This window comes from Mya arenaria, chromosome 14 (assembly GCF_026914265.1).
Source record: "Mya arenaria isolate MELC-2E11 chromosome 14, ASM2691426v1".
Taxonomy (NCBI): domain Eukaryota; kingdom Metazoa; phylum Mollusca; class Bivalvia; order Myida; family Myidae; genus Mya; species Mya arenaria.
Window position 1 is genome coordinate 61795563 of NC_069135.1, and position 69906 is coordinate 61865468.

At 36.0% G+C, this 69906-nt stretch overlaps 3 protein-coding genes across 4 annotated transcripts; 1 reads left to right on the forward strand and 2 right to left on the reverse strand.

Annotated features, from left to right (window-relative positions):
* Positions 1–2013: 2013 nt before the first annotated feature.
* LOC128218231 (uncharacterized) lies at positions 2014–35548 on the reverse strand. Of its 2 annotated transcripts, XM_052925839.1 has the most exons (5): positions 35336–35548; positions 31302–31395; positions 8728–9739; positions 8338–8454; positions 2014–3887 (listed from the first exon to the last, which is right to left on the reverse strand). In XM_052925839.1, exons 3-5 carry the CDS (start codon positions 9725–9727, stop codon positions 3031–3033), a joined length of 1974 nt encoding a protein of 657 aa, XP_052781799.1. In that variant the 5' UTR covers positions 9728–9739; positions 31302–31395; positions 35336–35548; the 3' UTR covers positions 2014–3030. The 2 variants fall into 2 exon arrangements, with proteins under 2 accessions (XP_052781799.1, XP_052781800.1); XM_052925840.1 differs by lacking the exons at positions 31302–31395; positions 35336–35548 and having other exon boundaries at positions 8728–9744.
* LOC128218233 (P2X purinoceptor 7-like) lies at positions 11842–13217 on the forward strand. The gene is made up of 3 exons (XM_052925842.1): positions 11842–12120; positions 12490–12720; positions 12931–13217. The coding sequence occupies exons 1-3, from the start codon at positions 11924–11926 to the stop codon at positions 13079–13081; spliced, it is 579 nt and encodes a 192-aa protein (XP_052781802.1). The 5' UTR covers positions 11842–11923; the 3' UTR covers positions 13082–13217.
* On the reverse strand, positions 14176–16801 carry LOC128218232 (uncharacterized). The gene is made up of 3 exons (XM_052925841.1): positions 16574–16801; positions 15775–15961; positions 14176–15372 (listed from the first exon to the last, which is right to left on the reverse strand). The coding sequence occupies exons 1-3, from the start codon at positions 16619–16621 to the stop codon at positions 14651–14653; spliced, it is 957 nt and encodes a 318-aa protein (XP_052781801.1). The 5' UTR covers positions 16622–16801; the 3' UTR covers positions 14176–14650.
* Positions 35549–69906: the final 34358 nt, after the last annotated feature.

The window sequence follows — 69906 nt, forward strand, 5'->3', positions numbered from 1 at the left end:
GGGTTCCAAGATTTATATATAATGTATGAAGTAAAAGACTTCGATTTTTTTCTCTGAAACCATAAGGCTCAGACCCTTGAAATAAGGTATGAAGCATAATGTAATGGAGCTTTAGTCAGTTTGTTCAAATAATGTCCTTGCTGTCCAATCTGGCCCTGAACCTGTGGTTAATGGTTTTCCATATACTTTTATAGTCTTATTTTTTTTTTTTTACTTTTCTTAAACTTCATTCCCCAGCCCGGTCCAGCCTTATGTAGTGGGTCTTCCAAAATTGTTGAAATAACGCCCCTGGAGTCAAAGCTGACCAGGTCCCTGTGCTGGTTTTCATAAAATATCTTATGACCAGTAATATACTTAACTTTGAAATGACTTATGTGTGGAAATGACTGAAGAAGTTTTATACCACTAAGAGATCCAAGTTATATCTTGTCTAAAATAACCAGGCCAACACCGTAATATTGGTATATAGCTTCATGTTTTGCTTAGTAACACTAACTACAACCGTATCAACCAATGTCTTTCTTAGCAACCAGTGACTTCCTAAGCAGTTTTTTTTACTTCCCTCTCAACCACTCACTTAAAAAGCATCCAATCATTTCTTTAGAAACCAAATACTTTCTTAGCAACCACTTTCTTCTTTGCAACTAGTGACCTCCTTAGTAACCAATTGCATCCTTAGCAACCAATCACTTTCTTATCAATCATTTACTTACTAAGCAATGAATAAGCTTTTTAGCAACCAATTACTTCCTCAGCAACCCCTTTCTTACTAAGCAACCAATGGCCTCTTAGCAAGTTAAAACTTCTTAAGCAACCACTCACTTCTTAAGCATATGATGACTTCCCTGGCAATCATTTACTTTAAAAGTAATGACTTTCTGAACAACTACTTACTTCCATTGCAGCTACATTCACCAAACATTACTGAAGGCACAACTGATAATCTTCGCAACTATCAATATTTACAGCAACATATGACTTCTATAGCAACCAGTGAATTCCTTAGCAACCAGAAAATGATCGAGCATCCACTTGCATCCTTATTATACAATTATTATACCATATCATTGATGAACTTATCGGCAACCACTTATTTCCTAGGCAAGCAAGAACAATTCATACTTTATGTAAGTCTAAGACTTAAGTTTATGGAACTTTTAATAGCACACTTTACAGTTGTTTTAACGTTGAAATCTCAGTTTCTACAACACTTTCTAGATCAATCATTATTCGCCAACATTTCAACGTTGAAGGATGGCTTTCAACGCTGTTGTGTCCGCTGGATCATTTATAAAATATGAATATCGACCCGGTTTGCTCAATGTCTTACTCAGTCAAATTTACATTTTATTGCAACTTTTAAATTTCGATGTTGCCATTTGAACCTAAGGGTTTTCAAGGTTTTTAGTTTCAAGACAATATTATTGTCGCCTTTAGTCAACAAACCATTGATATAACCAAGGCATTGCCGCATTCAGCACTTTCAGTGCTTTGATTTTAGTGTACGGACTCGCGCGAAAAGGAGGTAACCTTGACAGAGCGGTTATGCCGCAGTTCCTTCCCTTCGCAGAGGCCACAGAAAGGGACTGTCATCAAACATTATTTAATCCAGCGGGGAAATAATAGTTATATTGAAAAAAACAACACGATAAATGGATGAAATACATAGAAAATTTGTTGAATTCAGTGTAAGATCGTATTTTATTTTACTCATGGTCACAGAAAAAATCATATGTCCACTCGTGGCTACGCCACTCGTGAAAATGTAGCCACGAGTGGAAATATTATTTTTCTGTGACCACAAGTGAAATAAAATACGATCTTACACTGAATTCAACAAATATCCTCTATGTATTTCAGAAATGTTAAAATATCAAGAAAGTTATGTATGAGAACCAGTTATATACGTCTTTTCAATTTGTTATCTTGGAAACATATTTGGTCCAATAATATGAGTGAGTCCGTTTAAATCGATTATTACATTACAACACAGTCGTATGGCATCTAGTACCCAATTGTTTGTATGATTTAATCAATCAATATATGAGGAGAGAATTTGCACATTGGTTGATGTCTATGTAATTTATTGAATCATATTTGGGAAAAACAATTTACACATAGGTCAATGTCTATACAATAATTCAATCAATATATGAGGATACGTACGTTAACACATAATATACATCACATTTAGAAAATACAAATTGCTTAAAGAAATGACAAACAGTTCAGATTATACAATATTCTTTAACACTCATTACACAATAACTCATAAAACAGTTAAAGATGCTCTCTTACTCCCAAGTAAGATTTACCACAATTAATACAATTGTTTTCATATACCAAAAAGGAAGACTAAATATTGAAAACAATGGTTCTTATGAAAAATACCGAGTTTAATTTGAAAGAAATGTGCAGAAAAAACGGTATTTCAGCCTTATATGAGACAATAGAAGATAAGAGAAAATATTTTAGCAGTCACCAATCATTTAATATTTTTGCGTTTTAGTTATTAAATACACGGTTACAATCTTGTTATCAGTAATTAACATTTTCCATAAATGCATTATTTAGTAAGTAGTTAAAGGTTTATCAGTCAAAAATTATGTTTGTTATACATGTGTATATGTCGATTTTGAATAAGAGTGCCACTTTAAGCTTAATACGTTTTAACGTTATAAACTGTTCATTTGATTAAAGATTTACCCATTTACGCACACTTCGTTCTCGTGTGGTATGGTGATAATTAAAGAAGTCCAACTTCAACACAAATTATTTATTTAATGTCTTGTGTGGTAAGAAGACAACATATGGGTATATTTCATCCACAAATTATCACACAACTTCAAAGTTTTCCGTCAAACCTTTCGACATGGATTTAGTTGAGAAATATAAGTGAAACTATGTGCATTCAATCATATAGAATTTATAAGCAAATATTTATGCATTACAATTGTTCTTACACACTACAATTCGTTTACACAGGATATATAGATTTCACTCATATTAATTGGAAGACTTGATAATAAACTATACTAAGATGAATACTTTCACATAATTTTTCAGTTCCAGTCTTTTTAATGTACTGCAGGTGACAAACAGCATCTTCTTCAGTGAACAGTAAGCCACACTGTATGGACGCTCAATCCCCTTCCCCTTCCCCAGCAGTTGGGTTATCACGCTGGTGAGCGTGTCCAGTAACAGGATGTTGTTACTGTACCTCCCACATATGAGCAGCTGGTTGTCTCCTACAGCTGTCAGACCCTGTGGTGATGTCAGTGTCGGGTCCTGGTAGGACTGGAGCACCTCTAGTGAGATGCTCAGTTTGGTTATGGTGTTGGTGCCCGAGTCAGATACATATATGGCCGGAGTTGGACTCTCTCTGGTCACTGTCAGATACAAGGGAAGCTGAAACAAAGGTTTTCCACTGCTGTTTTTGTCCACACTCTTCTTCACCTTTCCCTTCATGTCAATCAACACAACCTTAGCTGGGGAGGTGAAGGACACTATCAAGCTGTCATCACAAAAATCTATTCCATGACACTGACCACCTACTTTAACAATATCCTGTAGTGTGATATTTCCCTGAGCAGATACGAACTGTATCTTCCTCTCCATGGGCAGAGTGACGGCTGCCCTGTCCCCGGGCAGGAGACACATGCCCCACGGCTCACTTGACAGTTTCACTTGCGACACCACCTTGTTGTTATTGGTTTCCACCAGCTTCAATGAGTAATTATAGCGATCTACCAGTAGGAGTTTGTCCACGGAAAGAAAGGCCACACTGGTCAGGAAGCAGTCACTGCCATCACCTGATGTCTTCATTGAAATGTCAGGCTGTCTGCTGAACTTGGCCCGGCTTAGGTCTGCACTGCCTTTGAAGTGGGCTGAAAGTAAACATCATCATAAATAAACAATAATAAAAAAGCGTTTTGTTTCATCATGACATTCAATAATAATAATAATAATAATAATAATAATAATAATAATAATACTTTACCGCAACGATATACAAAATGACGTAACTAGTTTCCATTTTATTTTTATAAAAAAATATGAAGGTATGCGATAATCATTTAAAGCACACTTGTCAGCCATATAGATAAGGGTACAAATCAATCATTTTACTGAAAAAGATCGATAACATTTCATTATTTTGGGTGAGAGTTAGCCCTCCAAAATTCATTTAAACGAAACCTTCGTACAAAAGCGCAATGGTCGATACACATTAAGGTTGTGCAGTGTAAAATCGTTTTTGGAATGAGGTCTGTAGACCATTAAATTGTATATAAAGGAATTTAGTTAGTACATGTATTTGTTTTAACTTTTAAAACTACTGATGGACCCAACCTTAAGAAACGGTTTATATAATTATATGAATCATCATTGCTGTTACAGTTTCGGTATAAAATGATTAGGGTAAATATAAGGTAATACAAAGCAAACGTCCTTGCATCAGAAAATAATTGGGTTATAAGTGTTGCGTTTGGTCTAGGTGGTTGTATTAGAATGAAGCGAATTTTGAAGATTTGAAATTAAAGAGGCGCAAGGCGATTGAAATTAATATCAACGAGAATCGAATACGACATTCCGAAAACGCAATATTAACAACCCGTTTATTATATATATATTTGACTTGCTAAATCACTTAAAAGACACATGTTTTCATGATAAATGTCATTTTAATTACGCACTACTTTGTGTTATGACGTCATTTTAACTTTGTCACAATTTACAATGACACGATTATGATATGACGCCAGCTGAGTAGAATGCGGCCGTTTGGCACTGAATTGGAATACGGTCTATCGTATTGTAAGGTATGTATATAGCGCCTGGAAACTCACACATTATAGTATATATATAATTCAAAATATGTGCCTTATGTTTATTTGGATCGAACATTCCAAGTTGAGAACAGTTCTGTCTTAATTTAGGACATATTAACATGACGTATTGATTGAACGTGGTCGATTCACAAATATACGGTTTACAGTCATTTCGTACCCTAGTCATTTCAAGCTCAAAACAAATAGATAATGATAACAAAAAGAGACAAGGGTAAATGACTGTGCTATTATGATAATGTATGCGATGAATTGAATTTACGTTGTTCACTATATCTGGCAAACTGAAATGACTGTTCCGAAATGATCTTATGATACGATACGGTAAGTTTATTGCGTAAAATATTATACAATGTTCATAGCATATAACATACAATATAATGAATGGAGAAAGTACAGAAATACAATATTCTGGAGCAATTTAACATGAATGATATAACATCCTATAGTTGTTAGAGTCTGGTTATAAAACTAGAAATGTAGCTAAATTTGTTAGTATAATTACATTAAATAGCAGCAATTCAGGTATAAAAGGAAACACGTGCCTAGTTATGTAAAACCTCCCTTAGCTGGTTAGCAAAGTATATATATTTTGCTTATCTATATGTGTTATGCATGTGTTACAACTTAACATGGATTCAAATTTATTTAACGTTGGCCATAGAAAAAAAATAAGGCCTTAACAATTTGTTTCTTAATTCCCTTTATCTTGGGCACACAAGTAGAAAGTGAAATTCAGATTCTACCAGATTCATATCACATGATATACATATTTTTTCATTTACGGGTGTGCCATTGTTTTTTTTAAATATTAAACTTGTTGCACATAATAATAATGCTTGGTAGAGTGCGCTAAGTATCAATATGTGCAACTTGTTTAACACTTTCAATTAACATTTATATCTTATCCTCTATTTAGCATTGTCATAATATGGACCCGAAACTGCATGATGGATTACTGGCACAAATTGCAATTGGTTCGAGTTCTTGGATCAAATTCAGTTATTGTTGCTAAAAGTACATGAAATGTATAAGGTCAATAAATCCAGTTAGAATTGACATGTCTACACTGCTAAAAAGCCCGGAAATAAGCATGTGTACTATGACCTTTAAATGTCAGATGTGACCATGATCATTGAGGTATGGACCCGGATCAAGGTCACTGCACATCGTCTCAATGAGGACAACATTTGTACCAAGTAATATGGTAATCCATCAATGCATAAGTAAGTTATAGCGCGGACACGAGCACGTGTACTCTGACCTTTAAATGTCTCGTGTGACCTTGACCTTTGAGATATGGACCCGGGTCAAGGTCACTGCACATCGTCTCAATGAGGACATCATTTGTACCAAGTAATATGGTAATCCATCAATGCATAAGTAAGTTATAGCGCGGACACGAGCATGTGTACTCTGACCTTTAAATGTCTCGTGTGACCTTGACCTTTGAGGTATGAACCAAGGTCAAGGACACTGCACATCGTCTCAATGAGGACATCATTTGTACCAAGTAATATGGTAATCCATCAATGCATAAGTAAGTTATAGCGCGGACACGAGCACGTGTACTCTGACCTTTAAATGTCTCGTGTGACCTTGACCTTTGAGATATGGACCCGGGTCAAGGTCACTGCACATCGTCTCAATGAGGACATCATTTGTACCAAGTAATATGGTAATCCATCAATGCATAAGTAAGTTATAGCGCGGACACGAGCATGTGTACTCTGACCTTTAAATGTCTCGTGTGACCTTGACCTTTGAGGTATGAACCAAGGTCAAGGTCACTGCACATCGTCTCAATGAGGACATCATTTGTACCAAGTAATATGGTAATCCATCAATGCATAAGTAAGTTATAGCGCGGACACGAGCCTGAATAGTCTGACCTTTAAATGCCTCGTGTGACCTTAACCTTTGAGGTATGGACCCGGTTCAAGGTCACTGCACATCGTCTCAATGAGGACAACATTTGTACCAAGTAATATGGTAATCCATCCATGCATAAGTAAGTTATAGCCAGGACACGAAATGTAACAGCCAGACGGACGGACAGACGGACAGACGGACGGACGGACGAACAGACAGAGACTGACAGACGGACGAAGTGCATTCCTATAATCCCCTCCCCACTCCGTGGCGAGGGATTAAAAATAAAGTCAGATATAGATTTCCCTTTCTGAATACCAAATTGATATCTTGTGAGCTTTTTATTCACAACGGACTAATTTGTTAATCTATTAAGGAGTATTTGTGAGTAAATTTTGGCTATGATGTTTATTAGAGTTAAGAAATATGCGAATATATAATGTTTTAGGAAAGGTAATATAATATTGTACTTATTAGACATACTTAAATTGCCGTTAATTCCTATTACTCAAGACGTGTGGAATCTTTCAATGATTGTAATACCTTTCTGGAGTCAAGTCAAGTCAAGTTTTGACTGGAATTGCAATCAAGTGCTACAATTAACATGGTTTGTCTCAAACTGACAAAATTACCTTATTCTTTGATTATAACATGTTTTTCATTAACCAGTATCAGTAATAGTACCTCATTCGTCCAGCAACATGGTCAACAACCGTCAAAATGGTAGAAAGAAATAAGTGTAGATCGAGGAATTATATATAGGAATTTCATGATGAATGTAAGTATGAATTAATAGATCTCTAGCGTTATTTTGGCTTGGAGTTACTTTCATTCGTATACGACGATTTTTTTACTAATTTTGGATCGAACTAAAACAACAAAGTCATATAAGATTCTTATATATGTTACTTTAATAAGTCTATATTCTCTTAAGTATTGTAATTCATAACTTAAAAAATAAATAAATATGTTACGAAATGACCAAAATGGTCGGGTACGAAAATAATATCTAAAGGTTACGAAATGACCAAAAATCGGATGGTACGGAAACACTAGGGAACGAAATAAATTGCTCCAAAATATACAAAGGCATCAACTATTATGTAACAACTGTTATCCAAGAATGATTGATAGTGAATATCATTGTAATTGCTATGCGCAAAATATTCAGAATTAAGAACCAAATATATAAGTATATATTACATCTTGTGGCCAACAAAGCAAAAACATGTCAATTTATTATCCGAAAGTTCGAGAAAAACTAATTAACTTGTTAAAGTTTATGTACAATGCAAACTTGTTGTTTCCCTTTGTTATCCTTAATATTGTTGTGCTCTTCTGTTAAAACCATTTCTTGCCTTAATGCATGTCTTTGCATATGTTGTAATTGCTATGAACATGTATATATGTTTAATGCAATAAACAATGTTGAGTTGAGTTGTTGAGAATTTGTCGAAGTATTCATTTTTTTTTCTTTTCTAACCACTCGTTAACATATTTTTTAACGTAACGTCAACGTGCCTAGTGAGCTTGAGCGACGTCTACAGACTTTTGAAAACTGCATCATCAACTGCATTACTTAAGGAAATGTCAAATTATTCAGTGGTTGTACACAAACCTTTTTGTGATACACCTTGCATGTGTTTTTGTTTTTGCTGCATCGTCACGGGTTGCCGTGGCTGCTGCTCATTCTGTTGTTGTCGTTCTTGATGCCCTAACGCCGAAGTTGATTCGCCTGAAATTATGGTGGAAATAAATTAAGTATATATACCTAAACAATAAAGTAAATATCAATAAAAAATATATGCCTTAAGTTTATTTGGATCTCAATATTATTTGCAGAATATTATTTGTCAAAGTATTTTATTCTTTAACTTTTGTTTAGCACTTGGTGTACTTTACAAAATAATTGTTAACGTTAGCTTGAGCGACTTCGGCAGGCTTTTGAACAGACTAATTAACTGCATTACTTAGGAAATGTCAAATTAGTCAGTGGTTGTACGCAAACCTTTTTGTGATACAGCTTTCATGTGTTTTTTATGTTGTTGCATCGTCTCCTGTTGCCATTGTTCCTGCGTCGTCTGCTGTTGTCGTTGTTGGTCCACTAACGCCGAAGTTGATTCGCCATCTTCCAACCCTCCTATTGCTTTTTCAGAAGCTATTAACTGCTCAGTTGCGGGGTCCCTGTGAAACTTGTATCTGGGAACTTCACTTCTCCTCCTCACCTGTTGCAGAGCTGTCTGGAGACCTGTCAGCTCTTTTATAGCTCGTTTTCCTACTATTAATAGCTGGTTGCTGATGTCGTCCTGTGCTTGTAGCTCCGACTTTAGTTTCTCAATGGATGATTTCATGTTTGTGCATTTTGATTTCAGTTCATCAAGCAGTGTCTTGGATGTCCGTTTCTTCTGATCAATTTCTGCCAAGAGTTCGTTTTCCCTCTTATCCAGGTACTGGTTAATTTCAGTCCTGAATTTGCGAAGCTCATTTATATTTGTAAGGCTTTCTTCTTCTACTGATTTCATAATCGCCTGTATGTTGTGTGAAAGTTTGCCGATGTCACTGGACATCTGGACAAGTCCTGTTTTAAGGTTGTTGTATTCTGCTCCCTGCTTGTATTGTTTTGCCACTTGCGAAATTTTCTCTACCTTACATGAGCGATGCTCTTTATTCTCAATCAAACAGTCTCCACACAAAAGTGCATCATGGCACGAACAGTAATATTTAATAAACTCTTTAGCATGACGCTGACATGTTTCTGTAAACTTTTCATCTTCACTCTCTCCGCGGAAAGAGGAAGGCATACTGCTCTTGTTCTGGAGGGCGTGACTTTTGGTTATTTTCTGGTTCCGGTGTACTCGTGCACAGGTGGAACACAGGAACTCCATGCAGACAGGACAGAAGGCCTCGGAGAAGATTTTCCTGCCATCCTCCGCGCATGGCTGGCAGTAGGTTAGGTCAGGCGCCGACCCAGATGTCATTTGTGCCTTTCGTCCGGGAACTGAATCCATCCTTCTGAGAGCCTTAAATATTTAAGGAAAAAAGCGTAGCTACAATATTAACCATAAATATATTATGACGTAAAAGAAATTGTATTTTTTATCACAAATTCCTAGATCTCCCCCCGTCACCCCTTGGAACTCTCTCCCTCCCCTTCTCTCTCTTTACATACCCTTTTCTCTCTCGCATTCCCTCTCTCAAAAGAACCACCTCCTTCCCTCTTTTTTCTCATTCCATTCTTTTTGTTTCTCTTTCTCTCTCTGTACTAACCTTCGCCTCTCTCTCTCTCTCTCTCTCTCTCTCTCTCTCTCTCTCTCTCTCTCTCTCTCTCTCTCTCTCTCGCTCGCTCTCTCTCTCTCTCTCTCTCTCTCTCTCTCTCTCTCTCTCTCTCTCTCTCTCTCTCTCACCCCCTCTCTCTCTCTCACCCTCTCTCTCTCTCTCTCTCTGTCTCTCTCTCTCTCTCTTACTTGTCTAAAATGTTTTTTTGTGATAGTAAGTTAGATTAGTACGGAATTAATGAAATAGTTGTTCTTTTTGGTCTTCGAATAATTGCACGTTACTGTGAGGAATGCTGTTCTTTGTTCTTATCGCACTTATTTTCTTTGATCAATTAGTGATAAAGTGGCCTGTTTCTTACAGGCATTGCAGCTATGGAGGCTGTCATGTTATTCTTTTTCAAGGCACATACCTTTAAACCATAGGTTCGTGGTAAAGGCGAGGTCTTGAAACGGAAACATCTTTATTCCACCACCTGCTCTAGTATAAAACCAGGCCACATTTGCAGATTTGTTTGATACTGCTTCAATTATATTGTCCCACAATTCAATTCGTTGTATTTTTTCAGAAATGTTCTCTGTGTTATATACATTTTTATATTCTGCCATGTCAATGTCAATTTAATTTTATTGTGTAATTCAAGAGGTTCATATTTAGACCTGACCCAATATTTAGAAATGCTCAAATGATGAATTACTCTTACTTGTCTAAAATGTTTTTTTTTGTGATAGTAAGTTAGATTAGTACGGAATGAATGAAATAGTTGTTCTTTTTGGTCTTCGAATAATTGCACGTTACTGTGAGGAATGCTGTCTTTACAATAATATCCACAATTAAATTGCTGATGCAATGAAAGTTAATAGTAAAGCACTGGATCTTATTGCCATTTGTTAAATATTGAGACAGATTTTCATGTGATACTTTCAAAACCTTTTCATTTATAACTGAGAACCTTTTTTGCAATTAAAAAAGCATTTCTTGACATAGTTGTATGATAAATTTGGTAAGAAATATACATTTTTTTTAATTTTCGCTCTTCGCTCGCCTCTGATTTGCCAAAAAATTAAAAAAAAGTTTTTGTTTTTTTTTTCGCTCGCTCGCTCGCTCCTACTTTTTTTGGCAAAATCCGTAGAATAAATGATCAATTTGTTGTGGCCTTATTGTTTCGATTTTTTTTTAAAATGGGTTGATAGATGTCAACAACAATGTTTCTAATGAAGGATCTTGAGTTCAATTTGCTTAATAAGAATGAACATAAAACATGGTATTTCTGCCTTGTGATACTATAGTAGACCACAGTAAATCTTTTAGCAATCACCAATCATTTAATATTTGTCATGCTTTCTGCTATTATAAACAGGGTCACAAGCTTGTTATCAGTAAACAATATTTCAGTAAATGCATTATTTATTAAGTAGTTATTGTTTTATTATTCAATTTGATGTGTGTTATAAATACAATTATATGTATTGATTTCAAATAAAAGTTTTACTTTAAAGATGCTCATTTAAAGATAATGAACAGACACACAAAAACTAGACACATTTGATACTAATTATATGAATGATTATTGTTTAGGTGACCTCTTTTGGAGATATTCATAAATGGGTGTTATTCTTTATTGTCTTCAGTTTCTTATACATTTAAGAATTTTTATAATTGCTTTTCTGGTATATATTACAATGTAATTTAATGCAAATGAAAACACACTTTAAAGGTACTATGCAGCCTTATTTTAAACTTTTCGGTATAGGTTCTATTCGGCATCATATTTTGATTGGTAATTTTCTTACGAAAATTTACGATCATTTTACCTGTTTCCGAACGGTATATTACGCTACATTTCATACCTGTACGGAAAATGACGGAAATATTTCCGGAAAAGTGCGAAGTCGATGATCAGACTGTGACGTCACAGTCGTGAATCCAAAATGTCTGACAGCGAGAATTACACAACTGACGGAGATGAATCGATTGATTTTTCGGATACTAGCTCGTATGACGCTGAAAATAACATTGTTCCATATCAGTTTGAACCATTAAATAGGGATGATTTAATTGAAGACGACATTAATCGTCTAGATCTTCACGACGGAGATGATGGAAATCGAATTGGCAACACGAACTGGTAACCTAAAGTTACTAAACTTAATTTGAACTTCTTTATCTATGCGGAATCGATACCCAAAAATGTTAAAATGCAAATTCAATTTGAATACAAGTTTGGTTTTAAGTCATTCAGTGTCACTGTTTTTATATTTTGTAATTCATGTGACAATTAAGAATGTCGTGTAATTCAACATTTGTCAAAACTGAAATGTCTGAAAATACATGAACGTGACTATCTGTACTATAATATTTTCATAACTATTGCTTGGTTTATAAATTATTTTGTACATCAAATTTCTAATCTAGATTATCATTTATAATCCCATATCCAGCAAAAGAACTTGATTATAGTAATTTTGTAGTTTATTTGATGATTTAATTGTTTTAGGTGCAGATGCAATAGCTGTATTGCTATGCATACAGAGCGGGAATCGGTATGCTGCCGTGATGTTGAACAAACAAACTTCAAACTGGATGTGTTCAATGAAGAAGGCCATGACATTGAATGTATAACAGACCACCCCGGGTTTGGCACTGTTTGCCTGGACCGCTATGTGCTAGAGACTGCATACTACCAGTACAGACAGCAGTATGGAGTGCCGCAACAGGAAGATAATGAGTAAGTCTTAGTTGTATAAAAGAAATAATCAATGCATGTGGTTCAAAGTTTATTTACATTCTGTCAGTCACTAGAATGCTATCACATGATATTCTTAGAACTTCATTTTGTTTTAATATCATCAATATTATAACCGCATATAAAAATTAACCCCCTATAATTGGGAGTTACTTGTATAATTTCACATTGGTTTGACATCTTATTTTGCAGGCAACAGAGATATGTGGCATATCGCCAGTTTGTCAGATGGTGTTGGGGATATTTGGGAAGAGAGGTGCGTGTTGTACTTCCATCATGTGCAGTTCAAAGGATTAGGGCGCAGTTTCCATCACAGCAGTATGAGGGATTTCAGGACTTATAGGCAGTCATGACAGATGTTTGCGACATATTGTTTGCTACTTATGTGTCAGATTTCAATTTTACTATTCCAATATTTTACCACAAGTGTTTTGTGTTTTTTGTGATGAATCAATTGAAATAAAATGTTTGACAGGTTGGATTACTTTTGCATTTGTTTGAACTACGAAAATGATTCCTTAGTGCAAGGCCATGCCAATATTCAATATCCATCATATATGCATGAAGCATTTGTTCCATGTTGTCATGTTTTGGTCACTCCTTAGTTAAATGAGTAAAGCTTGTAATGACAACAATTAAAGGGTCTGTCTGACAAATTATTTACTAGTGGAAGTAATTTGAAGAAGAGCACTTTAACATATATCCTTCAAATAATTCAAAGTTGTTTGAGTCGCCCCAGCCCATGTGATAGGGACATAATGGCAACTACATTAAACTTTATCCATCGCAATGCAACAGTTTTAGCTGTAAAATCGACTGATCACTTTGTCTAATTTGACATATTGCCCACTATCCATAAACTGAGTTTCATGAACTAGCTTTGATACTTCTTGAATTATCACAGGAACATATTGGCTATATCTTTAATGTCAAGGGCAATAACTCGCTCTGATGAAAAAATAAACTAACGTGCATAATCTTCATATTACTATCTATCCACATACCAAGTTTCATCAACTTAGCTAGAGAACTCTTTTAGTATTCCAAGGACCGATAATTTTTCCATCAACAGCTATATTTTTATATTTCAAGTCAAGGGCCATAACTCGGCATACATTTACCTGAAGAAAAAAATAAACAAATGTGTATTATCTACACACTGCCCTCTTTCCACATATGTTTCATTTAACTTGGCTTTGATTCTTTTTTTCCCTATCACAGGTTCAAATTGGCTATAGTTTTAAAATCAAGGGCCATAACTTTGTCTGACAAAAAAATTAAACTAACATGCATATTGCCTCTCCACTTACTAAGATCATTGACCTTTAATACTTTTTGAGTTATTGCCTGACTGAGATTTTTGTGGGCGGACTGAGGGTAAACCTTGAGCCCCGTCCGATGAAACCGGTAGGGGACTAAAAGAAAAATAAGATGTGGTATGGGTTTAGGTTTGTAATTTATATTAAGGATGATTGTTATTTCAAACAATAAAAGCACCAAATGATATGTACAACAATTCTCTGGCATTGAATTAACAGAAAACAAGGACTAGAATGGCAAACATGCACTTAACAAAGGAAAACAATCAATCTAAACTTTTGAAACCTGATCAAGAGGCTGGATAAGAAAAAAAAGGTATTGCTAATATTACACAGATACTATAAAGTTATTTTTAAGTAACAATATTCAAAACTTTAGTGAAAGTATAATACAAAAAAACCATTCCACTGTCACAAAGATTCATTAGATTATACATGCATATATACAGAAACAACCACCATTACAGGAAATAATATTCAATTAAGATACAGGTTATACATGTAGTGTTAAAAAAGGAAAATGCCAAATTGTTGACAAATCTTGGGATATATTCAAACAGTCACAATCTATGTTTTTTCTTATTTCCCCTACACTAATATTTCAACCTTTTGTTTTTTCCTAAACACCTTGTTACCTCAACCTTGGTTGGCTTTCTTTTCCCTGATGTGAGGGGAGGTGGGGCTGGGGTTGACAGTTTGTTTTTTTCACCACATATTTCTATACACATGTCAAGAAGTTCCTTTACATAACCAAAGGTCATTTCATCATTCACAAACTTGACTGAAAAGTCATCCTTATATTTTGGAAATACTATCTTCAGGTTGAACTTTCCATTTTTTGATATTTTTTTACCTCTTTGCACATTTTCATTGAAATGTAGGGCCGCCAAGTATTGGCGACACATTTGTCCGTGGAAGGAATATGCTGTCATTTTTGGTGCAAAGTGATTGATTACACTGTGAAATGATTCCAGTGTTGACGTTTGAAATCCTGTGGACAGCTTTTTGATGTCCTTGCACAGTCTCTTGTTTAGCAGAATGTCTTCCATTTTGGCAGCTGCCTTTGAGCCCTTTTTTAACCATTCTCGGGGTTCAAGGGGACCATGGGTGCACTGCTGGTAGAGGTCACCATGTCCAGTGTGAATGTCTTGAACATGGTTGACCACTGATGTCCACTTTGCTGCAATCATGGAGCCCTCCTCTCCCTGGGATGATGCGGCTGACCAATAAAGGTGATTGGTGATACTCTTCATCCACTTGCAGACTATGTTGCAGTCTTTTTCCTTGGACAGTGCAAGGAGCTTCTTTTTCACAGCTGAAACATAGTAAGAGTATGTGAAATATGTACTAAATGAAACTTTTGGAAAGTATCATAAGCCAAATGTTGGGTTTAAGTTTTTTATCACATGTTGGTTTTGAAATGATCACTAAAGAATAAAGTCTTCTTTATGAAATGAACAATGTTTTGAAATGAGATCCTTTGGTTCCCCATTGTGACTGTTTAAGCAAAATTTGGTTGAAATTAACCACACTTTGTCTGATAATGAACAATAACAATTGCTCATCTTTAGCACTTGTCAGAAGTAGGTGGGCTTTCCAACATGCTATTATAGCATTCATGAGACTTATAGACTGACAATCTAGGTCAATCATTATGATTTAACCCTAGATACGGTAATACATGTATGTTTCCACAGCTGAACAAAATATGTGTTACCTTTTCCAATATGCCACACATCAAAGGAATGGACAGTCCCAGGTAAATTCTCTCTAATCCACTTTTGTATTTGCAGATGCCTGTCTGTAATGATTTCTGCAAGGGACAGGCCACATCTGCGTAAACTGTCAGTTGCTCTCTTAAGGCCCTCCAACTCCATATGGTAGCTTGACTTCACTTCATTGGACTGAAAAAGATAGCAGAAATAAATAATTATCATGTTGCTAAATCACCGTGGTATCAATATTCATACAATGTAACTGTTAAACCAGTGAAGACATTTTTTACATAAACACCCTGGACTTTAATTCAATATATTCTCATGTAAACTAGGCAAAAAGGTAATAATCAAAGGCAGTTGTATGTTTATTTACCATCATCTTATTTGAGAAACTAGGACTAGTGCACCAGCCTTCACTATTATGTTATCAAGTTACAGAATGTTTTTGTTCTTGCCAAATCATATGCAATATTTTGTCAATCTTACTCAAGAATAATGAATACATCTCTTGAAAAGTCAACAAAATTACTAGTTATTCTAAAATATCCCCAATTCTGTTTGACATCAACCTTTGGCATTCATGCATTGGTCTTACACACAACAGAAGGCATCGTATGATCAACTATTATGTCATGTTATATCTTGCTTCAGACCCAAAATACATGGCAATGTCCCCAAGCAGATAACTTCAAACATTTGGAGAGACACATGATGCAATAATAACCACTCATTTGACAGCCAATGTTGCTTGACTTAAAATGGCTGAATATCTTGAAAAGTTTATTAATATTAACAAACCTGCACAAGTTCAATGGCTACTACTCTCCCGGTGTGCATATCAATCATGGAGTATACACCAAACTTTGCAGAGTGTCCCGGGCTGTCAGAACGTCCATCTCCAGCAACCACAAGCTCTTCTTCGCGGTCTAGAAGGACACTTATCAGTTGGTCATTACACTTTGTCCACACTCTCTCAATTGCTGGCCACAATACAGTTCTTTGATGACTAAAGAAAGTTGAAAGACTAATACTTAACACATTTGATACTAATGATATAAATGATTATTGTTTACATGTACTCTGATTTGTTATAAAGATATTCATAAAGGGGTGTTCTTCATGTTATTATGTTATGTCCATACATTTTGGACTTGATTTAGTATTGCTTTTCTGGTATATAATCATTTAATGCACAAAGAAATTATTTTAAGTGTTCAGTATCACTTTCAAACATTGTTTACTATTATTGTTTTGCATATTTGGCCTATTTATGCTTAAATGTGCATTGTTGTATTTCAAAACCTTTGTGAAAAATAGAAACAGTATTATTTATTTCTTTCATACATAGTCTGATACATATTCAGTTTGAATGCGTTATTTTTATCATATTTGAAAAATTTGCCATTGTCCAATAAGACACATGCTGTTTTTGTGTTAATATCAACTAAAACATCCATTTTCAACTCTTCTTTACTATGTAAATGAAGAAGTTAACATTATAACTCCATTGACCCGATTTTTATGCAATTTTACATTACATTTTAGTATTATTAAACAGCTAAAAACAAGGCATGTTTTGTTATAAATGCATTTCATCTAGTAAACAATGTTCACTTTTTATATAACAGTTCAATAATTATGTTCTGTTTATGTTTGCAACTTTCATGTGAGAAATGATAATGTTTATTAAAGTACTACAAAAATTGTTAAATTGTTATTTCATATCACTTCTTCATGATGAATGAGGTAACTTATTCTTCCCTACAAGTTGTCATTCCAGCATGATGACGTTGCCCCCTCCCCCTATATGATTATAACTGCAGTATACATGAACAATAACTCTATTTCAGCGTATTGCAAGAGTTATTCCCTTTGTATCTTTTCCTGTCCGGAGCATAACTAAAAAACTACTTTTTTGGAATTTCATTAAACATCATTCAATGGTATTTAGCACAACGAGAGGAAGTGCAGTGCACAATGACTAAAGCTGTTTTTAAGCTAATTACTTAATTATTGCCCTTTGCCGCTTTTTCTTGACCAGAGCATTACTTTAAAAATACTATGGAATTGAAATAAAACTTGGTATATGGGTAGGTGGCAATGACAAAAAGTACAGTGCACAAGCACCCTAATTCTGTCGTGTTCATTAATGTACTCCACCCCAATGAAATGTTCAACTTGAAACTTTTCAATTGCAATGCTTTTGCCTATGTTGTCAAGCAGAATACTACAAATATTTTGAGAATTTCACAGATGCGGTTCAATGCACCATAATATGCTTGTTGGCGTTGACATTCCTTGTTTTTCAACATATTGTAACAAATGCATAAACTATTAAACGGCGCCCTTTGATGCTTTGCATCAATGGTCTTTCTTGTACACTATTGATATAGGAGAGCACCACGAAGCAGCGCTATAAATGCACACCAAGAAACCACGTAATAAAATGCATCAATACGACTTTCCTTTAAAAGGGTCACAATACAGGCTGATACAAATATATATATTCTTTTAATTGTTACGCTTTATAATGTTTAACTTATTTGACTTTGATGATCAAACCAAAAACAAATGACTAAGATGTATGTACCGATAAAACAATATAATCCTTTTTAAGGGAATGTATAGCTACCTGGCCACAAATGGTCGATCCGTATTGATTTGAGTTTTGAAGATCAAAGGTCGAGGTCAAATTTCCTCTTCTACTAATACACAAATATTGGTTGGACTGTTGGGTGGTCGTACGGTACTGTAGACTATATAAAATCCGCCTCATTGACTTTTTGACAAAGTATGTATATGTTTCTTGTTGAACAAGGTTTCAAAAAATTAACTTGAAAGTAAATTTAACAGGGAAATCGAGTAAACAATTTTGGATAATTCGAATGAATACAATTGAGTTAAGTATTTTAAGAAATAGGTGAACAAAGAGATATATATCAACTTACAACAATGTGGAGAAATCTGTTTACTGTATTGTCCAATGCACGTTTTTCGACATATTTAGTGGCTACCAAATAATTTGTGTCCGAAAAACAGAACACAGGTCATGAATAGATAAACCTTTTGAAAACAAAACTAACAACTTCCTGTTTATAACTTCTTGATTGTGAATGGAAGGGAACTAAACCTTCAAGCTAAGTAATGTTGTTTATTCGCTTTACTCCCCCTTGATTAATAGTAAAAGTACTCTCATCAAGGCCATACACACAGGTGGCAGTTTGCATCTCACCCGATATATTAAAGTACTTTATCATAACACAGGTGACTGTTTCGCACCTTCATGAGACGACAGAGGCCATAAACCTAGTTGTATGTTTCGCGTGATCCCCCCATTGCTCAAGTCATACGGTGACTTTACTTTCCGTATTTTAACCCAACGGCCGATGTCATACACACAGGTGGCAGTTTTGAACATTCATCCTATGGCTGAAGTCATACACAATGGTAATAGTTCCGCACATTAGTCCAGCAGCGGTGTTTATACACACAGGTGGCAGTTTCGAACATTTACTCAATCGCCGAGGTCATACACACTGGTGGCAGTTTCGCAATTTTACCCGATGGCCGAAGTCATACACACAACTGACAGGTTTGTTTTTTCACACAATTACTGAGGTCATACACAGAGCTGGTAGTTTCCTACATTCGCGCGTTGGCCGACCACTCAGGTGGCAGTTTCACATTCACCAGGAGGTCGAGGTCATACACACAAGTGGCAGTTTCGCACTTTCAGCCGACTGTCGAAGTCATACATAGAGGTGGCAGTTTCGTACTTTCACCTGACGGCCTACATCATACACACAGGTGGCTGTTTTGCACTTTCACCCGAAAGTCGAGGTAATACACACTTGTGGCAGTTCGCGCTTTCATTGGACGGCCGATGTCATTCACACTTGTGCAAGTTACGCGTAATCATTAGATGGCCGAGGTTAAACACACTGATGGCAGTTTCTTACTTTCATCGCATGGCCAGTGTCACACACTGGTGGCAGTTACGCGCTTTCATTAGATGAAAGATGGCAGTCCTCGGATACTTTAGGTATCATCAGATTTTTTAGTTTATACACAAATGAGACAGTTTAAAACCTTTATCAGATGATCTAGGTCCTACAGACAAATGGCAGGTTTTCGCGCTTTCTTTAGAAGGCCGATGCATACAGGTGGCAGTTTCTCACGTTCATCCGACAGTCGTGGTCATACACACGTGGCTGATTCACACTTTAATCAAAAGGCAGATTTCATACACACTGGTGGCAGTTTTGCTCTTTCATCAGAAGGTCGAGGTCATGCACACAGGTGGCAGGTTTTCACTTATATCAGAAGGTCGAGGTCTTACATACAGGTGACAGTTTCGCACATTCACGCGATGACCGAGGTCACACCTTTACCAGATGGGCGAGGTCACACATACTGGTGGCACTCTCACACTTTCACCAGATGGCCGAGGTCATACAGACAGGTGACAGTTTCGCACATTCACGAGACGGTCGAGGTCATACATAGAAGTGGCAGTTTCACACTTTAACCAGAGATTTCGTCGACCAGACCTTCGTTATGGTCTTGCTCTACCCTTTTTCGGCAAATCCCAAAGCGTTCAAAGAATAATTTACATACGTTAAACACGCATACATAAAAAAAAATCACAAATAAGCTTGCTGACACTCTGAAGGCTACTTTTTGTATGATCTTTTTAATATTGCCTAGCCTTTATCTCAACAAAGCCTGACCGGAATTAGTTAAAGACTTGTATTGTATTTCAAATGTAGGTATACGACCCAAAAACTGCAGATGTAGATCAATATTTATCGTTAGAGTATAGCCATTAAAATCAGTATTCAATAATAATCACCCGCAAATGTGCCATATTTGTTAGTCTGTATAAGGGTTTTAATACGAAGGTATATATTTACAGCAAGCGAACAGGAGTATTTTACTTATAATTTGACTAGACCATTAATATTATCAGACAAGAGAGAGTTTATCCTGCAATGACCCAGGATATGTGCACCATCGCGCGTACGTATGCAAGTACGTGTGTGTGTGTGTGTGTGTGTGTGTGTGTGTGCGTGCGTGCGTGCGTGCGTGCGTGCGTGCGTGCGTGTGTGTAGGTACGTGTTTGTGTGGATATTGAGTGCGTGTGCGGGTACGTGTTTGTGTGGATATTGAGTGCGTGTGCAGGTACGTGTTTGTGTGGATATTGAGTGCGTGTGCAGGTACGTGTTTGTGTGGTTATTGAGTGCGTGTGCAGGTACGTGTTTGTGTTGATATTGAGTGCGTGTGCAAGAACGTGTTTTTGTAGTTATTGAGTGCATGTGCGGGTACGTGTTTGTGTCATGATTGAGTGCGTGTGCGGGTATGTGTGTGTGTGGTGGAAGAGTGTGTGTGCAGGTACGTGTGTGTGTGTGCAGATATAGAGTGCGTGTGCGGGTATGGAGATGGAGTGCCTGTTCGCCTTCGTGGAAGGGCTAAAGGAAGTGTGCATGCGGGTACGTGCGTGGGAGAGAGGAAAGGCGAGTGCGAGTACATGTGTGCGGAGATGGAGTGCGTGTACGGATACGTGTGTCTGCAAATGTATTGGGCCTGCGGGTACGTGAAAGCGGGAGAAGGAGTGCATTTGCAGATAAGTATGTGTGTGGGGATGGAGTGCGTGTGCAGGTACCAGTGTGTGTGTGGGTGTGTGAAAATTAAGTGCGTGTGCAGGAACGTGTGGGTGTGGAGATGGTGATCGTGTTCGCGTACGTTTGTATGTATGGAGATTGAGTGACGGTGTGGGTACGTGCGTGTGTATGGAGATGGAGTGCGTGTGCGCGTACCTGTTTGTATGGAGATATAGTGCGTGTGCGCGTACGTGTTTGCATAGAGTGCCCGAGCGCGTTTGTGTGTGTGTATGGTTATGGAGTGTGTGTACGCGTACGTGTGTTTATATGGAGATGGGGTATGTGTACCTGTACGTGTGAAAATAGAGATCGTGTGCGCGTACGTGTGTGTGTATGGAGATGGAGTGTCGGTGTGGGTCCGTGTGTGTATGGAGTAGGAGTGCTCGTGCGCGTATGGAGATGGAGTGCGTGTGCAAATGTGTGTGTGTTAATGGAGATGGAGTGCGTTTGCGCGTACGTGTGTGTATAAAGTGAGCATCCGCGCATACTTGTGTGTGTATGGAGATGAAGTGCGTGTGCGCGTCCGTTTCTGTGTATGGAGATGATGTTCGTGTACGTGTACGTGTCAGTGGAGAGATTGAGTGCGTGTGCGCGTACGTGTGTGGGGGGATATGGAGTGTGCGTCCGTGTGTGTGGAGGGATTGATTGCCTCTGCGCTTACGTGTGTGAATAGAGATGGAGCGCGTATGCTCGTATGTTTGTGCATTGAGATGGAGTGCGTGTGCGTGTATTTGAGTACGTATGGAGATGGAGTGCGTGTTCGCGTTCTTGTGTGCATCAAGATTGAGTGTGTGTGCAGGTACGTGTGTTTGTACGGAGATAGAGTGTCGTTGAGGTAACGTGTGTGTGTGTGTGGAGATGGATTGCGTGTGAGCGTACGTGTATGTATGGAGATGGAAATCCAGTGCGTACGTCAGTGTGTATTGAGATGGAGTGCGTGTGCGCGTACGTTTGTGTAGAGTGCGTGTGCGCGTATATGTGTGTATGCGTTTGCGTATACATGTTTGTGTATGGGGATGAAGTGCGTGTGCGAGTATGTGTGTGTTGAGATGAAGTGCGTATGCGCGTATGTGTGTATGGAGATAGAGTGCGTATGCGCGTATGTGTGTGTGTAGATGGAGTGCGTGTGAGCGTACGTAAGTGTATTGAAATAGAATGCGTGTGCGCGTGTGTGTGTATGGAGATGGAGTGCGTGTGAGCGTATGTTAGTGTATTGAAATGGAGTGCGTGTGCGCGAATGTGTGTGTCGAGATGGAGTGCGTATGCGCGTACGTAAGTGTATTGAGATGGAGTGTGTGTGAGCGTATGTGTGAATGGAGATGGAGTGCGTGTGCGTGTATGTGGTAATGGAGATGGAGTGCGTGTGCGCGTATGTGTGTGTGGAGATGGAGTGCGTGTGCGCGTACGTAAGTGTATTGAGATGGAGTGCGTGTGTGCGTACGTATGTCTGTATAAATGGAGTGTGTATGCGTTTACGTGTGTGTATGGAGATGGAGTGTGTGTGCGTGTATGTTTGTGTATGGAGATGGAATGCGTGTGCGCGTACGTATGTGTGGAGATGAAGTGCGTGTGCGGTTACGTAAGTATATTGAGAGGGAGTGAGTGTACGTATAGGTTTGTCGGGGAAATGGAGTGCGTATGCGCGTTCATGTGTCGTGTGCGGCTACGTGTATGTTTGTGTGGAGATGGAGTGCGTGTGCGGTTACGTGTGTGTGCGATGATGGAGTGCGTGTGCGCTTTCATGTGTGTGTGGAGATGGAGTGCGTGTGCGCTTACGCGTGTGTGTATGGAGATGGAGTGCGTGTGTGGTTACGTGTATGTGTGGAGATGGAGTGCGTTTGCGGTCACGTGTGTGTGTGGAGATGGAGTGCGTTTGCGGTTACGTGTGTGTGCGGTTACGCGTTTGCGGTTACGTATGTGTGTCGAGATGGAGTGCGTGTGCGGTTACGTGTATGTGTGGAGATGGAGTGCGTTTGCGGTTACGTGTGTGTGCGGTTACGCGTGTGCGGTTACGTGTATGTGTGGAGATGGAGTGCGTTTGCGGTCACGTGTGTGTGTGGAGATGGAGTGCGTTTGCGGTTACGTGTGTGTGCGGTTACGCGTTTGCGGTCACGTGTGTGTGTGGAGATGGAGTGCGTTTGTGGTTACGTGTGTGTTCGGTTACGCGTGTGCCGTTACGTGTGTGTTCGGTTACGCGTGTGCGGTTACGTGTGTGTTCGGTTACGCGTGTGCGGTTACGTGTGTGTTCGGTTACGCGTGTGCGGTTACGTGTATGTGTGTCGAGTTGGTAGTGTGTGTGCGGTTACGTGTGTTTGTGGTGATGGAGTGCGTGTGCGGTTACGTGTGTGTGTGTAGATGGAATGCGTGTGCGCGAACGTGTGTGTGTGGAGATTGAGTGCGTATGCTCGTACGTGTGTGTATGGAGATGGAGTGCGTGTGCTGTTACGTGTGTGTATGGAGATGGAGTGCGTGTGCTGTTACGTGTGTGTGGAGATGGATCGCGTGTGCGATAACGTATGTGTGTCGAGATGGAGTGCGTGTGCGGTTACGTGTTTGGGGGAAAGGTTAGCGCGTGTGCGTACGTGTGTGTAGGGAGAGGGAGTGCGTGTGCACGTTCATTTTGTACGTGTTTGTGTACATTTTCATGCGAGTGTAGTTATACGGATTTGTTCGTATATTTGACGGCATGTTTACCTTTAATATTTCATTTTTTATTTAATTACAATTTGTTGTTCTGGACTGGAACAAAAGTGTCCCCTCCGGTATTCATGAATGTTTTGAAGAATACAAATATCATTTCTACCATTTTAAGTCATTCTTAGCGCTAAATAATATTAAAATAAAAATATGTCAAACTTAAAACAGTCGGCAGTGTTATTTGTATCTTTCGAATTACGGATTTTCTCAACAAAAAAATTGTTAAGTTTAAACGTTTTTATAGGAATTATATTGGGAAGAAATCTGTAAAATTGATATTAATCACTTTAAAATCAGTTAAGTACGCCATTTTGATAAAACATTTTTTGTTTCCCTGGTGGGACTCGAACTTACATTTTCTTGGATAAAAGGCAGATACCGTTACCACTAGTGCACTTTCATCCTTTTAGACCGCTCTTTATATAACCAAATATATGCGTGTACTTAAATAATTCATTGCCGTGTGTGGTTTATAATGCTGGTAGATTTGTATATTTGATACATGTCACATTACGATTGGTGACACAATTTTTCCGATATCTTATTTTTTTTTTATTAGCACAAGATACAAGATACAGGACACAGTAATCTATATTTAAATTCGGATATATAATATTAAGAACATGATATATTTTACATGTCACCTAATCCAATATTAAACGTGACTTAAGTCAAAAAAGAAATGTGTATTTATCACATCATATCTGAACAGAAAGATAGGGTCGGCTTTAAGTGGTTATGTTCTGGTTTAAGTTAATATTTTCATATCATTGTTTGAGGACTTTACTTCATATATTTGGGATTGTTCTGAATCGGGTCGGTTAGCCTCCCCATTTCGATTTGTTGGTTTACAATTTATCAAAAACGGAAGTTATTTTAAGGAAAGTTAGTACATTAAAAAATCCTAAATAACAAATTTCAATTATTTCCGATACTCTGTGGTAATACAAATGAGAAGTGCGAAGGAGATAGAATTGTGAGGGTCTTATTCACCTTCTATGATTGGCTATAGTAGCGATCATGAACAGAAGATAACGCATTTTGAACTTTGTAATCACATTCTGTGATGTCATAAGTTGATCATGTATAGAAGATAACGCATATTGAACTTTTTAATCACATTCTGTGATGTCATAAGTTGATCATGTACAGAAGATAACGCGTTTTGAACTTTTTAATCACATTCTGTGCTGACATAAGTTGATCATGTATAGAAGATAACGCGTTTTGAACTTTTTAATCACATTCTGTGATGTCATAAGTTGATCATGTATAGAAGATAACGCGTTTTGAACTTTTTAATCACATTCTGTGCTGTCATTAGTTGATCATGTATAGAAGATAACGCGTTTTGAACTTTTTAATCACATTCTGTGATGTCATAAGTTGATCATGTATAGAAGATAACGCATTTTGAACTTTTTAATCACATTCTGTGATGTCATTAGTTGATCATGGATAGAAGATAACGCATTTTGAACTTTTTAATCACATTCTATGATGTCATAAGTTGATCATGTATAGAAGATAACGCATTTTGAACTTTTTAATCACATTCTGTGATGTCATAAGTTGATCATGTATAGAAGATAACGCGTTTTGAACTTTTTAATCACATTCTGTGATGTCATAAGTTGATCATGTATAGAAGATAACGCATTTTGAACTTTTTAATCACATTCTGTGATGTCATAAGTTGATCATGTATAGAAGATAACGCGTTTTGAACTTTTTAATCACATTCTATGATGTCATAAGTTGATCATGTATAGAAGATAACGCATTTTGAACTTTTAATCACATTCTGTGATGTCATTAGTTGATCATGAACAGAAGATAACGCATATTGAACTTTTTAATCACATTCTGTGATGTCATAAGTTGATCATGTATAGAAGATAACGCATTTTGAACTTTTTAATCACATTCTGTGATGTCAAAAGTTGATCATGTATACAAGATAACGCATTTTGAACTATTTAATCACCTTCTGTGATGGCATAAGTTGATCATGTATAGAAGATAACGCATTTTGAACTTTTTAATCACATTCTGTGATGTCATAAGTTGATCATGTATAGAAGATAACGCGTTTTGAACTTTTTAATCACATTCTGTGATGTCATAAGTTGATCATGTATAGAAGATAACGCATATTGAACTTTTTAATCACATTCTGTGATGTCATAAGTTGATCATGTATAGAAGATAACGCATTTTGAACTTTTTAATCACATTCTGTGATGTCATAAGTTGATCATGTATAGAAGATAACGCATTTTGAACTTTTAATCACATTCTGTGATGTCATAAGTTGATCATGTATACAAGATAACGCATTTTGAACTTTTTAATCACATTCTGTGATGTCATTAGTTGATCATGTATAGAAGATAACGCGTTTTGAACTTTTTAATCACATTCTGTGATGTCATAAGTTGATCATGTATACAAGATAACGCATTTTGAACTTTTTAATCACATTCTGTGATGTCATAAGTTGATCATGTATACAAGATAACGCATTTTGAACTTTTTAATCACATTCTGTGATGTCATTAGTTGATCATGTATAGAAGATAACGCGTTTTGAACTTTTTAATCACATTCTGTGATGTCATAAGTTGATCATGTATACAAGATAACGCATTTTGAACTTTTTAATCACATTCTGTGATGTCATAAGTTGATCATGTATACAAGATAACGCATTTTGAACTTTTTAATCACATTCTGTGATGTCATTAGTTGATCATGTATAGAAGATAACGCGTTTTGAACTTTTTAATCACATTCTATGATGTCATAAGTTGATCATGTATAGAAGATAACGCGTTTTGAACTTTTTAATCACATTCTATGATGTCATAAGTTGATCATGTATAGAAGATAACGCATTTTGAACTTTTTAATCACATTCTGTGATGTCATAAGTTGATCATGTATACAAGATAACGCATTTTGAACTTTTTAATCACATTCTGTGATGTCATAAGTTGATCATGTATAGAAGATAACGCATTTTGAACTTTTTAATCACATTCTGTGATGTCATAAGTTGATCATGTATACAAGATAACGCATTTTGAACTTTTTAATCACATTCTGTGATGTCATAAGTTGATCATGTATACAAGATAACGCATTTTGAACTTTTTAATCACATTCTGTGATGTCATTAGTTGATCATGTATAGAAGATAACGCGTTTTGAACTTTTTAATCACATTCTATGATGTCATAAGTTGATCATGTATAGAAGATAACGCGTTTTGAACTTTTTAATCACATTCTATGATGTCATAAGTTGATCATGTATAGAAGATAACGCATTTTGAACTTTTTAATCACATTCTGTGATGTCATTAGTTGATCATGAACAGAAGATAACGCATATTGAACTTTTTAATCACATTCTGTGATGTCATAAGTTGATCATGTATAGAAGATAACGCATTTTGAACTTTTTAATCACATTCTGTGATGTCATAAGTTGATCATGTATAGAAGATAACGCATTTTGAACTTTTTAATCACATTCTGTGATGTCATTAGTTGATCATGAACAGAAGATAACGCATTTTGAACTTTTTAATCACATTCTGTGATGTCATTAGTTGATCATGTATAGAAGATAACGCGTTTTGAACTTTTTAATCACATTCTGTGATGTCAAAAGTTGATCATGTATAGAAGATAACGCATTTTGAACTTTTTAATCACATTCTGTGATGTCATAAGTTGATCATGTATAGAAGATAACGCATTTTGAACTTTTTAATCACATTCTGTGATGTCATAAGTTGATCATGTATACAAGATAACGCATTTTGAACTTTTTAATCACATTCTGTGATGTCATAAGTTGATCATGTATACAAGATAACGCATTTTGAACTTTTTAATCACATTCTGTGATGTCATTAGTTGATCATGTATAGAAGATAACGCGTTTTGAACTTTTTAATCACATTCTATGATGTCATAAGTTGATCATGTATAGAAGATAACGCGTTTTGAACTTTTTAATCACATTCTATGATGTCATAAGTTGATCATGTATAGAAGATAACGCATTTTGAACTTTTTAATCACATTCTGTGATGTCATTAGTTGATCATGAACAGAAGATAACGCATATTGAACTTTTTAATCACATTCTGTGATGTCATAAGTTGATCATGTATAGAAGATAACGCATTTTGAACTTTTTAATCACATTCTGTGATGTCATAAGTTGATCATGTATAGAAGATAACGCATTTTGAACTTTTTAATCACATTCTGTGATGTCAAAAGTTGATCATGTATACAAGATAACGCATTTTGAACTATTTAATCACCTTCTGTGATGGCATAAGTTGATCATGTATAGAAGATAACGCATTTTGAACTTTTTAATCACATTCTGTGATGTCATAAGTTGATCATGTATAGAAGATAACGCATTTTGAACTATTTAATCACATTCTGTGATGTCATTAGTTGATCATGTATAGAAGATAACGCATTTTGAACTTTTTAATCACATTCTGTGATGTCATAAGTTGATCATGTATACAAGATAACGCATTTTGAACTATTTAATCACCTTCTGTGATGTCATTAGTTGATCATGTATACAAGATAACGCATTTTGAACTTTTTAATCACATTCTGTGATGGCATAAGTTGATCATGTATAGAAGATAACGCATTTTGAACTTTTTAATCACATTCTGTGATGTCATAAGTTGATCATGTATAGAAGATAACGCATTTTGAACTTTTTAATCACATTCTGTGATGTCAAAAGTTGATCATGTATAGAAGATAACGCATTTTGAACTATTTAATCACCTTCTGTGCTGACATAAGTTGATCATGTATAGAAGATAACGCATTTTGAACTATTTAATCACCTTCTGTGCTGACATAAGTTGATCATGTATAGAAGATAACACATTTTGAACTCAAACATTGATTAATGCCCCTGTTTTCTTTTTGTTATGTATTTTTTTCGGAATATCGGCAATATTGTAAAATAGTGAAGCTTGGAGTACGTGTTAGAGTTCGAACTGATTTGCTCAAGTCAAGTCAAGTCAAGGTTATGGTCGCACTGACCTTTATTTTAAATACGGCTTATTATTGAATTTGAAAATGTACAATGCCAGAGGTGACTCTTCTTTCTTTCTTCTTTATATATGTAAATAAAAAATTATTCTATTTATTCTATTCTATTCTATTCTATTCTATTCTATTCTATTCTATTCTAATTATTCTATTATATTCTATTATATTCTAATTATTCTATTCTATTCTATATAAGTCTAATTTGTCCCGTTCTGTCATGTTCTGAAAACATTATAATACGCTGTATGTAATGTTCTGCCTGTTTTACTAAATAAATGACAATCTTTTGCTGATTTGTATTGTGACGTTTACATTTATATCCCAAATTTGGCATTTTATTTGATTTTTGTTCAGCTTGTTTTAAGCGTGTGGTGAATTCTTTCCAGCTCCGCAACAGAGATAAAGGCAGGGAATGCTCCGATATATAACGGTCTTATATGAAACAAACAATTATCCTCTATATCTCGTTTTTTAATTGGTGGTGAAAATGACATAAAAAAGTAAGTAAGATAGAAAAAATGTGAATTGCACTTTAAGGACAATCTTTAATTATGACCAATCTTGCTTAAAAGCGGATAATGCAAAATAAGTTAGTTTAAAAATTAAAAGAACGCACTACAGTAACAAAATTAAGAAGTTTGCAGATGTCGGCTGGTCTGTTGGACCACCGAACCTATCCGGTTATTCATAGAGATTAAAGAGTAAAATAAAAACCATATTTCACTGTTTCAAACAGTGAAATAACATTTTGATGTATTTAACTGTTTTGGAAATTAGCCCGATCTCAATTCCAAATCAAACTTGAGCACAACACTCTCAAAATAGTTGTAAGAGTATATAATGTATCTACTTACACAATATGAAGAAATATGTTTACTGTTTTGTCCAATGCACGTTTTTCGACAGATTTAGGTCGGTGTGGACCGGCTACAAAATGGGTTTTGACTGACAAATAGAACTTAATGAATAGACAAGCCTTTTGAAACGAAACTAACTACTTCCTGTTTATGACTTCCTGATTGTAATGGAAGGGAACTTACCGTTTAAGCTAAGTAATGTTGTTATTTTGCTTTACTTCCACTTGATAAATAATAAAAGTACTTTCATCAAGGTCATACACACAGGTGGCAGTTTACATCTCAACCGATGGACGAGGTCACACACACACACAGGTGGCAGTTTTGCACTTTCAACCGATAATCGAGGTCATGCAAACATGTGGCAGTTTCGCACTTTCATCCGATACGAGGTCATACAAACATGTGGCAGTTTCGCACTTTCACCCGATACGAGGTCATACAAACATGTGGCATTTTCGCACTTTCACCCGATATGAGGTCATACAAACATGTGGCATTTTCGCACTTTCACCCGATGATCGAGGTCATACAGACATGTGACAGTTTTGCACTTTCACCCGATAATCGAGGACATAAAAACATGTGACAGTTTCGCCTTTTCACCCGATTATCGAGGTGATAAATCATGTGGCAGTTTTGCACTTTCTCCTGATAATCGAGGTCATACAAACATCACTAGCGGATCCAGGGGAGAAATAAATCATAACTTTCGCGCACAATGCACTATTTCTGACTCGAAATTGTTATTTTTATCTTTGGATTGTACCTGTTTTTCTTCTCTCTCCTTTACTCCATCTCTCATCTCTCTCTCTCTCTCTCTCTCTCCTTCACTCACTCTCTCTCTCTCTCTCTCTCTCTCTCTCTCTCTCTCTCTCTCTCTCTCTCTCTCTCTCTCTCCCTCTATCTATCTCCCTCTCTCTCTCTCTCTCTCTCTCTCTCTCTCTCTCTCTCTCTCTCTCTCCATACCCTCAAATGTCCTTTGTAAGAATATACAAATATTAGTTGGACTGTAGGGTGGTCGTACTCTTTATTACAAAGTATCTAAACGTTTCTATTTAAACAAGGTTTTAATAAATAAACTTAAAATTAAATTTAACTTGGAAATCAAGTCACCATTAAGGGTAATTGTGATGAATACAATTGAGGTAAAGAATTTTAAGAACTAGTTAGAAAAATTGAAGAGTATAAATCTACTTACAATAAATATGGAAAAATCTGTTTACTGTATTGTCCAATGTACGTTTATTCGACAGATTTAGTTCGGTGTAGACCGGCTGTCAGATAATTTGTGTCTGAAAAACAAAACAAAGATCAAAGATAAGCCTTTTGATAACGAAACTAACAACTTCATGTTTATATCTTCCTGATGGTAATGGAAGGGAACTAGCCGTTTAAGTTAAGTATTGTTGTTCTTTTCTTTAGGTCCCCTTGATTACTCTCATCAAGGTCATACACACAGGTGGCAGTTTGCATCTCACCCGATAAATAAAAGTACTTTATCATAACACAGGTGACAGTTTCGCACCTTCATGAGATGGCAGAGGTGCCATGAACCTATGTGATCCCCCAATTGTTAAAGTCGTACATACCCGGGACTTAACTTTCCGCATTTTAACCCAACGGCCGATGTCATACACACAGGTGGCAGTTTCGAACATTCAACGTATGGCTGAAGTCATACACACGGGTGATAATTCCGCACATTAACCCAACGGCGGAGTTCTTACTTACTTCGCATGGCCAAAGTTTAACACACATGTGGCAGTTACGCGCTTTCATGAGATGGCAGAGGTTACACATACAGGTGGAAGTCCTCACATTCATCAGCTTTTTGAGTTTTTACACAAATGTGACAGTTTATAACCTTTATCAGATGGTCAAGGTCACAAGTGGTGACAGTTTCGGAAATTCGCGCGATGGCCGAGATGATACATACAGGTGGCAGTTTCACACTTTTACCAGCTGGCCGAGGTTTCGTCGACCTGACCTTCATTATGATCATGCCCCGCTACCCCTATTCGGCAAATCTCAAAGTGTTACTTTTTGTATGATCTTCATTATAATATATTATTGCCTAGTCTTTATCACAACACAGCCTCACCGGAATTAGTTCATGTGCGTGAAGTTAGCACCGTAGCAACGCTGTATATTAATAAATGTTATTTTAGTATATAATAGGAGCTGCTCTTGGTCATGGCATCGGTCAATTGGCTGCGATTTTAGGCAGGCTCTGGGTTTTTAATATGTTTAGGCTAACACCATAGGAAATGTTCATCAACGTTTCAATAATGTTTAGTGGTGATACCTTAAAAATGAGAAAGAGGACCGCTGACACCTATACCAAAGCGTAGCCTAGGCCTCAATCTAGGTCATGGCATAGGTCAATAGGCTGCGATTTAAGGCAGTCTCTGGGTTTTTTTGATATTCTTAGGTCAATACCCTAGGCATTTTCTATCACAATTTTAATAATGTGTAGCGGTGATACCTTAAAAATGAGAAAGGGGACCCCTGACACCTATACCAGAGTGTAGCCTAGGCCTCAACCTAGGTCATGGCATAGGTAAATTGGCTGCGATGTTAGGCAGGCTCTGAGTTTTTAATACTTTTAGGTTAATATCCTAGGCATTTTCCATCAAAATATTAATCATTTGTATTGCTGATACCTTAAAAATGAGAAAGGGGACCACTGACACCAATACCACAGTGTAGCTTAGGCCTTAACATAGGTCATGGTATAGGTCAATGGGCTGCAATTTTAGGCAGGCTCAGGGTTTTTGATTCTTTTAGGTTAATACCCTAGGCATTTTCCATCAAAATTTCAATCACGTGTAGCGGTGAAACCTTAAAAATGAGAAAGGGGACCACTAACACCTATACCAGAGCCTAAGCCTTAACCTTAGTCATGGCAAAGGTTATTGGGCTGCGATTTTAGGCAATCTAAGGGGTTTTGATACATTTAGGCTTTAACAATAATAATCATATATCCATTTTTCAATATTTGTTACGGTGATACCTTAAAAATGAGAAAGGGGACCCCTGACACCTATACCACAGCGTAGCCTAGGCCTCAACCTAGGTCATGGCATAGGTCAATGGGCTGCGATTATAGGCAGTCTCAGGGTTTTTGATACTTTTAGGTTAATACCCTAGGCATTTTCTATCACAATTTCAATTATATGTAGCGGTGATACCTAAAAAATGAGAGAGGAACCACTGACATCTATACCAGAGTGTAGCCTAGGCCTCAACCTAGGTCATGGCATAGGTCAATGGGCTGCGATTTTAGACATTTATTTTAAATACGGCTTATGATGGAAATTAAGTCCATGTATGAACTGTACACGATCAGTGGTGACTGCTTCTTTCTACCTTCTCCATGTGTTAAAGTGACACTCTTATTCAAAATATATACATACACATGCATAACAGACAAACATTTTAAGTGATAAACCTTTAACTACTTCCTAAATAATGCATTTATGGAAATTATTAAATACTGATAACAAGATTGAAACCGTGTATTAAATAGCTGAAAACGCAAAAATATTAAATGATTGGTGAATGCTAAAAGGTTTACTATAATCTATTATAGTCTCATAAGGTTGAAATACCGTGTTTTTGCTCATTTCTTTCAAATTAAACTCGGCATCCTTCATAAGAACCATTGTTTTCGACATTTATTCATCCTTTTTGGGATATTAAAACAATAACATAAATTCTGGTAAATCTTAATTGGGAGTAAGAGTGCATCCTACTAGATATACTAAATAATATTCTATGCATTTCCATTCTAATTTGTCCCGTTCTGTTATGTTCTAAAACATTATTACGAATAAACTTTTATGCTATTTGTAATGTTCTGCCTTTTTTGCTAAAACAATGGCCATCTTTCGTTTTTTGTTTTGTGATTTATACATTTATACACCAAATGTAGCATTTAATTTGATTTTAAGCTGGTTTTAAGCATGCGCTAAATTCTTTTCAGCTATAATATATCAGATATAATAACGATATTACGCTGAAACAAACCATTATCTTCGATATCAATATCTTAGTTTTATTTGGTGGTAAAATGGCATAACTTAATCATTAAGTAAGAAAATGTGAATGCAACTTAAAGCGCCATGACTCATTATGACCAACATTGGTTAAAAGCGGATAATGCAAAATTGGTTAAGTTTGGAAATGGAAGAAACGCACAACGGTGACGTAATGTAGAAGCTTGCAGATGTCGGCTGGTCTATTGAACCACCGAACATTTCCAGTTTTTCATAGAGATATAAACTGTGAAATAAAATAAAAATATTGTTTTACGGTTTCAAACAGAAAAATGACATTTTGATATTTTTCACTGTCTTGAAATTAGCCTGATCTCAATTCCAAATAAAACACTTATTTAGCAGATCAAACTCAAACTTGATTATTAAAATGAAGTCAAAGAGGTATACATGCAATGTTTACATTCAAATAATGATATTATCTGTTATAAGTCTGTTTGGTACAGATTCCGGTTTTCCAAAAAAAGAGGTATGCCATTTTTGGCCTACGCTTGCTAAATAATTAACAAAAGGCGATGGAGTTTCAACATTTAAATGTCTTCATAGCTTCATGGTCGATCCGTATTTATCAGAGTTTTGTACGTCAAATGTCGAGTTCATGTGTCAACATTGAAGGATAAGGCCTAAAGAAAATGTTTGTTTCGAGTAACCCAACCCTACCAAATAAAAGCCGATTATCATAGCAATTTGTTTCATAAACAAAAACTTTCCATCATCAGCACATTCTCTTTAAACATTAACTGTCATTAATTTGTGACAGAATAAAGCTCCATAACAACAGCAATATATGGGTGACATTTGTAATATAAATTGCTATAAGCATGAAAATGATCTTTACATTTAAAAGTGTATATGAATAAAAAAATGAATATCTACCTACCCAACATTTTTTTTTATCTTACCCTAAACAAACACATGTTTGGCCTAAACAAGTATGTGTTGGTTTATAGGAGGCATATACAATGCTTTAGACCAAATATTGACCGCGACGGCCACCCGGCTCATTCACTTTGTTACGAATAATCTATATTGAAGTTCTTAAACACAAATGTTAAACAAATACTCTTATAGGGAAGTTCTCCATTTTTGACCGATTTTTTTAATCGTAATATTTGGGTCAAGTAATTTGAGAAATAGCTGTAAGAATTATAGATCAGATAATGTATCTACTTACACAATATGGAGAAATATGTTTACTGCATTGTCCAATTACCGTTTTCCGACAGATTAAGTTCGGTGTGGACAGGATACCAAATGAATTTTATCCGAAAAACAAAACTTCATGAACTTACCAACGAAACTAATAACTTCCTGTTTATAACTTTGTGATTGTAATGGAAGAGAACTAAACGTCTAAGTTTTAGTAATGTTATTCTTTTGCTTTACTTCCCCTTGATAAATGATAAAAGTTCTTTCATCAAGGTTATATACAAAGGTGGCAGTTTTGCACTTACACCCGATGAAGGAAGTCATACACACAGGTTATAGTTCCGCACTTTAACCCAACGACCGATGTCAAACACACATGTGGCTGTATCGTACAGTCGTTCGAAGGCCGATGTCATACACACATGTGGCTGTTTCGTGCAATCGTTCGAAGGCCGATGTCATACACACATGTGGCTGTATCGTACAATCGCTCGAATGCCGATGTTATACGCATAGGTGGCAGTATCGTACAGTCGTTCGAAGACCGATGTCATACACACATGTGGCAGTATCGTACAGTCGTTCGATGGCCGATGTCATACACACAGGTGGCAATTTCTCATTTACACCCGATGCAGTAGGTCATACACACAGGTGGCAGTTTCGCACGTCTAGTCGATGGCCGAGGTCGTACACACAGGTGGCAGTTTCAAACTTTCACACGATGGCCGAGGTCGTACACACATCTTTCATGTTCGAAGATTTATCCAATGCCCGCAGACATACACACAGGTGCCTGTATTGTACATGTACACGACGGCCGAGGTCGTACATACAGATGGCAGTTTCGCACTTTCACCCGATGGCCGAGGTTATGCACACAGGTTGAAGTTTCGAATATTTACCCGTTGGCCGAAGTAGCAGTTTTTCACTTTTACCCGGTCATTCACACAGTTTGCACTTTCATCAAATGGCCTAGGTCATACACACAGGTAGCAGTTTTGCACTTTCACCAGACGGCCGAGTTTTTACACAGGTGGTTGTGATAGGTTTTCATGCAATGACATTTTTGCACTTTCAATCAATGGCTGAAATCAAACAAAGATGAGATGGTTTCGCATAGTCACTCGATGGCCGACCACACAGATGACATTTTTACACTTTCACCCGACGGCCAAAGTAATTGGCAGTTCCTTACTTTGATCTGATGTCAAAAGTCATAGACACGGGTGGCAGTTTCGCTCTTTCATAAGATGGCCAAGGTCATACACGCAGGATGCAGATACGCACTTTCATCAAATGTTTTTAAAATCCAGGTTGCAGTTTCTTAATTTAAAATGATGACCGAATTTCAACAAATAGTCAGTTTCCCATTGTCACCCGACGGTCGATGTTATTCACAAATTCGGTAGTTTCGCAGTTTCACGATACGGCCGAGTTTATACACACAAATGGCAGTTTCGCACTTTCACCCGATGGCCGATGTCATACACAGAGTTGGCAGTTTTGCATTTCAATCTTTATTTAAAGTCGGTTACAAGAAACATTAGCTCAATAAACTATTTTCTGATTTCACGTATGTGTTTATATTTATAGCCAAAATAAGGCATTTGATTTGATTTGTTTCTGCTTGTTTTGACCATGAAATGAATTCTTTCCAGTTCTGCAAGAGAAATAAAAGCAGAGGATACTTCGATACCATATGATGATCTAATACTAAAAGAACAATTATCGTCTCTTATCTTATTTTTGTTTAAAATTGGTGGTGGAAATGCCATGAGAATTCCTCAAGTAAGAAAGAGAAGAGCATTTTAAGAGCCTTGTCTCATTATGACCAATATTGATTAAGAGTGGATAATGCAAAATTAGTAAAGTTTCAACACTGAAACATAACATATTATTTAACCGGTTATCGAAATTGCAACTAGCATACATGGTTGACACCGATCGACTATAAAAGGTGTATATCATGAAATTTGATATCCAGTATTCTAAATATCTGTGTCCACTTCACAGACAATTGATATGACATAACTCAATATATGCCTGTATTTCTATTGCACTATTGAAAACAGTTTTAACATTACTTTAATTTTAAATTTTCTTTCAAAAGCACACGCAAACACACACAAGCACGCACACACGTACACACACACATACTCATATCGTGATAAAATATTAACTTATTGTGCACTTTGGGATAAAAAAAAAAAACTTTGCCTAATGATACATATGAATGTTTACGTAAAAAAATAAAAAAAGTGTGTTAATTAAACAGTATGGGTATTTCATGTCATATAAGCGCAGCCCTTTAAATGCTTTTGTGGGTATTTCATGTCATATAAACGCAGCATTTCATTTGACCCAGAGGGTATTTCATGTCATATAAACGCAGCACTTCATCTACCTCTGCGGGTATTCCATGTCATATAAACGCAGCACATCATTTGCCACTGTGGATATGTCATGTGATATAAACGCAGCACTTCATTTGTTTCTATAAACCCAACACTTCATTATCCCCTGTAAGTAGTTCATGTCATATAAACGCAGCACTTTATTATCCCCTATGGGTATTTCATGTCATATAAACGCAGTACTTCATTTGCCCCTGAGGTTCTGAATATGCCAGTGTTTTACAGTGAATTCTTAACAAGGAAACAAAATAAAGGAAGGAAATTCTTATGGATAAAATTTTATTTATTTTGTCAAACTTTCTGAAAAATTCTTTGCGGAGTGTTTCTACAAAGTAATTAAATGTTTGCAGTACTAAGATAATGTCTGATTTAACAATTTCGTTTACAAGTTTACCTATTTGGTATTTCTTAAAGGCTAATATGCTTTCAAAACTGCTTTCATTTTATTAAAAGCTATCGCATTCCTATTTCAGCTGATACTTTAGACGTTATTAATTGTAAGAAGAGTGGTATTAAATTATAAGGCAGTTTTATATGATCCATCATTATGTCTCATGTTCTTTTCAACTGTTTATGCATTTTAGCAACCCTATTCAATGGTCTCAAGTATCATAATTATAAACGCTTACAAAAATATACCCCAGGAGCAAATTATCCTAAATAGCATATAAATGCATATTTTAATGAATGCATGATACATGTTTTATATGAACTTAACATAAAAATGCAAAATAATCATTTCAAAATCAAGGTTAAAACCATGTTAATGTAAAATGCAAGTATGACGAAAAGCGACAGCGTTATAACCTATTCCTTTATTTTATTTGAAGAAAGAAAAAAATGCTTAATAATTTGACTATATAGCATAGCTGTTTCGATACTTTAAGTAAAAATAACCGAACAGCTCTACTGGAGCGCATCAAGTGCTTAACAAGCTATTATAAAATAATTTAGTGAGTTTCATGTAAGCTTATCGAACCGTAAGTATCATTTCTCAAGTAAAAACCTAATGTGTTCACCAGCATATCGAAAACCAAAATATTACTATTAGTCACATCTGTATCCCTATTGTTGGTTAAGTCAAGCCAACCCAGAATCAAACAAGCCCAGGGTGGGCTTTAAAAAGGTCAAGCAAAGGCTCGTTCAACCACATTTTGACTACCTTTAACCTTAAAATGGCATACAGTAATTACAGACAGAACGTTTCGGGGCCAACTGTGAGTCCATTTTCGGTTCTACATTAAGTCTTAGTATACCTGATGTCGAAAGTACTACAGGAGGGCGTTTCGACATCCAGTCTAGGTATAACTGATGTCTACAGTACTATAGGATGGTATTTCTACAGCCTGTCTAGGTATACCTGGTGTCAACAGGACTACAGGAGGGCATTTCTACATCCAGTCTTGGTATACCTGATGTTTACAGTACTACAGGGGGGCTTTTCTACATCCAGTCTAGGTATACCTGGTGTCGACAGCACTACAGTAGGGCGTTTCAACATCCAGTCTAGGTATACCTGATGTCAACAGTACTACAAGAGGGCTTTTCTACATCCTGTCAATATATACCTGATGTCGACAGTACTAGAGGAGGCGTATCTACATCCAGTCTAGGTATAACTGATGTCAACAGTACTACAGGAGGGCATGTCACATCCAGTCTATGTATACTTGATGTCGACAGTACTACAGGAGGACGTTTCTACATCCAGTCTAGGTATACCTGATCTCAACAGTACTACAGGAGGACGTTTCTACATCCAGTCTAGGTATACCTGATCTCAACAGTACTACAGGAGGACGTTTCTACATCCAGTCTAGGTATACCTGATCTCAACAGTACTACAGGAGGACGTTTCTACATCCAGTCTAGGTATACCTGATATCAACAGTACTACATGAAGACGTTTCTACATCCAGTCTAGGTATACCTGATATCAACAGTACTACAGGAGGACGTTTCTACATCCAGTCTAGGTATACCTGATCTCAACAGTACTACATGAAGACGTTTCTACATCCAGTCTAGGTATACCTGATCTCAACAGTACTACAGGAGGACGTTTCTACATCCAGTCTGTGTATACTTGATGTCGACAGTACTACAGGAGGACGTTTCTACATCCAGTCTAGGTATACCTGATATCAACAGTACTACAGGAGGGCATTTCTACATCCAGTCTAGGTATACCTGATATCAACAGTACTACAGGAGGACGTTTCTACATCCAGTCTAGGTATACCTGATCTCAACAGTACTACAGGAGGTCTCTGCTACATCTAGTGTAAAGTCCAGAGTGGGTCCTTTGTTCAAAATCATATCCCTTGATTCTCAAAGTGTACCAAGTATCAAAGTTTTAACCCGATGTGCTCATTTCCCTCTCCAAATATGACCAGACTACATCAAAAAGACCCTTTTAACAACTTCATAGTTTTATGGTTGATCCGTATTGAAATGGGTTTGTAGGCAAAGGTCGAGATCCATTTTTGGTCTTTTTGAAACATAGAATTTGAGTACAAGTCATTTAAGATAGAATTGAACAGTATATAATTATCTACTCACATAGTATGAAGAAATCAGTTAATTGTATTGTCCAATGCCAAAAAATTGTCTGAAAATTAGAACTTTAGTCGTAAAGACAACCCTTTTGAAACGACTTGTTTATAACGTCCTGATTATGATGACAGGGGACCTACAGTTGGAGCCAAGTAATGTTATTCGCTTGCTTAACTTCACCTTGATAAAATATTAAACCTTCAAACAAGTACGAATCATACACACAGGTAGCGTTTAAAGTTAATTTTGGTACTGTGTAAAGGGCATTTTTTAACTATTGGAGACTAGGAGAATTAAAGTGGAGCATTGCGCAACTGTTTCTAGTTTTCAGGTCCCTACAGCCGTGGGGTTTCTAATTTGCCTTTTTTTATAAACCTGGATCATTGCGATACAGACGGATCAAGGTCAATGGTTAGATTCCCCGTGTTCAAACATACCATATATAAGGACTGTGGGTTTCACGAATATATTGTGTATTTTGGTCAATGAACATTTGTTTACTGGTATTGTTGAAGAAATAACATAGGTGTTGTAGTTTTCCCGAAGGTACGTTCTGTGGTTTTTGATAATTTAACATTGATTATTGAACCATAATAATTATTTCCAATCATTTGATGTTGTCAGTTATCATTGTTAATCAAGAGTATATATAACTGATTACCTACTTAGTTTTTGGGACAAGGCAGTCCGAGAAAAGTTTTAATATGTGTTGATTTAAAGAAGCGTGGCTTAGCTAGCTTAGGAATAAACGTTACACCTTAAACCGATAGCCGAGGTCATACCAGGGGCTGGCCAAGAATTTGACGTCTTTGGGGGCGTAACATATGGGGGTAACATTTTGAATTGCACCCCTCCCTCAGAACCAATATTGATCAGGATAAAAGTGTTGATATTGAGTGTAGGGTTATCTCCAAAAAATAGTATCCAATTTCTTGTTCGAAATGGTCCTTTTTGATATATTTTAATAATTGTTTCCACTACATTGTGTATATTGAAATAACAAAGTAAACTTGGACAGTTAAAGTGTTTTGCGCGCGCCGGGAAAAATAACGGGGGATTCTCTCACGCCAGGGCAAGCACTATGATTCATCGACACCTGGGCTATACACATTGATTCACCGAAACCAGGGTAATACACAAGAAACGTTCTGAAACAAGGGCTCTACATAGTGATGGGCTCACACCAGAGCAATCCACAATGATTCACCGACGCCAGGGCAATACAAAGGGGATGCTCCGACGCCAGTGCAATACACTGATTTACCGACACCAGAACAATTCATAGTGGAAAAGCATTCAACTTCATTTCGACAGGATGGAAATAACCTCCCACTTTACTTAAACAGGGTTGAAAAAACCCATCAAAAATCCATGGGATGTTTCGTACGGCTTCCGGCTATTATATGTAACACATAGTAATACTCTTATTCTTATTCTAAAGCATTGTTTTATTATTATTATCTAAAACAATAAAGAAACAATAACAAACTCAAACTCAGACAATATCATTCATTTTTTTTATAATAAATCCCTAGAATCGCGCAGCAGGATACCCATATCTGAGATCTTATAGACGGCAGACTGCAAGAAAGATTAAGATCAATGCATATAAGTTGTGAAATATACACGGACATGGGAGAGTGGTAGTCACTTTAAGAAGGCTTAACCGTTTGCGTTTAATGTGAGTGATTTATGTTTCTTGGTCTCTACTTCAACGAAGAGAGCAAACAAATATGTACATTTGATGGTCGTTATGTTGAATGAAAGAATATGAATCCATACTACAAAAGAAGTTACATTCACAAGCCATGTGTTCAAAAATCAAATATAAACCCGATTTAGAGGCAGCTCTTTTTCAAGGATTGTCACCACAATATCTTAAAAGCGAATCAACCAAAGGCAAATGAATTACCAAAAAGAAACACCTGAAGCTGCCCGTGACCAGACGAGGACATATTTGGCTACGTTTTGCATGAACTGGTGTATTCCGTTCTTTTGCGTTTGGTTGGGGTCATATTCTGCCACGTTTCGTATAAATTGTGCATTCTGATATCATGTAATATTATTTCTTCGCCATGAATGACATACCACTATTGATGTTGACACAAACAATTGAAGGGTCCTGCGCTCCACTATATCCGTTACTCTTTAAATCATGCTGGTTAACGTGTAGTTCCAATATTCGACGTCACAGAGCCCAATCACAAATACACCACGTTTGCGGTTTAGATTGAGGCAAAGAGCAAACACATTTTACTCTTTTATAATCTCTTTAAGTATATTTTGAATAAAAGTCATACTTCAAATAAAGACAAACCTTCGATTCTGGAACCTAGGATTTACCTAAATGTTCATTTACAATTTTACTTTCCTTTGAATATTTTCGGGGATCTGTGGTTCGAATTTCATGTGATATTAAAAGTCTTATTTGCACCTGTTGAAACAATTACCAAAACTCTAAATCAATAACTGTGCGAAAGTGTGACCAAACAAACAAATGCATTTTGATAACGTTCATAAGTAAGCAGCAATATCACCAATCACAGGAGTTGAAAATAAAGGGAGTGCGAGTTTGGGCGCAACGTTATGCTCGTCCTACAAAATTATATTGTTAAATTTCGAAGGGGGAGGAATCCTCTAAATGATGCATTATAGTGTACCTTTTAAATTTCAAATTCAATTTTGACTTAGAAGGCTACCTTGTGCAGTTTTAGAGGCTTGCAAACCGGATGCTCCCTCCCCACTCCTTTTTCAGCACAGTCCTCACGGAATAGCTTTAAACCAAAATACAATAATATCAAAAATACCGCTTCATATGCCAAAACCATTTTCTTGATTGAATTGTATGAGAATATTATCAAAATGTGTCAAAGGTGACTTCGTCTCCTTGAGCAGAGACATTCATTTCGTATAGCACAAAAATGTTCTTAAAAGTCACTGTTCATAGAAATTTCAAAATGAATGTTAAAATGAAGTCTCAATTTGATCAATTCATTTTCAAGAACAAAAGCAATCATTAACACGATACATAGACTAGATACTAAATGTACAATATACTCACAAATAAAATGTTTTATATCCTATGCACTTTGTTTTCAACAGATTTAGTTCGATGCGTAATTGAATGCTACTGACAAACGAAACTTCCTTTTTAAAACAGAATGAAGACATAAATGGACTAATCCTTTGGTAAAAGCTACCAATTTTCTGTTTGGTTGAAGGGAATTTATCGTTCATGAGGTGTAATGTTTTTGTAATGATTAACATCCTCTTTATACGCAATTTAATAATATAACATGGTTTATAATTGATTCCACACACACGCACACGCACACACAAGCACACACACACACACACACACACGTACGCACGCACGCATGCACGCACACACGCACACACACACACACACACACACACACGCACAGACATGTATGTTTAGTAGATTTTATATGTTTTAGATGTTTTCTTATACTGATAAAAATGATTTATTGACTAAGGTAAAATCTAGACAAAAATATTTGATTCTGTTTGCTACTTGAATTATGCTAAAACAGAAAAGGACAAAATCTGTGTTTGCATATTCTCTGCATATTATCTGAAGTTGTCTGATAACTGTAAATACTGGTAGAAGTAAAACCAAAGTAAAGTGCGAATGTATAAATGTTTAATGTTGTAAGTTGTAATGACCAAACTCTTGAGTAGGAAGTGCCACATGCTACTAGACTTGATTCGATGTTCAGTGCTTCAGAACCTTGAAATACTAAGTTCACTTGCAAACAGAAGTATTTGGCAAATAACAATTATCATTTTGCAGCTTCAACTGAGTAATCTTAGTTTGCAATATATGTATTCGAACAGAATTTAGGCATACACCAAAATGAGTTGTAATAGAATACTTATATTATTCAAGCTTGAGAGTTCTTTCCAATATAAAACAAGGAAATGTCAAACCCCTTGTGTTATGTCGTAGACGTCATGTTATTTCTGTAAACACTGATCATGTAATACATGTATCTTGGGTTGCACTAAATGGTAACTTGGTAACCGGGTTAATTGTTCATTAATATTGTCAATACACTTATATCATGAATCTTGAGATCTTTTTTAGACAAGTCTTACTCATTTTAATGATTCGCTTACAAATATATATCTTCTTCCAAAAACTTTTAAATAACATGAACAATTTTTGATAAAACATTCTTTTGCCACTTGAAGAAAGATAATTTATATATCTGTAATACTAACTCAAGATAAAGTTCTTAAGGTAATGCGAAGTTTTGCATATACATTTATATATGTAGTAAAGACCACATTCAATGTCTGTTGCGCGATGTTTTGAAAAAATCAACATTGCCTTTCTAGATTAAACGTTGTTTTCTAATATATATATATTACTCTTAGTAATCTGAAAATATGGCCGTTTTACAAGCTGTCCACATACTTTCGCTATAGGGCATCTATATATAGACATCTCAACAATCGGAAGGTGGCAAATACAGGAATGGATCTTGCCTTGAACGTAAACAAATATCTGTTTAGTACTTACGAAATAATGCATTTATGAAAAATATTAATAACAGATAACAATATTATAACTGTGTATTTAATAGCTGAAAACGCACAAACATCAAATGACTGGTAAGTGCTAAAAGAATTACAATGACAACTATATTCGCATTAAGTAGAAATTCCGTGTTTTATGCACCTTTCTTTCAAATTAAACACAGTGTTCTTCATAAGAACCACGATTTTACATATTTATTAATCCTTTTCAATAAATTAAAACAATTGTATTAATTGTGGTACATTTTATTTTTGTGTAAAAGTGCATCATTAATTGTATAATATTCGCTTGCTTAACTTCACCTTGATAAAATATTAAACCTTCAAACAAGTACAAATCATACACACAGGTAGCGTTTAAAGTTAATTTTGGTACTGTGTAAAGGGCATTTTTTAACTATTGGAGACTATGAGAATTAAAGTGGAGCATTGCGCAACTGCTTCTAGTGTACAGGTCCCTACAGCCGTGGGGTTTCTAATTTGCCTCTTTTTATAAACCTGGATCAATGCGATACAGACGGATCAAGGCCAATGGTTAGATTCCCCGTGTTCAAACACACCATATATAAGGAATGTGGGTTTCACAAATATATTGTGTATGTTGGTCTATGAACATTTGTTTACTGGTATTGTTGAAGACATAGCATAGGTGTTGTAGTTTTCCCGAAGGTACGTTCTGTGTTTTTGGATAATTTAACATTGATTATTGAACCATAATAATTATTTTCAATCATTTGATGTTGTCAGTTATCATTGTTAATCAAGAGTATATATAACTGATTACCTACTTAGTTTTTGGGACAAGGCAGTCCGAGAAAGGTTTGAATATGTGTTAAAACCCCTAGAATCGCGCAGCAGGATACCCATATCTGAGATCTTATAGACGGCAGACTGCAAGAAAGATTAAGATCAATGCATATAAGTTGTGAAATATACACGGACATGGGAGAGTGGTAGTCACTTTAAGAAGGCTTAAACGTTTGCGTTTAATGTGAGTTTAATGTGAGTGATTTATGTTTCTTGGTCTCTACTTCAACGAAGAGAGCAAACAAGTATGTACATTTGATGGTCGTTATGTTGAATGGAAGGATATGAGTCCATACTACAAAGGAAGTTACATTCACAAGCCATGTGTTCAAAAATCAAATATAAACCCGATTTAGAGGCAACTTTTTATCAAGGATTGTCGCCACAATATCTTAAGAGCGAATCAACCAAAGGCGAATGATTTACCACAAAATTCACCTGAAGCTGCCCGTGACCAGACGAGGACATATTTGGCTACGTTTTGCATGAACTGGTGCATTCCGTTCTTTTGCGTTTGCTTGGGGTCATATTCTGCCACGTTTCGTATAAATTGTGCATTCTGATATAATGTAATATTATTTCTACGCCATGAACGACATACCACTATTGATGTTGACACAAACAATTGAAGGGGCCCTGCGCTCCACTATATCCGTTACTTAATTTTAATCATGCTGGTTAACGTGTAGTTCCAATATTCGACGTCACAGAGCCCAATGACAAATACAAAACGTGTGCGGTTTGGATTGGGGCAAGTATATTTTGAATAAAAGTCATACTTCAAATAAAGACAAACTTTCGACTCTGGAACCTAGGATTTACCTAAATGTTCATTTACAATTTTACGTTATCAATAGCGGATCCGTTGGGGGGCTGGCGCACCCAATTTAACCTTTTATGTCAACATCGTAGAAAAAGTTATAAAATCAAAAGTCACTTTTTTTGGATAGGAATTGTAGAATAATCTCGGAGGAGTATCCTTAAGCCCTCATGCCAAAATGTAAACCTTTTTATTTTTCGCTGTGTCCCTGAGCTACGCCCCAGTTACGGCAATTCTTAGATCCGCCCCTGGTTCAACTTAAAATGAAAATTGCAAATTCCTTGTCATTGCATCTTACAACTATAGCATCTAGCTTATTCGAATGAATGCAATTTAATACTTGTATTTTAACAAAACCCTCCACTGACTCATATCTTCATTTTAATCACATTTCGGAGTCTTAAACCCGTTACAGTATATTCGCTATACAATTGTGTAAACAGTATTAGGTTTCCTTTGAATATTTTCGGGGATCTGTGGTTCGAATTTCATGTGATATTAAAAGTCTTATTTGCACCTGTTGAAACAATTATCAAAACTGTAAATCAATAACTGGGCGAAAGTGTGACCAAACAAACAAATGCATTTTGATAACGTTCATAAGTAAGCAGCAATATCACCAATCACAGGAGTTGAAATTAAAGGGAGTGCGAGTTTGGGCGCGACGTTGTGCTCGTCATACAAAATTGTATTGTTATATTTCGAAATGGGAGGAATCCTCTTAATGATGCATTATAGTGTACCTTTTAAATTTCAAATTCAATTTTGACTTAGAAGGCTACCTTGTGCAGTTTGAGAGGCTTGCAAACCGGGTGCTCCCTCCCCACTCCTTTTTCAGCACAGTCCTCACGGAATAGCTTTAAACCAAAATACAATATTATCAAAAATACCGCTTCATATGATAAAAACATTTTCTGGATTGAATTGTATGAGAATATTGTCAAAATGTGTCAAAGGTGACTTCGTCTCCTTGAGCAGAGACATTCATTTCGTATAGCACAAAAACGTTCTTAAAAGTCACTGTTCATAGAAATTTAACTTTTAAAATGAAGTCTCAATTTGATCAATTCAATTTAAAGAACAAAAGCAATCATTAAAACGATACATAGACTAGATACTAAATGTACAATATACTCACATATAAAATGTTTTATGTCCTATGTACTTTGTTTTCAACAGATTTAGTTCGATGTGTAACTGTATGCTACTGCCAAACGAAACTTCCTTTTTAAAACAGAATGAAGACATGAATGGACTAATCCTTTGGTAAAAGCTACCAATATTATGTTTAGTTGAAGGGAATTTATCGTTCATCAGGTGTAATGTTTTTGTAATGATTAACCTCCTCTTTATACGCAATTTAATAATATAACATGGTTTATAATTGATTCCACACGCACACGCACACACGCGCACACACACACACCCACGTACGCACGCACGCATGCACGCACACACACAGACATGTATGTTTAGTAGATTTTATATGTTTTAAATGTTTTCTTATACTGATAAAAATGATTTATTGACTAAGGTAGAATCTAGACAAAAATATTTGAATCTGTTTGCTACTTGTATTAATATGCTAAAACAGAAAAGGACAAAATCTGTGTTTGCATATTCTCTGCATATTATCTGAAGTTGTCTGATAACTGTAAATACTGGTAGAAGTAAAACCAAAGTAAAGTGCGAATGTATAAATGTTTAATGTTGTAATGACCAAACTCTTGAGTAGGAAGTGCCACATGCTACTCGACTTGATTCGATGTTCAGTGCTTCAGAACCTTGAAATATTAAGTTCACTTGCAAACAGAAGTATTTGGCAAATAACAATTATCATTTTGCAGCTTCAACTGAGTAATCTTAGTTTGCAATATATGTATTCGAACAGAATTTAGGCATACACCAAAATGAGTTGTAATAGAAAACTTATATTATTCAAGCTTGAGAGTTCTTTCCAATATAAAACAAGGAAATGTCAAACCCCTTGTGTTATGTCGTAGACGTCATGTTATTTCTGTAAACACTGATCATGTAATACATGTATCTTGGGTTGCACTAAATGGTAACTTGGTAACCGGGTTAATTGTTCATTAATATTGTCAATACACTTATATCATGAATCTTGAGATCTTTTTTAGACAAGTCTTACTCATTTTAATGATTCGCTTACAAATATATATCTTCTTCCAAAAACTTTTAAATAACATGAACAATTTTTGATAAAACATTCTTTTGCCACTTGAAGAAAGATAATTTATATATCTGTAATACTAACTCAAGATAAAGTTCTTAAGGTAATGCGAAGTTTTGCATATACATTTATATATGTAGTAAAGACCACATTCAATGTCTGTTGCGCGATGTTTTGAAAAAATCAACATTGCCTTTCTAGATTAAACGTTGTTTTCTAATATATATATATTACTCTTAGTAATCTGAAAATATGGCCGTTTTACAAGCTGTCCACATACTTTCGCTATAGGGCATCTATATATAGACATCTCAACAATCGGAAGGTGGCAAATACAGGAATGGATCTTGCCTTGAACGTAAACAAATATCTGTTTAGTACTTACGAAATAATGCATTTATGAAAAATATTAATAACAGATAACAATATTATAACTGTGTATTTAATAGCTGAAAACGCACAAACATCAAATGACTGGTAAGTGCTAAAAGAATTACAATGACAACTATATTCGCATTAAGTAGAAATTCCGTGTTTTATGCACCTTTCTTTCAAATTAAACACAGTGTTCTTCATAAGAACCACGATTTTACATATTTATTAATCCTTTTCAATAAATTAAAACAATTGTATTAATTGTGGTACATTTTATTTTTGTGTAAAAGTGCATCATTAATTGTATAATATTCGCTTGCTTAACTTCACCTTGATAAAATATTAAACCTTCAAACAAGTACAAATCATACACACAGGTAGCGTTTAAAGTTAATTTTGGTACTGTGTAAAGGGCATTTTTTAACTATTGGAGACTATGAGAATTAAAGTGGAGCATTGCGCAACTGCTTCTAGTGTACAGGTCCCTACAGCCGTGGGGTTTCTAATTTGCCTCTTTTTATAAACCTGGATCAATGCGATACAGACGGATCAAGGCCAATGGTTAGATTCCCCGTGTTCAAACACACCATATATAAGGGATGTGGGTTTCACAAATATATTGTGTATGTTGGTCTATGAACATTTGTTTACTGGTATTGTTGAAGACATAGCATAGGTGTTGTAGTTTTCCCGAAGGTACGTTCTGTGTTTTTGGATAATTTAACATTGATTATTGAACCATAATAATTATTTTCAATCATTTGATGTTGTCAGTTATCATTGTTAATCAAGAGTATATATAACTGATTACCTACTTAGTTTTTGGGACAAGGCAGTCCGAGAAAGGTTTGAATATGTGTTAAAACCCCTAGAATCGCGCAGCAGGATACCCATATCTGAGATCTTATAGACGGCAGACTGCAAGAAAGATTAAGATCAATGCATATAAGTTGTGAAATATACACGGACATGGGAGAGTGGTAGTCACTTTAAGAAGGCTTAAACGTTTGCGTTTAATGTGAGTTTAATGTGAGTGATTTATGTTTCTTGGTCTCTACTTCAACGAAGAGAGCAAACAAGTATGTACATTTGATGGTCGTTATGTTGAATGGAAGGATATGAGTCCATACTACAAAGGAAGTTACATTCACAAGCCATGTGTTCAAAAATCAAATATAAACCCGATTTAGAGGCAACTTTTTATCAAGGATTGTCGCCACAATATCTTAAGAGCGAATCAACCAAAGGCGAATGATTTACCACAAAATTCACCTGAAGCTGCCCGTGACCAGACGAGGACATATTTGGCTACGTTTTGCATGAACTGGTGCATTCCGTTCTTTTGCGTTTGCTTGGGGTCATATTCTGCCACGTTTCGTATAAATTGTGCATTCTGATATAATGTAATATTATTTCTACGCCATGAACGACATACCACTATTGATGTTGACACAAACAATTGAAGGGGCCCTGCGCTCCACTATATCCGTTACTTAATTTTAATCATGCTGGTTAACGTGTAGTTCCAATATTCGACGTCACAGAGCCCAATGACAAATACAAAACGTGTGCGGTTTGGATTGGGGCAAGTATATTTTGAATAAAAGTCATACTTCAAATAAAGACAAACTTTCGACTCTGGAACCTAGGATTTACCTAAATGTTCATTTACAATTTTACGTTATCAATAGCGGATCCGTTGGGGGGCTGGCGCACCCAATTTAACCTTTTATGTCAACATCGTAGAAAAAGTTATAAAATCAAAAGTCACTTTTTTTGGATAGGAATTGTAGAATAATCTCGGAGGAGTATCCTTAAGCCCTCATGCCAAAATGTAAACCTTTTTATTTTTCGCTGTGTCCCTGAGCTACGCCCCAGTTACGGCAATTCTTAGATCCGCCCCTGGTTCAACTTAAAATGAAAATTGCAAATTCCTTGTCATTGCATCTTACAACTATAGCATCTAGCTTATTCGAATGAATGCAATTTAATACTTGTATTTTAACAAAACCCTCCACTGACTCATATCTTCATTTTAATCACATTTCGGAGTCTTAAACCCGTTACAGTATATTCGCTATACAATTGTGTAAACAGTATTAGGTTTCCTTTGAATATTTTCGGGGATCTGTGGTTCGAATTTCATGTGATATTAAAAGTCTTATTTGCACCTGTTGAAACAATTATCAAAACTGTAAATCAATAACTGGGCGAAAGTGTGACCAAACAAACAAATGCATTTTGATAACGTTCATAAGTAAGCAGCAATATCACCAATCACAGGAGTTGAAATTAAAGGGAGTGCGAGTTTGGGCGCGACGTTGTGCTCGTCATACAAAATTGTATTGTTATATTTCGAAATGGGAGGAATCCTCTTAATGATGCATTATAGTGTACCTTTTAAATTTCAAATTCAATTTTGACTTAGAAGGCTACCTTGTGCAGTTTGAGAGGCTTGCAAACCGGGTGCTCCCTCCCCACTCCTTTTTCAGCACAGTCCTCACGGAATAGCTTTAAACCAAAATACAATATTATCAAAAATACCGCTTCATATGATAAAAACATTTTCTGGATTGAATTGTATGAGAATATTGTCAAAATGTGTCAAAGGTGACTTCGTCTCCTTGAGCAGAGACATTCATTTCGTATAGCACAAAAACGTTCTTAAAAGTCACTGTTCATAGAAATTTCAACTTTTAAAATGAAGTCTCAATTTGATCAATTCAATTTAAAGAACAAACGCAATCATTAAAACGATACATAGACTAGATACTAAATGTACAATATACTCACATATAAAATGTTTTATGTCCTATGTACTTTGTTTTCAACAGATTTAGTTCGATGTGTAACTGTATGCTACTGCCAAACGAAACTTCCTTTTTAAAACAGAATGAAGACATGAATGGACTAATCCTTTGGTAAAAGCTACCAATATTATGTTTAGTTGAAGGGAATTTATCGTTCATCAGGTGTAATGTTTTTGTAATGATTAACCTCCTCTTTATACGCAATTTAATAATATAACATGGTTTATAATTGATTCCACACGCACACGCACACACGCGCACACACACACACCCACGTACGCACGCACGCATGCACGCACACACACACACATGTATGTTTAGTAGATTTTATATGTTTTAAATGTTTTCTGATACTGATAAAAATGATTTATTGACTAAGGTAGAATCTAGACAAAAATATTTGAATCTGTTTGATACTTGTATTAATATGCTAAAACAGAAAAGGACAAAATCTGTGTTTGCATATTCTCTGCATATTATCTGAAGTTGTCTGATAACTGTAAATACTGGTAGAAGTAAAACCAAAGTAAAGTGCGAATGTATAAATGTTTAATGTTGTAAGTTGTAATGACCAAACTCTTGAGTAGGAAGTGCCACATGCTACTCGACTTGATTCGATGTTCAGTGCTTCAGAACCTTGAAATACTAAGTTCACTTGCAAACAGAAGTATTTGGCAAATAACAATTATCATTTTGCAGCTTCAACTGAGTAATCTTAGTTTGCAATATATATATTCGAACAGAATTTAGGCATACACCAAAATGAGTTGTAATAGAATACTTATATTCAAGCTTGAGAGTTCTTTCCAATATAAAAAAGGAAATGTCAAACCCCTTGTGTTATGTCGTAGACGTCATGTTTATTCTGTAAACACTGATCATGTAATACCTGTATCTTGGGTTGCACTAAATCGTAACTTGGTAACCGGGTTAATTGTTCATTAATATTGTCAATACACTTATATCATGAATCTTGAGATCTTTTTTAGACAAGTCTTACTCATTTTAATGATTCGCTTACAAATATATATCTTCTTCCAAATACTTTTAAATAACATAAACAATTTTTGATAAAACATTATTTGCCACTTGAAGAAAGATAATTTATATATCTGTAATACAATCTCAAGATAAAGTTTTTAAGGTAATGCGAAGTTTTGCATATACGTTTATATATGTAGTAAAGACCACATTCAATGTTTGTTGCGCGATGTTTTGAAAAAATCAGCATTGCCTTTCTAGTTTAAACGTTGTTTTCTAATATATATATTACTCATAGTAATCTGAAAATATGGTCGTTTTACATGCTGTCCACATACTTTTGCTAAAGGCATCTATATATAGACATCTCAACAATCGGAAGGTGGCAAATACAGGAATGGATCTTGCCTTGAACGAAAACAAATATCTGTTTAGTACTTACGAAATAATGCATTTATGGAAAATATTAATAACTGATAACAATATTATAACTGTGTATTTAATAGCTGAAAACGCACAAACATCAAATGACTGGTAAGTGCTAAAAGAATTACAATGACAACTATATTCGCATTAAGTAGAAATTCCGTGTTTTCTGCACCTTTCTTTCAAATTAAACACAGTGTTCTTCATAAGAACCACGATTTTACATATTTATTAATCCTTTTCAATAAATTAAAACAATTGTATTAATTGTGGTACATTTTATTTTGGAGTAAAAGTGCATCTTTAATTGTATAATATTCACCGAGTAGCATTTGGAAATCCTATAAATATTCCTTCATAATTATATTCACATATTTGAATTGACCAATGACTATATTTACTGGTGACAGGATAACCCTGAACAAACAAATGCATACAACTTTTATTCACTTTTCTCTTAAGTTAGGTTAAGTAGGTAATCCGATTTCAAATTAATATCAATTCAGAAGACTGATACGTTCGAGCATAGATTATTATGCTATTTTTACAAATGATAATTCTTTAAACGAAGTTCTGAGCTAAACCTTCTGCTGTCTGTTGGTGCCTTTTCCGGTTCAGCGACAATGCGTACCTTAATTATATACTAAAAACTAGTAATGCAATTTGTTCATATAAACAACATGAACACTGATGCCAATTGATTTGAGAGCAGCTGCTAAGCCTGCTAACGTAATATATTTTAGAAACCCATACCGTATGGTATAATTCAGGTTACACACCACCTACGTTGAACCCAGAGCAAAGCACTTTTCATTCTTATTAAAAGTTGTGTGTTAAAATGAACTTTATTGGATCAATGTGTGCACAAGACACTTTTACTGATTTACACACCAGGGCGAGTATGCTTCAACACTAAAACTATTGGCGGGATTTCAGCACCGCGAACCGTCTAGGTGATGGGTAATTGTGGTGAGCGTTGTCCGTATTTAATAGCATGAAAAAGCCGAAAATGCAATTCAATTCCATTTGACGGGTATTATATTGCCAAACTGATAGTAATTTATAATTGTTTATTATAGAACGTTTAATGACTGTATGGTGGACCTCAGATGCGGTTACTGTTTTAAGGATGATGAGGGCACAACATTCAATAACTCTTCCTGTCACCGATTGGAACGGACAACCCCTGGGTTTCTTGGATTTACAGTGTGGCTAACAAACACTCCCGGGGAGGCTGACCTGGGGTTATGACTACTGCCCACCTCCATCTTCCTGGATGCCCACGGTCGGCCTCATTCTGTACCTTGTCATATTTGCCCAACGTTTGCAGATTTTGAGCTTGTCTTTATGTACCTTAACACATTTGAATCATGTTTTGTGTGTCTAAGTGTACCCTTAATCCAGGTCTGCAGTTGATACCATTGGTGGCAGTTTTGAGCGCTTTCAAGTCTGTTTTTAGATATGTATCTTAAGTTATCGAAAAAGTATCGCGAATATTAACTAGATAGCCGGTAAATTATCGCGAAAATTAAGGTTTTAACACGAAACAATTCGCGAACGCTATCAGGTTATCTTACGGCAGCTATATGCCACTACATAATTGTGTTAAATAGCGTATGGTTATTCTTTAATGTTCAAAAAAATGATCAACCATTGTTGTGCTGTTTTAGGATAAAATATTGCGAATTATGACCATCATTTAATTTGCGTATTCAAGTTTAGCTAAAATGGACGTAGGTAATGCCTACGATGACGGACAAACGCCCGTTGTAATACGCAGGCCACACAACAAGTTTTATTTTAATGGGACTCGTTCATGGCTGAATGCACTTTTTCGGATTTTATTTTAAATACGAATATGAGTGTGCCAACTCATCAGAAGTTTAAAACTAAGACAGCTGCACCCCTTTAACAAATGTTAATATATGCTAAAATCAGCAAAATACTGTAGCGATATTGGTTGAATGATATTATCACGTGATACTTTCAATGTATATAAGAAAGGTTAGAATATCCAGAGAATTGCGTATAAGTCCAAGTATGAGTCCCAGTGGTCGAAGAGTTAATCTATCGGTTATATACGTTTTCTTGGCTCTACCAACGTGGGTTTTAGACCAAATATCTTTTTTTAATTTTAATTCTATTTGTTTGCTGCAATTTTGGTATCAAAAAGTAAACTAGTTATGATAGAAGTCATTTCAAATGAATTACTTGGAAACTATTATGGGTCCATTAATATGAGCGAGTTCCTTTAAATCGTTTATTACATTACATGATTTATACAGTCGTTTGGCATCTAGTACACACACAGTGGTATAATTTAATTAATCATTATATAAGGAAACAAGTGGCACATTAATAAATGTCCGTATAAATAATATTATCATATTTGTGAAAACAATCACACTTAGGTCAATGTTTATAAATTATTCAATCAATGTATAAGTATAGGTTCGTTAAATTTCAATATAATCACTTAAGGGTTTTGCATGACTAAGCGATTATCAGTTTTGCGGCCCCGGCCGATTATCGATTATCATTTTGACCGTAGACCGTTCGCACGTGAATTCATTTTTTGCTTAAAATCAAATTTGGCGACTGTAAAATAATGTCTTAATTCGTTCTCATACGAAAAGAAGCCATTGTGTGGGTATATTTCATACACAATCAGCTACTTACACTTCAACTAAAAATAAAAATACAAATACTCATTTCTTATAACAAAATATAACACGAGTTGTCACTTTTGAAAACTATTTGAAGCCAACATAATTCAAACGTCAAACTTTCAGTCAAACCTTTCAACGTGGATTTGATTAGAATATATACAGAATTTATGAACATAATGTCAGTATTATACGATAAATTGCATTGCTACAATTAGTTCACACAGGGTATATAGATTACATTTATAATTTGATAATAAGCTGTACTAAGATGAATATTTTCACGATATTTCCAAGTTCAGGTCTACTGCGATGACTGCGAGTGACAAACATCATATTTTTCTGTGAACAGTAAGCCGCACTTTTTGGCATATCAAATATAACAGAATTACCATTATTTTATTATTAAAATACAACTTTAAAATTTGAAAACGTTTGAATTTTCACAAAAAAACATAATTATACAATATTTTAAGATGAATAATTTCAATTGTTACACAACTTTGAAGACTTTCACGAAGTTGTCCAATTTAGGTATGTTGTCACAGCAGCATGTTACAAACACCATTTTCTTTTGTGGACAGTAAGCCACACTGCACGGCCACTCTATCCCTTCATCCTTCCCAATCAGTTGGGTTATCCTGCCGGTGTGCGTGTCCAGAAACAGGATGTTGTGACTCCTCGTCCCACACACGAGCAGCTGGTTGTTTGCGACGGCTGTTAGACCTCGTGGTGATCTCATTATCGGGTCTTGGTAGGTCTGGAGCACTTGTAGTGAGATGCTCAGCTTGGTTATGGTGTTGGTGTCCATGTCTGTGACATATATGACGGGAGTTTGGCTTTCTCTGGTCACTGTCAGATACCAAGGATACACAAACAAAGGTTTTCCACTGCTGTCTTTGTCAACACTCGTCTTCACTTTTCCCTTCATGTCCATCAAAACAATCTTACCTGGGGAGAAGGACACTATCAAGTTGTCATCACAGAAATCTATTCCACGACACTCTCCATCCACTTTAACAACATCCTGTAGCGTGACATTTTCCTGAGTAGAAACGAACTGTATCTTCTTCTCCCAAGGCAGAGTGACGGCTGCCCTATCCCCGGGCAAAAGGCACAGGCCCCACGGCCCACCTGGCAGATTCACCTGAGACACCAGCTTGTTATTCGTGGTGTCAACCAGCTTTAATGAGCGATTGTAGCAATCGGACAGCAGTAGCCTGTCCCCTGGCAGGAGGGCCACACTGAACAGGAAGCAGTTACAGGTGTCACTTGATGCCTTTACTGGGACGTCAGGCAGCTTACTAAACTGGGACTGGCTTAGGTCTGCATGACTCTGGTTTAAGGCTGAAATATCGAAATAAAACTGTTGATGAACAACAACTTACAACTGAGTTTACTCATGTTCGCTTTACTGGTATTTGACATTAAGCAAACTAAGATGTGTTCATAGTAAACGCATGTATCTATAGATGTGTTCTTGACATTAATGGAACATGCATGTATGAAACAATATTAACAATATAGCATGTGCTTGTACACAAAGAGATCTTTGAAGCTAATACTAATTATTCTTGGATTGTTTTCAAATATGAACTAAGCAAACTGTTTAAACATAATTAATATAATAAACTACAAGTGCCGCGTGTTGTGTATTTTATATATTTGAAACTTATAACTTAGTTTTGGTGATAAGAAATGATGTTAACTCAAATGATATAACAACAATCATACTTAAAGGTGTGTTTTGAATAATCCTCCATTTTGAATACGAATACGTATATAAACACACTTTTGAATTTTAATGGAATCAAAAGACAATTACAGTAAATATATTGCAAAATCTTGTTGTCATAGTTTGTTAAACACATCCAATAAGGCGGAACAAAAAAGTTTGTTTCCGGTTTCCCACCCTTCTCTACATATTTTCGCCCGTCATTCTTTGTCTAAACGCGCATAAAAAAAGTGATCACACGGACAATAAACTAATTTTTCCCTATCTTATTAGCTTATTAATCACAAACAAGTTTTATTAAAGATATTCTTATGAAGAAACAGCCACCATAGGGGTGTAACCATACTAGACATTATCAGTCAGAGAAGTATACAGTGATAACGTAGGGGGTTATATCAGTCAGAGAAGTATACGGTGTAACCATAGGGGGCAATATCAGCCAGAGAAGTATACGGTGTAACCATAGGGGGGCAGTATTAGACAGAGAAGTATGCGGTTAAACTATAGAGGGCAGTATCAGTCACAGATGTAAACGGTGAAACCATAGGGTCAGTATCAGCCAGAGCAGTATAACAAAGTAACCATTGGGGGCAGAATCAGCAAGAGTAATATATCGGTGTAACTATAAGGGGAAAATCAGCTAAAGTAGTATATTAGTGTAACCATGGGGGATATAATCAACAAGAGTAGTATAACGGTGTAACAATATGGACAGAATCAGCAAGAGAAGTATAACGGCGTAACAATAGGGACCAAATCAGCAAGAGTAGCGTAACGGTATAATAAAAGGGACAGAATCAGCAAGAGTAGTATAACGGCGTAACAATAGGGACATAATCAGCAAGAGTAGTATAACGGTGTAACAATAGGGACATAATCAGCAAGAGTAGTATAACGGTATAACAATAGGGACATAATCAGCAAGAGTAGTATAACGGTGTAACAATAGGGACATAATCAGCAAGAGTAATATAACGGTATAATTATAGGGACATAGTCAGCAAGAGTAGTATAACGGTGTAACAAAAATGAAATAGTCAGCAAGAGTAGTATAACGGTGTAACAATAGGGACATAATCAGCAAGAGTAGTATAACGGTGTAACCATAGGGAAATAGTCAGCAAGAATAGTATAACGGCGTAACAATAGGGACATGATCAGCACGAGTAGTATTACGGTGTAACCATAGAGACATAATCAGCAAGCGTAGTTTAACGGTATAACAATAGGGACAGAATCAGCAAGAGTAGTATAACGGTGTAACCATAGAGACATAATCAGCAAGATTAGTATAACGGTGTAAGAATAGGGACATAATCAGCAAGAGTAGTATAACGGCGTACCAATAGGGACATAGTCAGCAAGAGTAGTATAACGGCGTAACAATAGGGACGTGATCAGCAAAAGTAGTATAACGGTGTAACCATAGAGACATAAACAGCAAGAGTATTATAACGGTATAACAATAGGGACAGAATCAGCAAGAGTAGTATAACGGTGTAACCATAGAGACATAATCAGCAAGAGTAGTATAACGGTGTAAGAATAGGAACATAATCAGCAAGAGTAGTATAACGGCGTAATAATATGGACATAATCAGCAAGAGTAATATAACGGCGTACCAATAGGGACATAGTTAGCAAGAGTAGTATAACGGTATAACAATAGGGACATAATCAGCAAGAGTAGTATAACGACGTACCAATAGGGACATAGTCAGCAAGAGTAGTATAACGGTGTAACCATAGAGACATAATCAGCAAGAGTAGAATAACGGTATAACAATAGGGACAGAATAAGCAAGAGTAGTGTAACGGTGTAACCATAGAGACATAATCAGCAAGAGTAGTATAACGGCGTAACAATAGGGACATGATCAGCAAGAGTAGTATAATGGCGTAACAATAGGGACATAATCAGCAAGAGTAGTATAACGGCGTAACAATAGGGACATGATCAGCAAAAGTAGTATAACGGTGTAACCATAGAGACATAATCAGCAAGAGTAGTATAACGGTGTAAGAATAGGGACATAATCAGCAAGAGTAGTATAACTGCCTACCAATATGGACAGAATCAGCAAGAGTAGTATAACGGTGTAACCATAGAGATATAATCAGCAAGAGTAGTATAACGGTGTAAGAATAGGGACATAATCAGCAAGAGTAGTATAACTGCCTACCAATATGGACAGAATCAGCAAGAGTAGTATAACGGTGTAACCATAGAGACATAATCAGCAAGAGTAGTATAACGGTGTAAGAATAGGGACAGAATCAGCAAGAGTAGTATAACGGTGTAACCATAGATACATAATCAGCAAGAGTAGTATAACGGTGTAAAAATAGGGACATAATCAGCAAGAGTAGTATAACTGCGTACCAATTATGGTCATAATCAGCAAGAGTAGGATAACGGCGTAACAATAGGGACAGAATCAGCATGAGTATTATAACCATAGGGGACAGAATCAGCTTAAGAAGTATAACGGTGTAACCATAGAGACATAATCAACAAGAGTAGTATAACGGTATAACAATAGGGACAGAATCAGCTTAAGAAGTATAACGGTGTAACAATAAGGACATAATCAGCAAGAGTAGTATAACGGTGTAACCATAGAGGGCATAATCAGCAAGAGTAGTATAACGGTATAACAATAGGGACATAATCAGCAAGAGTAGTATAACGGTGTAACCATAGAGGGCATAATCAGCAAGAGAAGTATAACGGCGTACCAATAGGGTCAGTATCAGCAAGAGTTGTATAACTGCGTTACCGTAGGGACAGAATCAGCAAGAGTAGAATAACGGCGTAACAATAGATACAAAATCAGCTAAAGCAGTATAACGGTGTAAAAATAGGAACAGGATAAGCTCGAGCAATATAACGGCGTAACAATAGGGAGAGAATCAGCAAGAGAAGTATAACGGCGTAACAATAGGGACATAATCAGCAAGAGTAGTATAACGGCGTAACAATAGGGACAGAATCAGCTAAAGTAGTATAACGGCATAACGATAGGGACAGAATCTGCTCAAGTAATCTATGGTGTAACAATAGGGACCTATTCAGCACGAATAGTGTAACGGAGTAACAATAGGACATAATCAGCAAGAGCAGTATAACGGTGTAACAATAGGGACAGAATCAGCTAGAGTAGTATAACAGCGTAAAATTAGGGACAGAATCAGCAAGAGTAGTATAACGGCGTAAAATAAGAGACATAATCAGCAAGAGAAGTATAACGGCGTAACAATAGGGACAGAATCAGCAAGAGTAGTATAACGGCGTAACAATAGGGACAGAATCAGCTGAAGTATTATAACGGCGTAACAATAGGGACAGAATCAGCTGAAGTATTATAACGGCGTAACAATAGGGACATGATCAGCAAGAGTAGTATAATGGTTTAACCACAGTTTGCAAAATCAGCAATAGCAGTACAACGGCGAAACAATAGGGACAGAACCAGCAAGAGCAGTATAACGGCGTAACTATAGGGACAGAATCAGCAAGAGTAGTACATGTATAACAGTATAACCATAGGGGACAGAATCAGCAAGAGTAGTATATGTATAACAGTATAACCATAGGGGACAGAATCAGCAAGAGTAGTATATCGGTGTAACAATAGGGACAGAATCAGCAAGAGTAGTAAAATAGTGTAACCTTAGTTTGCAGAACCAGCAAGAGTAGTATATCGGTTTTACCAAAGGGAGCAGTATAAGCCAGAATAGAACTGTGTACTGGAAACCATAGGGGGAATTGTCAGCCAGAGAACATGTTTTTTTGCCCATTTTGGAAAGAATACCCTAAACTTTTTGGGGAAATTTGCATTGCGAAATATGCCTAAACTGAATTTTTTTAAAAGGTCAAGCTTTCTTACAGTCTCCTGCGAATGAGAAAATAAATTAGGTAATAGTTTATTTTTATTTTTAACTGGCAAGAAACTGCTGAAATCTCAATCCTTGGGGTGTAAATATATATTGCAATAAATCTTGACAGATAATATTTCATACTGATCTCTGAATGTGATGAAATTCAATGATTTTCTAAATTCAATTATCCCCAAAACTTCACATCATATAATGTATTAGGATGTTGAATGAACCAGTCAAGGTAAAAATACTTTCATAAGAAAATATCTAAACAAACAATTACATTTGATTTGAATTGGTTTCTGCAGATTGGGAAAAAAATCATACATTTCGCTTTGGGAACCTGTGTATACTTACGAAAAAGGCCTGGAGAAGTACATATATACAGTGTTACCATTGTGGGCAGTATAATAGCTACAGATATATACGGTGTAACCCTAGGCCGCAGTATCAGTCAGAGAAGTGTACTGTTAAACCATATGAGTCAGTATCAGTCAGAGAAGATTACTGTTTTTACCATAGGAGTCAGTATCAGTCAGAGAAGTGTATTGTTTTACCATAGGGGACAGTATCAGCCAGAGAGAAGTGTACTGTTTAACCATAGGAGTCAGTATCAGTCAGAGAGAAGTGTACTATTTAACCATATGGGTCATTATCAGTCAGAGAATATTACTGTTTTGACCATAGGAGTCAGTATCAGTCAGAAAAGTGTACTGTTTAACCCTGTGGGTTAGTATCAGTCAGAGAAGATTACTGTTTTTACCATGGGAGTCAGTATCAGTCAGAGAAGTGTACTGTTTAACCATAGGAGTCAGTATCAGTCAGAGAAGTATACTGTTTAACCATAGGAGTCAGTATCAGTCAGAAATGTGTATTGTTTTACCCTAGGAGTCAGTATCAGTCAGAGAAGAGTAATGTTTAACCATAGGGGGCAGTATCAGTCAGAGAAGAGTATTGTTTAACCATAGGGGGCAGTGTCAGTCAGGAAAGAGTACTGTTTAACCATAGACTCAGTATCAGACAATGAATGATACTGTTTAACCATAGGCGGCAGAATCAGTCAGGGAAGTGTATTGTTTTACCCTAGGAGTCAGTATCAGTCAAACAAGTGTACTGTTTAACCATAGGAGTCAGTTTAAGTCAGAGAAGAGTACTGTTCAACCAAAGAAGTCAGTATCAGTCAGAGAAGAGTACTGTTAAACCATAGGGGACAATCCTAGTTAGAGAAGTGTCCTGTTTAACCATAAGGGCAGTATCAGTCAGAGAAGTGTATTGTTTAACCATAGGGGGCAATCTCAGTCAGAGAAGAGTATTGTTGAACCATAGGGAGCAGTCTTAGTCATAGAAGAGCACTGTTTAACTATATTTGCATTATCTGCCAGAGAAGAGCATTGTTTAACCATAGGCGGCAGTATCAGTCAGAAACATGTACTTTTAACCATAGGGGGAAGTATAGGACAGAGAAGTATACTCTGTAACCATAGGGTCAGTATCAGTCAAAGAAGAGTACTGTTTAACCATATGGGGCAGTATCAGTCAGAAAAGAGTACTGTTTAACCTTAGGCGGATGTGTCAGTCAGAGAAGTTTACTGTTTAACGATAGGGGTCAATATTAGTCAGAGAAGATTACCGTTTAACCATAGGCGGCAGACTCAGTCAGAGAAGTATACTTTTTTCACCATAGGGGGCAGTATAAGTCAGAGAAGTGTACTGTTTAATCATAGGGGGCAGTATCAGTCACAGAAGTGTACTGTTAAACCATAGGGGTCAGTTTCAATCAGGGAAGTGTACCGTTTAACAATAGAGGTCAATATCAGTCAAAGTCAGAGGATAGTTCCATTTAACCATAGGGGGCAGACAGGTCCCGTCTGTATATATTCCAGAGTGGGTCTGGAAAAACACTGGAAAGAGTAGGTACATAGCGGAACTTCCATGGAAAAATATGGTTTTCCATGGAATTTCCAGTGATTTCCGCAGATTTCAAAAAATTGTCCAGAGTCACTTCTGGAAAACAGTATGGAAAACTTCTGGACATTGTTTGTATTTTCCGCTAATACCCTGGAAACCTGTGGAAACAGTATGGAAAGTTGAAACTTTGAATATTTTCTGCCTGCTATTCTCTGGAAAAGGAACTTAGTCATTTTTCTACAAAATTTGGAATTAGCTTTTTTGAGATTTCATGAGATTCTTCTTTAAGTTAGATTTAGGCATTTTTGAAACTGTGCACTTGGTATGGTCTTCTCAAGCAAATCATCACAGCTGGAATCTTAAATTATTTAGAATGAAATCATAACATTGAAAGATTCAATTGTCTGAAATTGACAATTTTATCAGATTGTACAATTTTATTCTTTTCAATTTATTGCTTTAATTGGACACCTTGTAAATGATATTTATTTAATTTGATTTAAACATGTTTATGAAATCATTTTCCAACCACAATTAAAGAAAGTTCCTTTCCTGACAGACACTATTAATACTATAAAAATGTTTTATAGAATGTGTCAAAACTAGTTTAAACTGTAAGAACAAATATGATTTATTTGGTTACAGATTTTTTAATAAATTACATAGTATAAATGTAGTTTAATTATGTTCAATTTTTTCAATCTTAATTATAATTCAAAGAGGACTAAAAATGTTTCATTGGTGCAAATACAACACGATTTTCTCAACTCCGGGCAGCTCTTGAAAAAACAGAGGATACCTTGTTGTGATGAATACCAGCTGTCTCTTATCTAAATACTGAGAAAACTGGCTAGTAAGAGGTCAAGGCAAGAAGTTTAAAGATTATGCTGTGTGCGCCAAAATCAACTGACTTCCTCTCAATTCAAACTTTTAAAAATAGCTCATGTTTTGTGATGTAAAAGTGACTAGATTATTAAGGTTGTGCATTTATGAACATAATGGAATATCAAGTATTTTAAAGTTGATATGCAAGCATACATTTTGTAGCTATGAAAAGGAGTTGTATTGGAATTAACAGTGAATTTCATCAGGTAAGTTTAAAGATACAATTTAGACAGTGAGTCATTGTTTCTGCTGTGGCCATTCAATCTTTATAATGTGTAAATGTATCTAAAGAATGGATATTATACTGTAAATTATTTATCAAATCATACTTAGTATATTGCATTGATTGACTTTTTAAGAAACTCTGTGTGACATAGCATAAACTTAGAATTAATGGAAATATAAAATGCTGCTACATTTGTTTTTATTTAAAGATACAGTAATTAAAGCTGTGGACTGTTGTGTTAGTAATTTTTGTGCATGTATTTATACTATTTTAAGGAAGAAAAAAACATGGATGTGAGACCTGTCAAGCTTCCACTGATTCTGACAGCCAACCTGCTGAGGTGAAATAAAAACGGTCAAGAATCAGTAGAGGTTTACAAAAAAATACAGAGTTTCCTGTATTGTGACTTATAGAGGTTTGTGAAAATGAGCTTGTATCTGCCTATTTGTTAATTTATAAATGAATATCAGGAATTAACAATTATTTACTTGGTCAGACACCTGGAAATGGTAATTTCTTATTTTAAAGATTTTTGATGTCCTAGACATGCTGTAGGATGCTAAAGGAATTTTATGTTATTGAAGTAAAGTTTCAATTAGTTATGCCCCTTGCTCATTTAAGAAAGTTCATGTCTACATATCAATATAATTCTCTTTAGCTGTAAGGAGGCCATTCGAATGTGAAGTACTACCTGAGGCCTGTCCTGGATCCTACCATGCACCAAAATGGACATACTATATGGTACTTATCTTATATCGAATTTCCAAAGCAGTGGGTTTATTTAACAGAAAGAAACAATCCATATGTATATTATATTGGAATGGATGATACTTTTATTAGCAACATAGAAAAAATACTGAAGTTTTTTGCCCTTACATTGTTGCTGGTTTTATCACTGACATTGTGTAAAAATCCATTTATTCTCAGCTTAACCTTATCATAAAATAGTTCAGTGTTTTTATATTTAACTATGTAAAATTTTAACTTAATAATATATAAAATGATTATATAAATATTATACCTTACATTAATGTGTCCCTTTTTTGTATGTATAAACTCTATTGAACTGTTTATCAGTATATTATAATCAAAATCTAGTTTTATGACGTCAGCTGTCCATGTCATATTTTTTGCTGGTCCGGATCTCGCCAAAAATATCATATTGACCGCTGAACCCCGAAGGTGAATGGACCTTGGCTAATGCAACAGTCCATAAACAACTTCAGGAACTGACAGAGAAACTGATGTTTAGATAATGATTTTTTTTCTTCAGATTTCATCACAGAGAAGTACAGTGTTTCAACAGATCTGGGGAATGGAAAAAATATGGGAGATTCTAAAGCCATCAAGAGTGGTGAAAATGTCATATTGAAGACTTAAAAATAAATTTGCTGGTTGTGCACCTGAGGTTTGTTTGCAGATATCTGAAGTAAGAGCAGTGTTGGGACCTTGAATTACTGGAAATTGACATTTTTGAACCTGTGCCACCCCCTTTTGTGGGGCCTGTGTTCATGGACACATTTCTATTTATATATTGTTAAATTTGTAATGGTTTTAAAAGAGATAAGTAAAATTTAGAACAATACGAGATTTGCATTGTTTAATATTCCAGATTCATTTGTTTTGTTTTTCCTTAAAATGAATAGACAGGACTGTGGAAAGTCTACAAAAGTTCCATGGAATCCCCACAAGTTTCCGCACTTTTTCCGCAATGGTGTTTCAGGGATACCTCTGGAAATCAGTCCGAATACTCCAGATATTCCGCAGTCCTGAGAAAATGTCCATGGAATGTCCAGGGTATTTTCCATACAATTTCCAGAGTTTTCCCCAATACGCAACTTTTCCACATATATTCGCCCTTTTTCCAGCGTATTTCCAGGATTAGGACTGCGGAAAGTCAGTCCGAATACTCCGGTTATTCCGCAGTCTTTTTTTCCATGGAATTTCCATGGAGATTCCATGGACATGCTGGAAAATGTACAGACGGGTAACCTCATTGGGTGATGGTCCTGAACAATTGTTTGAAGTATTAAGTCAATTGAATGAAGGGTATAGAAGTTATTAATAAATATCCCAACCTGCCCTAAAACTTTAACCTAAGTTCCAAAGTCAATCAGGGGCCATAATTTGTATAAAAGATAATATGGAGTTATCTAACCTCATTATGTGATGGCTCTGAACAACTGTGTGAAGTATTAGGTCAATTGAATTAATGGTATTGGAGTTTTAAGTGAAAATCCCAACTTGCCCTAAAACTTTAACCTGCCGTAAAACTCTAACCTAAGTCGATCAGGAGCCATAACTTGTATTAGGGAAAATATGGAGTTATATAACCTCATTGTGTGATGGTCCTGAACAACTGTGTTTAGTAATAAGACAATTAAACAAAGGGTATAGAAGTTATTTATAAATATCCTAACCTGCTCTAAAATTTTAACCTAAGTTTCATAGTCAATCAGGGGCCATAATATGTGTAAAGAATAATATGGAGTTATCTAATATCATCATGTGATGGCCCTGAACAACTGTGTGAAGTATTAACTCTATTGAATGGAAGGTATTGGACTTATAAGTGAAAATCCCAACTTGCCCTAAAACTTTAACCGGACGCCGACGCCGACGCCAGGGCGAGTAGAATAGCCCACCTATTATTCGAATAGTCGAGCTAATAACGGTGTAGCCACAGGGGGCAAAATCAGTAAGAGTAGTATAACGGTCTAACCATAGGGGGCAGAATCAGCTAGAGTAGTATAACGGTGTAACCATAGGGGGCAGAATCAGCAAGAGTAGTATAACAGTGTAACCATAGGGGGCAGAATCAGCTAGAGTAGAATAACCTAAGTCAATCACGGGCTATAACTTGTATGAAGGATAATATGGAGTTATGTAACCTAATTTCGTGATGGTCCTGAACAACTGTAAGAAGTATTAAGGCAAATGAACAAAGGGTATACAAGTTATTTATAAATATCCCAACCTGCCCTAAAATTTTAACCTAAGTTACATAGTCAATCAGGGGCAAAATCAGCAAGAGTAGTATAACGGTCTAACCATAGGGGGCAGAATCAGCTAGAGTAGTATAACGGTGTAACCATAGGGGGGAGAATCAGCAAGAGTAGTATGACGGTCTAACTATAGGGGGCAGAATCAGTTAGAGTAGTAAAACGGTCTAACCATAGGGGCATAATCAGCTTGAGTAGTATAACGGTGTGACAATAGGGGGCAGAATCAGTCAGAAGTAGAATAACGGTGTAAACATTGAAAGCAGATATCGGTGTTACCAAAGGGGGCAGAATCAGAAAGAGTCGTAGAACGGTGTAACACAGGGGGCAGAATTAACAAAGTAGTATAACGGTATAACCATAGGGGCAGAATCAGCCAGAGTAGTATAACGGTGTAAAAACCATAGGGGGTATAATCAGTCAGGATAGTATTACGGTGTAATATTAGGCAGCAGATTCAGCTAGAATAGTATAACGGTGTAACCATAGTGGGCAGAATCTTCATAAGTAGTATATCGGTGCAACCAAAAGGGGCAGACTTACCCAGAAAAGTACTGCGTACCCTGAAACCATAGGGGGCAGTGTCAACTAGAGAACAGGGCTTTTTTGCTCATTTTGGGAAAAAGACTTTAGACATCTTGGGGAAACTTGCATTGGGAGAAATGTCCAAATTGGGAAATTTTAATGTTAAAAGAACAAGCTTCCTTACAGTCTCCTGCGAATGTGAAAATGATTAAATGTTTCTTTTCCCTTTTAAATGAACTGAAAGGGCTGAAATATCAAACCTTGTGGTGAACATATCTATTGCAATAAATTATGGCAGATAATAATTCACATGATCTCTGAATGTGACGAAATTCAATGGTTTCTGAATTCTGATAAGTATCTCCAAAACTTTACATCACATGATTTTTTTAGGATTTTGAATAAACCAGTAAAGGTAAAAAGACGTTCATAACATATAAAAAAATAAATAAAATGATTTTGATATTTTTTGGCAGATTGGAAAAAAATATATTCAGTTCACAGTTTTACCTTTGTGGGCAAAAATATACGGGGTAACCCTAGGCAGTAATATCAGTCAGAGAATAACTGTTTAACCATAGGGGCAGTATCAGTCAGAGAAGAGTACCGTTTAGTCATAAGGGTCAGTATCAGTCAGAGAATAGTAATGTTTAGCCATATGGGGCAGTTCCAGTCAGAGAAGTGTACATATGTTGTTATCATAAAAATTGCATCCCATGATACAGATTATGTAAAAATTCTGTTAAGATAACAATCTGATACAAAAAATAACAAAAAGGCGCTGATATGTTTATAATAATAGACCTTATATAAATCATAATGTCTTACCGAAACTGCCGCCTATGCTAGCAATAAAATAATGCAGAAATCTTCTGATCGTATTTTTACTAAAAATATGGAACAATCTCTTAACAGTATCAACCAGAGAAGTATACGGTGTTACAATTGTGGACAGCATCAGTCAGTGAAGTAAACGGTGTAACCATAGGGGCAGTTCCAGTCAGAGAAGTGTACATATATGTTGTAATAAAAAAAATGCATCCCATGATATAGACTATGTAAAACTACAGTAATGATAACAATATGATACAAAACAAATAACAAAAAGGCGCTGATATATTTATAATAATAGACCTTATATAATTAACACTGTCTTACCGAAACTGCCGTCAATGCTAGCAATAAAATAATGCAGAGATATTCTCATCATAATTATACTAAATATATGGAACAATCTCTTAACAGTATCAGTCAGAGAAGTATACCGGGTTACCATAGGGGGCAGTATTAGTCAGAGAAGTATACTGTGTAACAATTGTGGGCAGCATCAGTCAGAGAAGGATACAGTGTAACCATAGGGGGAAGTATCAGTCAGAGGAATATCCGGTGTTACCATAGAGGGCACTATCATTCATAGAAGTATACGGTGTAACCATTGTGGGCATCATCAGTCAGAGAAGTATACGGTGTAACCATAGGGGGCAGTATCAGTCAGAGGAGTATCCGGTGTTACCATAGAAGGCAGTATCAGACAGCGAAGTATACGGTGTAACCAATGTGGGCAGTATTAGTCAGAGAAGTATACAGTGTAACCACAGGGGACAGTATCAGTCAGATAAGTATACGATGTAACCATTGTGGGCAGTAGTACTACTAAAGTGTAAAAAACGACGTTACGTTGTTATTACTACTAGTAGGCAGAGAAGTAGAGGGTCGAACCATTCTGGCAGTATCAGTCAGAGAGGTTGAAGATGTAACTATAGGAGCAGTATCAATCAGAGAAGTATACAGTGTTACCATAGGAGGCAGTATCAGTCA

Coding starts and splice junctions, on each gene's coding strand:
- LOC128218231 (XM_052925839.1), bottom strand. CDS start 9,727: ATGGATTCAGTTCCCGGACGAAAGGCACAAATGACATCTGGGTCGGCG. Junction 8,455..8,727: donor GAAAGCTGTATCACAAAAAG/GTTTGCGTACAA, acceptor CCATAATTTCAG/GCGAATCAACTTCGGCGTTA. Junction 3,888..8,337: donor GCAAGGTGTATCACAAAAAG/GTTTGTGTACAA, acceptor GTTTACTTTCAG/CCCACTTCAAAGGCAGTGCA.
- LOC128218233 (XM_052925842.1), top strand. CDS start 11,924: ATGTCTGACAGCGAGAATTACACAACTGACGGAGATGAATCGATTGAT. Junction 12,121..12,489: donor CGAATTGGCAACACGAACTG/GTAACCTAAAGT, acceptor TAATTGTTTTAG/GTGCAGATGCAATAGCTGTA. Junction 12,721..12,930: donor CCGCAACAGGAAGATAATGA/GTAAGTCTTAGT, acceptor CTTATTTTGCAG/GCAACAGAGATATGTGGCAT.
- LOC128218232 (XM_052925841.1), bottom strand. CDS start 16,621: ATGATTGATATGCACACCGGGAGAGTAGTAGCCATTGAACTTGTGCAG. Junction 15,962..16,573: donor TAGCCATTGAACTTGTGCAG/GTTTGTTAATAT, acceptor TATCTTTTTCAG/TCCAATGAAGTGAAGTCAAG. Junction 15,373..15,774: donor TGTGTGGCATATTGGAAAAG/GTAACACATATT, acceptor ACTATGTTTCAG/CTGTGAAAAAGAAGCTCCTT.